Genomic DNA, 71,919 nt, shown 5'->3' on the forward strand with positions numbered 1-71,919 from the left:
ATCTTAAGAAATCTCCTTGCTAGAATCCCAAATCAGGGCATCATTTTAAGTACAAAGGTACAGAGTAACTTACCCCTGTCTTGCCCCAGAATATTAGATAAAACATTCATCCTGGAAAACAGCATAAACACAGAAAAAAAAAAAAAAAATCAGGCATTAATACATTCTAAAAACCACAAAAAGCTTAGTTCATTAGATGTGACAGATCTCTAAATCAACCTCAAAAACAATTATTAACATCATCATACTCAAGGAGCACATACTACTGAGAGTATTAGGTATCACTCATAGACAAATATTACCCAGTAAGAGGAAAAAAGCATAGTAGATCTGCATCCTCTTCTCTTTGTTCAAAAAAAAAAAAAAAAAAAAAAATCAGTGTGGCAATGAATTCCCCCAACCAAAGTGAGCATCTAGAATTTATCCCTCAAAAGTGCAAGTGATTTAAGGACAGACACCATTGTCAAGTCTAGATGAAGTTAGAAAGGACTATTTCATAAAACTTAATGATAACTCAAACAGTAACATTAGAAATGTTTCTCCTGCACATAAAAACTACTAAGTCATAAAGTAGCAACAGACTTAAGGCTCCACAGTAACTTAAGTTTTGCGTTTTAAAATAAAATAAATAAATGAACAATTTTCCAGATCAGATTACTCAAAATATTTATTCACAAGTACACATGGTATTAAACAGATGTGAATGCGTTTTCCAAAGAGACATTGTCATTAGCAACGTAAGAGGCTCTGAAGATATTTGTCAAGTGCTCATTTTTTAGGTGGCAAAAGAAAACTGCAAAAACTAAGCCTTTCTATCAGACAAGGTCAAGTTTCTTCCCCATCCTTAGGGGATACTCAGTTCCAGGCTAGTACAGACTGCTGCCCCGGGCTTGAACAGAAGCAGGCAGCTGCTAAGGTGCAGCAACAGATGACTGCTGCAAACGTTAGAATCAAGGTCACATTTGTAAGCCCATACTCAAATTTCAAGATATGAGGAAACACCTTCTCGGGGGACAACAGTCATTGGAGTTTAGGGCTGTCTTCTAAAAGAGCTGGTGCCTCTAAAGAGCTTCCACGGAGCAATCCCTAGCAGGAAACTTACCACACCTCAATTGCCCTGGAAGGTCATCTGTTATAAAACCGGTGGCAATGATGAAATTCAGGCAGTTCATCGAGAAGCATTACCCATCCCAAAATCCATATTGTGGAGAAGCCCACCATTACGATGAGTTACTTTGATTAGCAGACTCATAAGAAGACAGGCTGCAATATCCTGACATTCACTGGTGAAGAATTGCACTCTTACACAGACTGAGACATGTTAGCGCTGGTATTTCTCTAGTTAAAGGGCACCATTTGGTCTTTTCACTCCTGATTAAATCAGGCACCACCAGAAAACCGCACAGATCTAGTAAGAAAATTCCTATCTGTTGTCATAGGCTTTTCGAATGATTTACCACTCAATACAGCTCTCGGCCATCTAGTGACAGGATGTCAGGTTCATTTTAGTAAATCATACCAAGGTGAATAATACAGCATCTGGTCTCTGTGTCCTAAGGCCTATATCATCTGACTGATGCCCGACCATGTATGAAACATATTAATACACATTCAGTGCAGCAGAGATATGACCTGTCCCTTTATGCATTAACTCTAGGAACTATAAACGTCAGCATCAAGACACCTGCTCACTGCTTGCATTAGGAAGAGAAATTCCACAGGCATTTGAGTAAGAAAACTAAGACCAGTTTTAAACAAATAACGAGACAAGTTTTTGTAACAGCACCTTTATGGAACACAAGGTCAGCTTTAGACAAGTGCCAGGTTACATGAATTTTCAGTCTTCTATATAAAGAAAGCAATCTTGGGTTTAGTCCATCCCGATAAAGTCTTGTAACGCTCATTTATAGGCATGGTGCTTGGGCTATTTCCAAAGTAAAAAAAGGGCTTTCCATTACAGTGCTGGGAGTGGTTAACAAGAAAGATACCTTATTACATTCTTTTCCAGTGAATAATAATTCTCTTCCATTATGTCCCAATGTTATAAGGATCTCAGAACACACAAGCAATGTAATCCTAGTTAAGATAAAGAGGAAATTAAGGTAATGTAAGCTAAAGACCAAATAATTTTCATAGTTACAGACAATTTTGAATATATATTTGCACAGAAAGTTAGTTTCATTTTCGTGAATAAAAACTCCATCTCTCCACACAACAAACAGGACTCTCTGCCAGTAGAGGACCACACTGTGCATGGCTCATCAGCCTTGAAAAGAAAGTCTGGACTTCAGGCATATCCAGCTACGTGGATCAACAAGCAACCCCTTCAGATCCAGCAGCTTTGGTTTAATGGACGGAAACTTTGGCCTATTGTTCAAACAAATGTACTTGCCAGCAACGAACAAGTAAGATTGGATTTTTTAAAAATAAAGTGAAGTGTGATATGTGCATAAAGTCAGTGCCTTGATCCTTAAAAGCATTTCTATAAGCGACTTTACCTTAAAATGGGCAGTGCTTAAGTTACAAAAGATTCAGACCTTCAAGGCTGATTATTTTTTTTTATGACGGTTGAAGAAATGGCTCTGCTTCAGGAATTCAAAAGATGAATCAGATTTAGTAGTAGATTTATTAATTTGTTGTGATTTACAATGAGGTGATCATGTCTGAACCAAGGAGACATCGAAACAGGTTTAGCCAGGAGGTTTATGGCTTCCAAGTCAAATTCAAAGACCGGTGTCAGTCATTTGGGCAACTGAAGATTAGCAGACAAATGATAAGCGGAGGCCAGGTGCTGCACTGATAGTTTGGAGACAGTATTCCAAAGTGTCTTCTCTTACAGCAATTTCCTTTTCTCAAACTCCTGCAAATAGCACACAAAGATTACATATGGGAAAAAAGGCTTCTATTACTATTTTATTTTAAATTACTTTGTTATTTATCTTAGCAAATCTGATTTTCAGAATTAAAAATTCAAATATAAAATGCATAATGCATGCAAGTTAGAGGAAAGGAGGATAAGTATTCTCCCACCTCACATGAACAAACCAGCTATGAAAAACGAGTAGTGCTAGACTGCAGTCAGTGCACTGCACTCAGATCGCAATGCTGTCAAGGAACCACTTGCTCCCAGGCATAGCATAACAGGCTTGAAAAACACTAACGCTGCATAAGAACTGCAGTAGAATCCTTACAGTGAAGGATTCAAGCCAGGGAAGCAACAAAATAAAGATTGTCATTTTAGTAAAGGAAAAACACAACAGAAGAAGAATCCCACAGCAGCCTGTGAAGATGCCATACTACAGTCGCCACAGGGGGAAAAAAAAAAAAAAAAAAAAACCACACACAAAAAAACACAAACCACTTATCCCAGCTGAATTATGCATTTCCTCTAGCTGTGAAGCAACACATTTTTTTGGATAAGAATTAAGAAAAATGCAAATAATCCTACACAAGTTTTTCAGCTGTATGCATCCAACCAGAATTCTGAATTAGTACTTATAATAGATCTAAACACCCAGGCTTTCCTTCCTCAAGTACACTACTTTCAAAGAATGTTTTAAAATTTTAAATTAATTCAGGTTCTTCGTATCCAGAAACCACAACAATTTGCTGCACTTGAAAGCAAAATATCTCTTCTTTATTTTGCTATGTTTACTTTTCTATAAAGGCAACATTACATAAAATTACACGCGCTATTATCTAAGTAATAACTGCAGCTTGTTCAGTCAATGTAGTTCTTGTGTGTAACCAAGTTCAGAGCAACAGAATACTTGGGGTAAGAGATGTACTCCCAACTCGTATTCCCTCAAAAGTAGCTTCTTGCTCTGGATAAGCATGTATACCAATTTCCAAGGAACAAACCTTGTAGATGGTGCTACCGAGCTGAGCAGGAGACATGCTGACAACAACACCAGCGCTCTGAAGAGCGGCTATCTTCTCTTTAGCTCCACCCTTTCCCCCAGCAATGATTGCTCCAGCATGACCCATCCGCCTGCCTGGAGGAGCGGTCAGACCAGCTATGAATGACACTACCGGCTTGGCATTTGGACCCTGTGAAGAAAGAAAAGGTACTGTGTTACATGAGGGTGAGTGAGATGACAAGCAATTCCAGATGGCAGATTTTCACTTTTCTTTTTTAAAATATCAACTAACCATGCAAAGACACTAAACACCTAGAAACCTCAGGCAACATGGAACCAAGAGTCTGAAGAGTGTGGAATACTTTCTCTCCTCATAAGAATCATAAATCAGAAGTAATCAGAAACTTTAAAACATCTATCTACAGAGCTGTGTATATTACAAAAAAAAACAACAGAATGTTCACTACAAATATCATTACAGAACTAAAAAAAAAAAAAAAAAAAAATCTAAAGTTGACATTGCTCTCCAGTTAGATTTAATCTGGATAAAGCTCCTAATTTCAATTCTTTCTCCTTAATAAAAGTATGACTGTTTGTTTTTTTTTGTAAATAGAGATTAGAGATCGAACCAAGTTTTCCTTGACATTGCAAAAGATGGCTAACTGGCAAAAGAAGGCGGCTAACTACCACACTAAGGTGTCTGGAAGCAAGCTGTTTAAGACTTACAGTATTATTTTCTTTCAAGAATGCTGCTGCATCTTCTTCAGCATTTCCTCCAATTTCCCCAATCAATATGATCCCCTCAGTATGAGGATCCTTCAAGAAGACATCAAGGCAGTCAATAAAATTAGTTCCGTTGAAGGGATCACCTCCAATCCCTGAAAAAAAAAAAAATATAACAACAAAAAAGATGACTAACTCAAAATAATGGTATTGCATTTACAATAAAAGTTTCAAAGTAAATTTCAGCATGAAGAGTATTCCCAAAGGCTCATGAGAGGGGCAGCTCTGAAGGCAAATTCCTGCTCCAAATATCTCCGCCACAACTCACAGAAAGCTTTGATATCTGAATAATCACCTTTCAAACCATAAGCAAAATATTATGCCTTATACAGAGGTCCATATAAGACACAGCAGGACCAAGACCCCAGCTCTAGAATTTTGCTGTAAGAAAACTGAATTTATTTAATATACCCAACTAAATGCTTAAACATGCCCTACCCCTTTATAATACTGAACTTCAGAAAATTTGCTTCCAAATTGACATCATATTTTCTGGCAGTTCTCTGTTCAAAGCTGGTTTTTAGGCTTTTATTAATCTGATGTGGAAATGAAAATAGAGAAGGGTTATACTCTTCACAGCATTTCTGTTCTCATTTCTCAACACAATTGCCATTCAGCAATTTCTTGCAAAAAGAAATTACTTTGGATTTCTTCTTGTAAAGAAAAAGCAGATTAGTCTAGGTGCAACAGGCTGTTTCTGAGGAAACCTACCAACACAGAAAGACTGCCCCAATCCAACTTGCGTTGTCTGATGAACAGCTTCATATGTCAGAGTTCCAGATCTTGACACAATACCTTTAGGAAAGAAAAGGAAATAAACTTAACACTAACACAGCTAAGCACAAGACTAGAGGCAGCTGTTCTTATATTCAGGAAAATCACCTTAATAAACTGAACAGGAGATGCCAGGTTTTCCAGCTATCCTCGCCAAAACATGAGAACTCTATATAAGATTCTATCTGTAGTATTTCTTGGTTGGGGTTTTTTGACACTTAATTGTCAACAGACTAAACGTGCCCAGAAAGTCAGTAATATTGCCTGAGACAGCGTTCCTCATGCTACAGCTTTACCATGAAAGAAAACTAAAAACAAAATAGAAGAATATACTTCTCTTGCATGCGAGTAGCAGATGCACTGAACTTGTGCCACAGCTCAACAGTTAACAAAAGAATTTTGTATTAATCATCTCCAGTATGGCCAGGTATACAAGAGATCCTCCAGAACAGAAATATGCTGCACAAATGCAAGTTATCACTAGTAAGGTATCTGTTGCTGCACCTCACTGCTCTACAATACACATCCAGCATTTCCATTACAATACTACAAGAGCCACCCACAATCCTAGTTTTAAATTCAGGACGGAAGAGAATACAGAGCCTAGATCACGGGCAAAATATTTGCATGGGTTTTCTGTTCATTTTTCTAAGTCAAGATTTCTGTTAATGCTACAAGAGGGAAGGTTTCCAGGAAAAACAGACATCATTTTCCATCTACTTCAAGCTATCTAACAAGGAATATAATAAGTATATTGAATGAACAGAGGAAAAAATACACCACTAGACTAACAACTTTAGTTTTATCAACTCTTTATGCTGTCGGACAGCACAGATGTCTGCTAGCAAAGCTTTTTTTTCTTGCTGTGTTTGCAAAGGGCTTCCTGTTTACTATTAAGATCAGATTGCCTCAGAGAAGCTACAGATAGAGGTCCAAAGACTGTGGCTATTTTTATAGCTTGCATCCCAAAATTATCAAATGATTCTTGGATGCCTCACAGTAATAGAAAGCTGGAAAACATATCACCAAAGGTCATAGTGTTAGACGAAGCTGGGAGGATGGAAAAGTTACATTTTTATTCCCTGATCCTTGGATCACCACTGAAAAGGTTTCCAGGAATGGTGGGGCAACTGGATTCAGGATTTAAAATATTCTTTTGCACTTGATGTGCCTTGCATTCAGATTCTAATATCTTGCGAGTACAAGACGTTTCTTGTAGATATTTAGAAAATCATAACAGAACTTTTATTTGGGAAGGGAGCTCAGGGCAACATTGGTTAATGCTACCTTTTACAGTCATAGAGCAATATCCTGAGGGTATCAACAAGGGTCATAATTGCAGTCATCTGATTTTTCAATTCCACGTTTGTAGGTACTTCTGAAAGCTGGAGGTGCTAATGCCTCCACCAGCATTTACTAAGTACTGCTTATTCTCAAGTCAGAAATGGTTAAGTAGCAGAGATAGTTTTTCATGTTAGAAAAACTGCAGAGTCCACATAGTTTAAGAGCACTAAACAGATTTGCCCACAGTAAACACACTTTTCATCAAAAAACCCCAGTGATGTTGCAAAGGGTACTATGCTCAAGTTAAACTGATCACCCCACTGACAGACAGCAGCAGCATATGCTGTCTACAATGTTTCTGAAGTTCTATTTAAGTACAAATGCATACTTTGGAAGAATTTTCTTTATAGCTCCTGAATGGCATTATTTTAAAAACAACCAAGTTGCAATTTGTATAGTTTAGAACAAGGAACCAATAGAAGTCAGGACAAGAGACTTGCATGCAACAGGGTGTATAACTAACATATGATTATGAACAAGTTGCTGCCTTTCTGACCTTAATCCTGCTGTCTGAGAAGCAGGTATATTTGTCATTTCCACTCACCATGGTATAGTTGTCTAAAATATTATAAACTTGCCTGTAATCTCTTCTCTTTGCTATAATACTGACCTCACTATAGGTGTAGGATCCTAGTCCTCGGGAGCCGAGTTGTTGGAAGGAATAGCGTTGGAGAGCTTAGTGCTCTCAAATCCAAAGATAAATGGAGGTATCCTCACAGGACAGTGTTAAGGAAACTAAGTCAATCACATTACCTAAGGAAACTTCCAGTTGCTTTGCCTCTACCATCAGTATTCAGTGCCTGCTATGGTAGCCTGACTGATTTTGGCCTTCAGTATCCTTCAGGATTGATAATGGCAAAGTTAATTTACAAACTGAAGGACAAACAAGCTGTTTATACAACATGTCAACTGTCTTCAGGGCAGGATGTGACTAGCCTCATGAATACAAACAGTAGCGTACCAAACTTTAGTTTTGGATGATGCAGAAATATTCAAAAACTCACCAATTCTTCCCTTCTTGTGAATATGACCGGGCATGATACCAATTTTACATTCTCCAGGCTAAGGAAAGAGTGGGAGAAGTCAGATGGAATATTCAAACCATCACTAAGAATGGTTCAGCCTTGGAGCAAATCCAGAAGTCACTTACATTGATGACTCCAGGGCAGTTTGGGCCCACTAGTCGAGTCTTAGCCTGACGAACCAGTCTGTGTTTAACCCGAACCATGTCCTGCTGGGGAATACCTTCAGTAATGCATACAACTAAGGGCATTTCTGCATCGATTGCTTCATTGATCGCAGCAGCAGCAAACGGAGGAGGTACATATATAACAGTGGCAGAAGCACCAGTTTGTTCTTTGGCCTACAACAGACAAAATAAAAAAGATACCGAGCATTTAGTGGGGCCAAAGAGAACATTTGACAACTAGTCATTTAAAATACGTCCATTCACAGGCATGTGAAATGGATATGTATTAATTTACTATAATCAAAGCAAGTATTAAATTCACTGAAGATAGGACACATTCAGCGCAACTAGGGAACTGAGAACCAACCACTGTCTGGAAAGGATCTGTCCCATGAACACCCATTATAAATACCCTTAGACAACAGTTCGCTAAAAATCCATCATACACACCAGAAACAATCAGAAACTAGTTGCATGCATAAAGTAAGTGTATCCAGACTCTGTGAACTTCACAGTGGAAGCCAAACTCATGCTTGATCACACTGAATGTTCCCTCTTTTACAAATCTTCTATTTCACTCCTTGCACAACTTCATCCACAGCTCAAATGTGTGTCTCTTCAGTGTGAGCAATGAAATAAGGAGCCCTTCAGCAGCATTAAATTGTCTGCCCTCCAGTGATTGCTGCAAATTACCTCCTTCACAGAATTAAACACAGGCAGACCCAGATGAGTTTTTCCCCCTTTCCCTGGAGAAATTCCGCCAACTAGATTGGTGCCATAGTCCAATGCCTGCTGGCTGTGAAAGGTGCCCTATGAGAAAAAAAAAAGTTAAAAGGCATGTAATAGCAAATGAAATGAACAAAAAAAAAGTTGTTGTTATCTGTAATTCTGAAGGTAATTTATGACACATAAATTTACAATGAGAAGGGAAATTTTCACTACATCAGCTATTTTGAAGAGCGCATCAATATGTTTTAAATGGATTTAGAATATGCTATGCTTTTTCTTTTAAATCAGAGAACTGTGGTTGAACACATTTTGTCATGTGTTGCTAATACACCTGCAGACATAGCAGCCACATTTTATTTTTCACGTCAAGTCTGGCAGATGACAAACACCGTAATGAAACAGAAGAAATTAGCATTCTCATCCATGACTAGCTGATAGTTTTAGCAAAAGCAGTCTTCTCCCCTTGCAAATGTGTGAAAGAGTGAATGTGGAAAAAAATATTAAGTATCCTGAAATAAAAACAGAAATTTAATTCATAGGCATTGACATTCAAAGGCATTTGTGAAAGAAGCACTTCTAAAATGGTAAGGTTTTTGTAGTTTTCTGCAAATTTCCCTTTACAAAGAAACCCTTTCAGGTGTATACAATAAAAAGGCTTAAGACCAAAAATCAAAAACAAAAATCAAGAGTAATATAATAGAGATGACTCAAAACCAAGTTTTAAGCTTGTGCACAAATGGAAAAAAAAAAAAAACAAAAAAAAAAAACCACTATCTAGCCTACTGAATTTAAGAGGAAAAAAAAAAAGTCTATTTGGACCAAAGAAAGGAAACTACAGTGCTGAAGGGATCTTCCTGATCAAAAAGTCCAGCTTCCCATCAACACAGGCAAAGCCAGTATATAATACCTTTTATAGGTTATTATGGGTTTTGACCAACTACATTTCTGAACTGAAAGGGTGATAAAAGAAACAGTTCATATGCGTACCTGTTTGCCTGTAAAACCCTGACAGATAACCTTTGTATTTTTGTTAATATACAGGTTTTTCCTTGATGCTGAGTAGGAACAGTGTCGTACTCCATTCTGTTGCACTAGAGAAAGAAATAACAGAGAGCAAGCCATTAATCCACTGCCTTTTTTTTTTTTTTTACACTCTTAAGTAAAAAAAAATCCTAATAAGTGTATATACTTTAATGCTTACATCAAAAGATGAATTGATACAGTAGTTAATGTTTTCAAAAGCAGCTCTGAAAGTATTTAAATTAAACACCTGTTGTTCACTCTACCTATCATTTTGATTACTCAGTTTGTTAGGAATCAGGTTACATATATCTCATATTCAATAGTTAATATCAGAACTACAGACCCAACAAACAACAGACAGAAACAATGTCTTAACCACTATTCCCATTTGCAAACGAACACGTCTGTCCTCTAAAATCCTAATATCCCAGAGGCTGTTACAACATAGGTACGATGTTACACCTGTGAACATTGCACAGTCCATACTAGACAATGAGAGATACTGATGACGTCAAGGTTCCCTCAGCCCAGCAGAAACCTAATGCCAAGCAAGACATGCAGCAAGAGACCTTTTTCCAACAGATGCCCACTTACAGAAGCTTAGACATCACTGCTTGAAATGCACTTGGGGTCGTGGGGAAATAGAACTCTCCAGATACTCCACTAGAACCATTTTCAATTTAGTTGTCACTACTCTGGTCCAGAAAAAAACAGAATAACACAACTACAGAAAAACAGCACAGTGCATGCTGGTATCAGAAAGACAGGAGAATGATGGCATGTGTGCTGAAGGGAAAGATATGTTGACATCAAATGATTTAAAAAAAAAAAAATGCACGGAACCTTACCACGCAATAAAGTTTGAGATGAGGAGGAAAAAATGGTCTTCTGGTATAGAAAGGATGCATGCATTGCCTATATTCATTGCCATATGCTTTTTCAAATACCAGAGTTTTGAGGGGATCAGAACCAATTTACTCCCTGCAAGCATTTTAGATAAAAAAAAAAAAATGTATTTTGTGCTTAGAGTGAACATGGGAGGGTACAATTCTAACACAGAAACTGACACCAGTATGTTACTATATACCTTTTCAGCTCTTCTAAAACTTTACCACTTAAGATTTGAGTAAGTAAAAAGTGAAGTTGAAATAAAAATAAAAGATTCTGAATCATGGTCCCTGGACTGTTCCACATATGTACTCAGGCATGCCTGAACAAGAGAGGGATTTGTTTTTTTTTCCATTTGTAGGAAGGAAGTAAAAGCCATTAAGTGCAAAAAAGGAAGACGACATTCTTCAATATAAACTGCTAATGCACAGAATTTATTAAGATGAATTATTAGCATCTTGTAATAACACAATTTCTACAGGGTAGTAAAAAAGTGTAGAAATTTAAGATCCACGTATATACGCATTTCTATCACAGAGCTACATAGGACTCTTCCCCAAGTACTTTTGCCAACTAAATTTTAGTGATACACTGCTTGTGTACTTTACTTCTATACAAAAAAAGTGAGAAGAAAAATAAAACCATGCCAGGAGAAGTCTACCAATATCAGCGCTATTGCTAAATCTAAAGTCCTTTGTCCTTAAAAAGTGCTGACAGAAACACAGGACTTCAACCACCTCCTGTCATTCTCTAAGGAGCTGTGGCAACACCTCATCTTCAGACCAACATTCAGCTATATTTTAAAAAGAAACGTACAGACTAGCATGCAGTAAACTTGTAAGAAAAGTGGTAAAAGTGCATGTCAGCTTACTGACCTTCAGGGTTTTAACCTCAATCACGTCTTTATCTACAAATACTTACAGAATCTTACAGAACTTGTTACGCCTAAAAGAAATACAAAGCAGTAACGGACAAAATAAGTCTGAAGCAAAGATTTAATGAACACCATTATGAGGCTTTCCGTGGAAGGGTAGAGAAAAGTCTTGCTGTTCAGTGCCACAGCTACAGAAGACAGCACAGCATGGCCTTTGTACTTGGCCAACAGCTTAGCCTGCCTAGGCAAGGCTGCAACACCCTGCAGGGCTGCACCTGCGCTGCTGCAACACCAAGTCAGACAAACACACAACTGGCGAACAGCAGCCTGCCTCCAGCACAGGAGAGACAAAATAAGCAAAGAAAGAGCTGGACTGCTGGTTAGGAGAGCAGGGCATTGGCCTACCTCATCTCAGCCATTTGGACAATCCCTCACAGGCACAGGATACCACTAGGTGAAACCCAATCCTGAGAAATGCAGAGGATGACCTCCCTGTGAAGAAGCTGCCACAGTCATGATCTACCACCAGCAATGCCTTGTGGGGAACGGTCGGGACTGGGAGAAGTACAGGAGTGCAGATTTTGAAAGCCCTCTGACGGGCCTGCAAGGGTAAAGAATAAACAGGCAACGCTAAACTAATTCAAATCTAAGTGTTACACGTATTCTTTGTGCTACGACACTGACAAATCTACCTGCAAAGTGAGAGAGGGCTGCCTGCCAAGCACACAGCACACACTGAGAAATTTCAGTATTTAAAAAAATATATATTTTGATAAATAGTCACTCTTTTCTGTATACCATAAAAGCAATTCTACAGTCCCAGTTCAGCTGTCCATTCCATATCCATTTTCAGATATTTATAACCTTGCACAAAAATGTTTTTGAAAGCTCAAGTTTGTCCATTCTCAGTTTTGAGAAGACTATATAGATATATTTTTCAAGGATAAAAAGCTTTTGAGCATTTTCCAAGCTATCAAAGTACACCCCCCAAAAAAAAACGTAGGCACTGATAACTTGAAAGACAGCTTAAATTCCAAGCTTTGTGTGGATTTACTCTTGAAAACTGCACGTGCTTCTTACATTACTGAAGAGCCCTGGTTCAGAGAAAATACAGCTGGTTCAAAAAAAAAAAATGGTTATAGGCTTGAACCATTTGCTGTCTTCAGAGAGAGGCAGCATAGCAGGGGCACATGTCTAGGGAATGATGCATTTGGGATTGAATAAATAAATAAATCACTATGCACTTTCTGGGCTGGGTGTTTATGAGTTTTTTTAGTGTTTTTAAACTGACATGATAGAGCTCCGTATTTTTCCCCATGGCCTTGTCTAAAGCAAAGAATTTTGCCCCCAGTTACCTGCACAATAGGAGCAGCAGAGGCATCAATCAAGATGAGGTTCTGCTATACGTGGCACAAACAGCAAGTCCTGGCTGCAAACAGCTGGCAAATTAAATAGATATTGATACAGATAGATTGAAATAGACAGCTATAAGATGAGAAGGAAACAGGTGGAAAATTGAAATGGCATGCCTAAGTTCACAGCAGGTAAGAGTCAGAAATAGAATCCAAGTCTCAGTTTCCACCCAGGACCTTCATTCACTAGCTCATACTGCTTCACAACTTCCAATGCCTGTTCAGCCAATTGCTTTTACTAGTACAAATTAGGGTGCCTGAGTGTATATGCATGTTTCTTCAAGAAGATGGGGGTGGGCAGGAATAAAAATTTGCTCTTCCAGTTACCAGGATTCAGCTGCGAAACAGTAAAAGCCGAACTCATTGGTGATGCTATTTTAATGCACACATCTAAATTACAGGCCAAATTACAAAGGTGCAGGCTCCAGAGGAAGCCCTAGAGCATAAGAACAAGCCTTACCAAATCCAAATCTTGCAAAAGCACAGTCGAAATGCTGTATTTTGCCAAATCAGAGTTATAACATAACAATACTGCGTCCAACAAAGGCCTCCTGTAACAGACCTTTAGAAAAGAGTATTAAAAATAAAATAAGAAACTGGATAATCTTTCCCAGGCACTCCCTTTTACTTCTGCCCCATCCCTGTTCTGTTTTGCATAGTTTGTGGTTTAAAAAAAAAAGTTATGCAAATAACAAGATGCATTTATTTTGGATTTCCAGTACTTTAGCTTCTACATCGCTAAAGAGAGACGTACTGCGGCAAGAAGCTATTTTAGTCCATGGTACAGCACAATCAAGTAGCTATGAAAAGTACTCAAATACCAAAACCCTGCTGTCCCAGTACAGATTTGAAAAGCAAGATCTAAATTTTAGCAGAAGGGTATAAGCCTGTATATAAAACATCAGTTGTTTCACAGTAAAGAAACCTTAATAGAAACTAAGGGACAGAATTACCTCCAGCATACATACTGCTGGTAGTTTCCAGAGGAACAAGACCCAGCCAAGCCCAGAACTGACTGCAGCCCAAGTAACAGGAAAACCCAGCTACATTTACTTCTTAAAAGGAAAGTTGGAATCTGCAGGCTTGAGGAGGACTTTAAGCTCACTTGTGTATTACAATTAAAAAAGCCTTTATAGAAAAATACACTATTATTTATTGTGAAGTCCAAACATGAATTGACACGTTAAAAATAAAACTGACCCCTTTGCAAGGTACTTTAAAGCACACATCAAATGTAAATACTGTTTACACTGAGCTTTCAGGCACTCATTGAGCAGCAACATCTCCCAACCACAAAACTCATTTAAAATGATCCAACCCAAGCTACATTTGCCCAGCTTATTTGTGTTGTGTGAGCCAGCTGAGAGTACAGATACAAAGGGCTAAATCTCTTCCTCACTCAAACTTTAGAAAGTTGAATACTTGTTATTTGCAGGACTTCTTGCAAGATTCCTTAGACCTACGGACAGGAATCCAAGTCAGTATGCCTCCATCTTGCCCACATTTATCCCAGACAAAAAGAAAAGAAAGTTTGGAAGCTGAGGTAGCATCTGAGGCTGCTCACAAAATGAGCACAATACAAAAGCATGGTGAAACAGTAGAGATTCCTTTCCAGAAGGACCTGAGCAAATACCTACACTGCCAGAAGACTGACAATAATTTAAATTCCCCCTCCAAATAGCTAGAGAACTTGGGAGTGAATGAAGATATTCCTTTTCCTTTCTATCACCTACATAAGGCAAGAAGAAAGCCTTAAAAATCATACAGGCTCCAATACAAATGGGGAAAATGGAGGTCAGTGCAAGGGGAACTTGGGGAAGAACTGAGGTACAAGAGATAATCAGGGAAGAACTGAAGTACAAAGAGCACTAGTGAAAATGCTAAAAAGTTGGGTTTTTTTTTCCTCTCTCTCTAACCCCCCCCTTATTTTCCATCAGTTACAGCCCTTCAGTTTGTTACTGAGAAATCCTTTCAATATTCTGTACATGTTGTTTAATTTGCAGTTTTATGACCATCTCTTTTCTCTTTCCTCTGCCTAAAAAAACATGGCCTGAACAGAACAGAAACAGTTCTCTTACATTACAGAAGAGTACAGACACTTAAAAAAGTGGAAAAGACCAAAGTGCTGCAGCTAATTTCAGAGTTTACTGACTAGAAGCTTGATATTAACAAGAATATTTCCACATGCAGTTTCCCTTCCCAGTCCTTTATTTAGGTTTTAGTCTTCATTATCAGGCCATATGTATATATTTACACACACAATTAGATTTGGACAATTCTCTCGTCTTCCCAAAGACATCTACAAAATTCACCCTTAAAGGTATCGGTTGCATTACAAGATGATCCTTATTGACAAAGAAGTTTTCATGCTATTGAGGGATTGCTCAAAATATCTTACTCCTGGTTTGAAAGAGGATTATGCACTCAAAGAAGGATTTCTAGGTATTGCTTCCCAGCCTCTTGTCTCACCCTTCCTTTGCCAAATTCCTGTTAATTACAAAAACCCCAATCTATGAACATGGCACAGGAGTTGAGGAATTAAGTACATTAATCAACCTGTAAAGGACAGATGCAATGACTATGCTACACTACCACACTAAAACAAAACTAGGACTAATGAGGAAGTGACGTTCAGAAAAACTTCAGTCCTTTCAACACACCACTCTTTCCTAATCAAAAATCCCTGCTCATTGCAACAGGCCACAGGGGGTCACGGGAGATGCGATGGCATCTAAAAGAAAAGCTTTCTCTTGAATTTATGAGGCTGAAACAGAGTGAAGTATCCCAGTGAATCTGCAAGCCTGAGGGGAAACAGACCCGTTCCTCTCAGCACAAATCAACTATTTCTTGGAAGGCAACTGTTTTTCCCCATGTATACTCCACTAAGAACATGGCTTGGGAGTTTTCCTACCCCCACACTGTTTACATAAAAACAACTAATTAATTGTTCAGTTTGGATTGTTATTTCTGCAGCAATTCTTTGCCAGGGTTATTCACATCATTTACTGTAATCTTTTAATCTAAGAGCTCTACAAAGCCTTATAACGCACCCAGAACATAAGAGCCCTTACCCTCAGTTAAGGTGCCTACAAAGACTCTCTTCGAAGTGTGGTATAGACCAGCAGAGGTCTTTCTTGACTTTGTCCATATACAAACAGCGCCCTTACCTGACCTTTGAGCAAGCACTTACCATTCATTGACATATTTCATACAACGTTTTCACAACTTCCTGAACTGCACCTTACAGATACACACCCTGCATGTTTACTTCAGCAGTGCACCAACAAAAATAGATATTGCATCTCTCTTGCAACAGAACACACTAGAGACTCATGATTTTAAATCACCAAGAGAAGCAGATGTTAATTATTTGTTAGTGAAAATATACGTACAAAGTCCAAATTTAAGGTTTCAGCAGTCTTTTAACATTTTGTAGAGTATCAAACCAAACAAAGAAAGGTTTCCAATTAAGAACTATTTTGTCTCACAGGAGTTTTTTTTAAAAGACTTCATAAACTGCTGTAAACAGAACACTTCTTGAGCAACTTAGACTAGTTCTTCCTCTCTACCCCCAAAAATCATTTTAAGCACTCTTCCCTGAATCTCTTACGGCTATATGTAAAGGGAACAACATGGGGCTTTAACACGTAAAACTGCACCCAAGAGTAGCTTTGCTGGGAGTATAAATTAAGTTAAATTTGAAGTGTTACATTCTCATTTGTTCCCCTCCATCAAAACCAATTTGCATTGGACTCAAAGGAACCAACTCAAAGAGATGAACTGGCAAAAATTAACTGTACAGTAAAAAAATACAGTTTCCTGCTCATGGAGAACAAGAGGTAGGAATGGATACCTGAGGGGACAGTAAGTGTGCCACAGGAACAACTCAGACCAGCTTAAAATGTCGTGGGATTGTGTTGAGACCCTGACCTGCAAGTTACCACCACATCAAGACAAAAAAACTTTGCATGCAGCGAAATGAGGTAGGTTTAAGTTTGTCTATTTATTCTCAGCTACAAGAACCAAGACTAATGCAGTAATTCCTCATTCAGACTCCAAGAAACGGCTCTTATACCTATGCATACACATACTGATTTCAGTAGAGGATGCAGCATTAACTGCACAATAAAAACACACTGAAAAGAAAAAAAAAAGCACTTTGGTTTTTATTATGATCTTCAGAACAACACATATGAAAAATTTCAAGCTGAAGTATTAGTCTCAGGCTGCTCATGTTTTCCATAATTAAAGGCTAATGTTCTTACTCTTGACAATAAAGAACAACTTTAGCAACTTGTGTTGAAATCACAGGACAATTTAGGAACCTCAAGAAGTCTCTACTCCAAACCACCACTGGAAGCGACTAAATCCAACTTTACCACCTTCCTCTGCGCTTTGACCAGTTTTTACTATTTCCGGAGAGAACAACCTTTCCGGGTCCCCATACCTGCGGCTGACCACCCTCAATGCGAAAACTTTTTCCTAACTTTTAAAAACAGTCTTCCTTGCAGCCACGTGTGCCCCCTGCCCTATACTAACGGGCGCCTCCAAGAAGAGCCTGCCTCCGACCTCCCTCCACCCAACGCTCTGGAAGAGCGACAGCCGGCACCGGAGAACAGCCCTCCGACACCCTCCTTGGGCCTTCCGCACTGAGGCTGAGGAGACCCAGCTCCGCCAGCAGACCGAGACCCGGGAGAGGGGTTTGCTGGCCGCACCCCCACGCCCAGAGGACGCTTCCCCTCCCCCGGGTGACCTTGCCCCGCCGCAGGCCCGGCCGCTTCCCCTCCCGCGGCGCGCGGACGCAGCCGAGCCCCGGCGGCGGCGGCTGCAACACCCCCACCCCCCCGCCTCAGGCCCCTCGGCCTACTGCGGAGTGGCGCCGCGGGGGGAGCAGGCCGCGGCGGAGAGCGGTTGCCAGGCAGCGAGGAGGGCCCCGCAGCGCCCGCGGCCCGGCGCGGGGGGGAGGGGGTACCAACGGCTCGGTACTTACGACGGAGGAAGCGGCCCAGCAGGCGGGCGGCGGCGCGGCTGCAGTGAGACATCGTCCCCTTCGGCAATGACACCGGCCCGGCGGATCGCGGCGGGCGGGCGAGAGGCCCTGCGCGGCGCCTGAGCACTGCCCACCCCGGCGCGGCGCTGGGCAGCCCCGGGCGCGGATTGGCTCAGCCCAGAGGGCCCCCCCAGTAGCGGCAGCCAATCAAAGACGGAGGGCGCCCCGCGGAGCATTGTGGGTATGGTAGGCCGCGGGGGGCTCAGAGGGGCAGGGCGATAGGGCCGCGCTGTGACTGGGCTGCTGCCACCACCGCGGGAAGCTGACAGACAGCCCTGATCGCTCCTATCTTGAGCTAAATGCAGACCAAGGCCAGTTTTGGATGGGTGCGTGCTGTGGCTGCCTGTTAAAAGCCGGCTTGGTACACGACTAGGCGGGTCGGTAAAAGTGGGGGGAAGCACTTCCAAAGAAGCCATAGGGGTTTGCGAACGGGGAGGGTTCAGGGCGTGCGGTGGCTGTGGGTGCATGGAGCTGCCAAAAAAAGTCACTTTTTTCAGGGAAAGGTGGTATCTTCTAATTGAGTAACTGATCCACAAACCCACATACAAGTTAATTGGCTGATCAAATGAAATATATTACTTCTCTCTACGTGGTTGCCCTCAGTTGTTAGTAATTTGCTGGAAGCACTGTAGGAACAGAGCAAAACCCCTGTCCTGACTGTGCCCAGCACACGTTAAGCAAATGCTGCAAGACAAAAGGACGACAGGAGGGCGCAGGCAATGGTTCCAGGAAGAGCAACTCGGCTGTAAGGGTCAGTCTGATAAGCAGCAGTCCTGAGCACCTGCCAGTTTATTGGCGCTACATGGTTTGAAATGAAATAATTTTTAAAAATGGAGGAGAACTGATAATCCTCTTTCTCATTCACCACGGACAGTTTACTCATCTGGCTGATCCTGGGGCAGGAAAAGGAGCATATTTGAATAAAACAACACAGTTCTGAAACAATAATTATTGTTTTCTTTCCGCCCTACAGAGATTCTTAACAGCAGCATTTTCTTTCTGCAAAACTTCAGGGGGCATTTGTTCTGGAAGAGAAAATGGTTAATGAACCACAAGAAAGGCTCAGCTCCTATTTTTTGACAAGGGCATTTAGGCAAACATTCACAAGAAAAGCATGTGTCAGGCGCAGTGATTATGGGAGAGAGGCATTTCCAGAGCAAACAGAGGGTATGTCTGTACCTGAGACTAGTTGGAAAGTTAGAAAAATCGGGAAAGATGTGAAGTCAGCTCATTTATTTAAAAAATGTGCAGTTCTTGCAGCCACAACTAAATTGACCTTAGATCAGTGTCAGAAGAAACCACTCAACTCTACCATGAGGCTTCCCACAAGGGGTTTTAAAGTGCTTTAACTTCTACACATGAGCTTCAGACACAGTTCAGTTCATCACGTATGCCATCTGCTGCCTTCAGAAACAACACATGCATATATTTGTGTATCAGTGGGCATAGACATGTGGGAGGGGAGCAAGAAGAGACAAAGTATTCCTTTAGGACAAAAGTAAGCATGCAGTCATATGCTGATTTCATCCTGATAATTTCATTCACTTCATTTCCATAAAACTGAGGCCAGAATGAGGCCATAATAAATAAATGAAGCATCCCAATGTTCGGCTTCTTAGGGGGTATATATGATCCCCTTAGGAGGATGTACACACTGATTTTATAAGGAATCCACTCATTGCTAAAAGATTTATACCTGGATCTATTTCCAAATCAATTTTTCTTTGACTTGATGCTTTCACTAAGAGTTTTGTGGGGTTAATAGAATTTGAGTTAGATGCCGATTTTGGTTTTAGCAGTGTCTCTACAAAACTATTTTCAGGAGGAGGGGAGAGAGAAGCTGATCTAAGAAAATAACACACAAAAGAAATGAGTGAGACTGGAAAGCAGAAAACCAAAGGGAACAATAAGAACCACAGCTGTTACTAAGTGATCCCCCTCACCTTGGTTCATAGGTGGCAGTGACAGGCAGGACTGTCCCACTGCCAAGGGTCAGAGAAGAGTGACAGTCCTGTCAACAGGGAGATCTGGAGCTTTTGACCCCAGCTAAATTATACAGTGGGTTATTCCTTCTCTCCTTTTCATGTTGAGCTATGTAAGTGTCAGAAGTCCCTCTGCTGGATATCAAATGCACATAAAATAACTCGGGCTTGAAGTCAAACAACATAACAAAATAAGGACAACTGCAATTTCTTAGTGTTTTTAGTAGGATTGTGTAAGATGCGGGTTTGGGTTGTTGGTTGGTAATCTCAATAGCAGAAACATCTCTTTAATCATTTGCCTTCAAAACCTAATGTATATAGAGTCTTTTGAATCTTAATATTGATGCAAGTCATTAACACCCTAAAAGTAAAAGTTTTAGGGTACAGAAACCAACTATATAATATATAAATGGCCAGACATACACGGAATTGAGCAGAAATAAACCTATTTTCATTTGTTTTAATGGAGTGGTTTGATTCACGTCAGAGAACACTGTGCCACCAACATTAATTTAGCTGATTTAATCAACTCAGCCCAGGGAGAAACAATACAGCGATTAACAGCATTCCGGTAGTCATGACAGGGTCTGCCTTAAAAAGTTCAGGGCAGACCCGGTTCTCGTGGGATAGCCAGAAGATTAAGAAAGATTTTGGGATTTAATTTAAGAACAATACTTTTCAACCACTGCAGAAAGCTCAAAGGTCAGATAAGGGGTGGAGTCTCTTCCTAATGCATTTTTAAGTACATGCCTTCATGTTAAAAGCAACACAGATCCTGGAGATGAACCTTATGAAAATCACACACCCAAGGACTTACTGAATTCTAGTGAAAACATTTTTCTTGCTTGCTTACTCACACTTGGGCTTTAATCCTGTTTGAAAGCAGATCTTCCTGGTATTAAACACAGGACTTTCTGCTTAGTATCCCTCTGTAGAGAACTTGACCTTCGGCTAGTAAAAAGCCCAAAGGAACATGATGTTAATGTTTACCTACCTGGGAGCTCCAGCCACAGCAGAAGACACAAATACTCTGTCTGCTAACATTTTCCCTTTCCTAGATCTTTAGATGAAACAGAGATTCACTGCATGCACAAAATGCAGCTTCTTTTGGTACTTCTTTAAACTCTCTTGCCTTCTTTTAGACCCTGGGGGGGTAGTTGAAGGACCTGGGTGTGGTGCTGGAATCACTCAATCTCTCCCAGCCTCGGTTTCTTCTCCATAAGAGAAGTCCTTGCAAACGCTTTGTTTACTTGCATCATCAGCCAAAAATGTGCAATGCAAATGAATCACCAACCCCTTAACTGTCTGGATTTGCTACCACTAAGAGCAGCAAAAACACTTCAGACATCCAGGTTTTTCAGGGTGTTCTGTTTACGCCCCAGAGCCCAGGTTTGATATTATACCACAGTGCTCCAGGCACTGGCACTTAGAAACACCACGACGTAGTTGTCACCTGCACAACCCCCCCCCCCCCCCCCCCCCCCGTGTCTCTCTTCTCCATGAGACCTTGATGGATACCGTGAGTGCCTGCCAGTTTCCGTCTTCTTCATCCACACGAGGAACGCCCCCCTTAACTCATAGAGCATCCTCTTCCATATGCACATTTCCAGGTATGAATCCATTGATCTCCACTTCTGGGTTTCAAACTGACCTTGGTCTTGCTGCAGATAACATAGGAGACATGCTTAAACTGCAGCTCAATGCACTTGCTTGTTGACTGGCATCTAGCGCAGCTTGAGCCGCCCTGCAGCACCCTGTCCTGCTTCCTTCTGCCTCTCTAGGAAAGCTTGGGTTTCCCGTAAGTCCTGTATCCCATTAACCAGTCCTCCGCAGAGGTCTCAGATACCCTAGGGCACCCCACATGGCACTAGACGCTTATATTTAGACACCTATTTTGAGTCTTTGCTGTCTGAACAATACACAGCTAAGGCTGAAATTCAGGTCCAGATTCAACCACCTGAAGATGTCTGCATGGCAGGTGTATACGTGCCGTCCCCGCTCTCGTTGTGCCAATGGAAACCTACTGAGTGCAGACAGCGAAGATGAGCAAGCAGTTCACGTGATGTCCATAGGTGTCCGCTCCAAGGAGAGGGCTGAATTGCTCTCCTGGGGCAATGATGCTGTATGTCCCCACTGGTTATGAGAGCTTAGAACCCCACCCTCACAGAGGCAGCCCGTGGTGGGTACATCTGTAGGAGGTGTTTGGTCCAGAAGCTGGGCCTGACTCCCACCCAAAAGTGTTTAGAACCCAGTGAAATGTGTTGACAAACAAGAGTGGCAGGCACAGACAGGCTAACGCAGGGGGTGGGGAAAGGTTCCATTCCAAGTTCGTGAAATAATGGGACCTGCAGACCACACGGAGCAGCCTGTTACAGCATGGAACTGAAAGTATGGTTGCTTTGCTTGAAAAAAAAAAAAAGCCTTTCACGCTTTTCTCTACCCCACAGTCATGACAGATGACTCGGAGCCATATTACGGCTTTGCCAGAAAGTGACAATGTAAAATGATCGCTGGGGGAATCCCACTACAGCGTGTATCACAGGGTATTTGCTGTTCACGATCACATTAGCACAGCCAGAGGTTAAATGCTGCCACCAGTTTCTTAGGGATTTGAGCCTTGCGTTTGACTGACAGCTTCAGTAGACGCTGTTTCCATAGCTGGCCCATCAATACATTAATGTCTCTGTTAAATATTATGATAAGAGAGTAGTAGAAAGCAGGATGCCTTCTTTGCTGTGGTCCGGTAGTTCCTCCTGCCATCTTTTCCTGTAACACTGATTTGTGTGGATGCTTGTAAGACTCGACCAACTTCTTGCCACTTCCTGAAAAGGAAGCTCAAAACTGAAACAAGCTTCTTGCACCCCCGAGTGTTCAGCATTCACTACGGCACATCTTCCCAGGACTGTCAGCACTTGCCTCTGAGCTGGAGAAAGTGCTATTTGGGAGCATCATGCTCCTGCGGACCTCTCTGTAACACGACACGCACCCTGATCATGGCATAAAGACAGCAAACCTCAAAGTTTTCCAAATAGCAATTGCATATTAAATGGGGAAAAAGAAGTGGCATTTCCCTTCTGTGTAACCAGGATAAAAGGTCTGTTTGGGGCTCTGTTCAAGGCGGTTCTGGTGCGAGCAAGAGACCTGCTCCATCATTTCCCTCCTGGCTGCTCACTGCCCTAGGACTGCATTTCCTTATGCCACAAGCTTTGTGGTGACCTTAATGCCAGGCAGAAATCCTTTGGGATGGTGGCAGGAGCCACTCACTTGATCCATATGGTAAACTCAGACATATTAAAAAACGTATGGTTGTATTCAGCCTCATAGCTGTACAAACAACACGGTGGAGCCACAAAATGGACTTTGTGGGCAGATATTTCATAGCATAAAATATACCTCCGACTTCCTACTCAGAGTCAGAAACAGGTTTGTCTCCTGGTGGAGACCAGACCTAAAAGACATGCCTTTGACAAACACAGGTTCCAGTGGGGAGGGTTTAGCAGGAAGGCCATCCTTCAAGGGAAAGCCTCTATTTAGGGGATTGCTAAACCAGGGACAAGCCCTTCAGCTGGTTTAGCCCTTACTCACACCAGTGATGACTCCAGACTCCAAGCTGGTCCTTGCACCAGCTGATGTTTGGTCTCTGTTTCCCATTCTTACCCTTGACAAAACAACACCGCAGCCTGAAATCTTTATGCATCTCATCAGCTTTAGCAGCATCCTTGCGTCCTATGACTGGAAGTTAAGAATGTGCAAAGAAATCAGTCCTTCCTCCCATCTCTCTTGGATCGAGGCAAGGACCGAAGCATGAAGCTGAACACTGGCCTTGCCTGTACCCAGCTTCCATCAACTAAGGGTGCCGATCCTTCCGAAAACAGACTTGTCTGTGGTTTTCTATAGTTTAATTTACAGTTTGCAAGCAAAAAGTAGTTCCAGCATCTCAGCCCTGGGAGAGTCACCAGAAAGAGCTGGACCACTGCTCTCCTTTTCTTTGTCAAGAGCACAGAGAAAATCAGAGGTGAGGATTCCTTCTGGAGGGATTAGCCACACTTGTGCTTTAACCCGCTTTATGTTTTCGGTGCAGCTTGTGATTTTGCAGTGACAGAGCTATGGCTGAGAGCATCTGCTAAGGAGTTAGTTTGAAATGGGCTTACTGGGACTTCTGGTGTAACTACAGATAGCAAAAATAAAGACCAGTTGAGGGTTTAGAGCAGGGAGGGAAATATGGGTGTTGGTGGTGTCGTCTCACTTACTCCTTTTCTGTGCTATCCCCATACCGCTTTCAGCAAATAAATCTTACATTCTGTTCTCTGCCTCTGAAACATCACACAAACTTTTGTGGTATTTCTATTAGTGTAGTTTGGGGTTTTTTTTCCAGTGTTAGTATTGCTAAGTGAAAATAAATAAGCACACAAACACTACCCTCTTCTTCCCTAAGCAGTGCCATGGCTTGGTCTTTCTAAAGAGCCTGACATTTCTATGGTGCTTCACAAACAGGGGGCCAAATTTCAGCTTCACACCAATCAGGGTCCCAGCATCAACATCAGAAGCCCTTTAGGGGGAAACCCCCGAGGAATCCCCCAAGAGACCAGACTGGTACCCGCAGCCCACCAGCCCCAGACTGACCCTTTCAGGTCCATCACAGCTTGGATTTCTGCCGGAAGATGCTGCTGAAGACCTCTGGTCATCTTCATCTAAATACTTTTTTTTCCCCCTTTGCTGTGTGATCTGAAGCAAGTCCAGCGCTGTCACGTATCAGAGGCTTATCGGAGCATACTCATTTTCCTGAGTAAATTTTGCCAGAAATGCTTCCACAATTCCAGGTCTTAAAGACAAGCTTGACATTTGATGGGCTTTTGTAGCAGTTCACTGAGCTGCAGCTGGAGCAGCCATACACATGCCACTGCCTTTCTCCCTCCTGCAGTCAGGGCAGCCGAGCACAACGATCCGGTTTATTAAAAACACAGGTGTCAGACCCGGGGCTGCCCCGTGGTGCTGGGAAATGTTCACGTCTTGGAGACCTGCTCTTCCAGATGATCAGGCTGCCCCCCGGGTCACGAGGAATCATGGAATCACAGAATGGAGCAGGTCTGAAGATGGGAGGGGTTCACGAAAAGAAAACAGCAGTTTGAAGCAAATTCTGCTCTCAATGACCCTGCATGGGGTTGTCCTGGTGTTGGGAGCAGGATAACTCTCCTTCCCTGGAGGCCAAGTTGGTTTTTACGGCTTCAGGGTCGTGGGGTGCAGCTCAGCATGAGCTAAGCTGATGCAAACCTGATGTCTAAGGGTCAGAGCTTCAGTGGTTGAAATCATCACCTCCCCTTTGACCTCAGCAGCCCTGAAACACTGTGGTTCCTCTGTCTCTGCGTAATTAGGCATGGAGCAATTTTATTTTTTTATCCCTGTGGGGTTTAAGAAATCTGTACTTCTGAAAATCAACATCAGAAAACAAGAGAGTGGTAAGGAGTGGGAACAACCTCCCTCTGCACACCCAGAAGCCACATCAAAGATGTGGTCTCAACCTAGTTAGATCTCGCACAGCACATAACAGAACAGGTCTGGTCCTGTGTCCCCAGACGTCGCAAGATGCATGGAACAAGCTCCTTCACCACGCAAAGCAGCAGATCCAGCTACTTCCATCTGCTCTTATTCTCCCATCGTTTTCATCATCTGTTATTTCATGGGGAAATCGCTCGGACACCTTCAGGTTGGCCACTTGGCTGGGCTGTGTTGTCCTGGGGCAGAAACTGGTGGCTTTTATTAGCCCCAGCAGATAGACCTCTTCCTCTAGCAGTCTCATGGGGATATTCCCTTAGTTTCAGTGATGTTCACCCACCTTGCCTGGGGACACGCGTATGAAAGCACAAAGCAAACCTCAATTGCAGCTCTTACTTGATTCTGAATAAATCTGAATTCTGAAGTCTGAATGTCGAAGCCTTAAGAAATGCTGAGGTGACAAATTACACCTTTTTGCTATCTTTTATTGGATGCCATCTGTTGAACTTTTTTGTGCTAAAATTGCTTTTGTTTTCAGGCATTGTGGAATTGATGAAGGGTAGAAGTTCTGTCCACCATCTGTCTGGAGGCTTAAGAACCCCGGTATAAAATATTAATATAGATTTATCCCATAGCAGGATTTTTTTTGCACCTAAAGAAAAAAGTGTTTTGCTCCAATTAGAGGTTTTTTGGTGCTTTTTGTGTGTGTCACCTTTGTCCTTGCAAAAATAACTGACAACATAAAAAGTACTCAGCTTCTTTGTAAAGTGAAGATTTTTTCTTTGAGGCTTTTTATTTTGCAGAAATTTTGCTGACTCAGTAATGTCCCCTGTGCAGGATCAAGTTAATGTCCCACTGAAATTCTTTGCTTCAGTATTAGTTCTTAAAATTGAATATCTGAAAAATCTACACAAATGTCTAAATTAAATACACACACACACATACAGAGCTTTCACTAAATATACCTATTCTTACATTTTTAACACTGTTTATTATATATTTTTCTATTCATCCCTAAAGTTGCCTTGGCACTGGTAAAAACCCAGAGAATTAACCACATTCAAATCTCTCTTTTAAAGCAATTTCTTCTATTCTTATATTCCGGGAAACCTTTCAAACTCTGTTGCAGCAGAGAAAAGCAATGGGTGGCTGACCATCCCCACTCTTCCATGGGAAGTATGGTCACCACATGACTAAAATGATGACCTTTTTTTTGTTTTCCTGCAGCCCCATCGTAGAAGAAAAGTGCAGATTGGTCATGAAGGCGTCTTCTTTTCGTCATAATGTATCTCTATGGTCGTATTTGTAGTGGATCTTTTCCTCTGTTCTGAAATAGCCACAAGTACCACTAGATGTCGCAACTGCTTCACAGTTTGACTTTCCTCCCAGGGCTGTTGTCCCGAAAGCCTTGGCTGGAGCAGGACCTTCGCAGGTTTAGGTGAAGAGCAAAAGCAAGGACCATGCAATTAAGCAAAACGAGTTTTTTGTCCTCAGGAAGAGCAAGATGCTTTAGGACAGACTTTTCTTGAGCAAAGCATTCATACACTTCTGAAATCCGCCAGCTGGACCAGGCAGGCACAAAAAGACTCTGCAGCTCGTTCGGTCTGAAGGCAACCATGAAACCTGCAGGGCCTCCCTGACTCTTTGAAGCTACAGCAGAAAATCAGGGCGCAGAAGGCATTTGAAGAGGGACACAAAAAACTTTGCTGAAGGCAGGAAAGAAAAGCGACTGCAAGGATATTATTTTTTCCTTTATTCTGATAATTTTGGTGTTGGAAGTAACTTTTCAATACCTTTCTCTAGAGTTAACATACGGCATTCGTGTTGTTGCTGTGGTTGTTGATGCTTGCTGGTCCTGGAACTCATGAACACCCACCTCCTCCTACTGAAATAGTTAAGAAATAGCAAAAACATCGACCGAACATAATTAGGCCAAACTCGGGCACTTTCTGTCAAGAGGAGCTAATTATAGTGCCAAACTGCTACAGAGTTTGGCTGTATCTATGCCCTGTTTTAGCATCTTGTGGCAGAGAGGCAGATAATTGCAAGGTGAAGGAGTGACTGTGTGAAGGTCAGGAGAACAATATTCTTCTCAGGATATTCTGATTTCTGTCTCCTCTGGCGTCATCCGTGGGAACCTGTTAATCCTCAAGGACTTAGCACTAAGGTTACCACAAAAGAAAAATACACCTTTTTTGGAGGGATATTCAAACTAATTATCTTCCAGAGGTCTTCAGAGAATTTTTCTTCCTCCTCTAAAGACACTGTAGTCAGTGCACCAGCCTGTGTTATCATTATGCACATGAAAATAATAGCAAAGCTGAAGATAATTAATTCATTTATTCACTGTCATGACCAGTAATTGCTCCTGCAGATTCCTTTTTCACTCCAATGACAACATTTAGTACAAACAAAACCAAAACTGAATTCCTGTGAAATTGCTACTAATTTCAGTAGTAAAGACTAGAAAGCAATTTAAAAAGTTAAAAGAAAAAAAAGGAAGACAAAAGGGATCATCAGAACAAACTGCACCTTACAAAAAGCAGTGGACGTGTTTGGTGGGGATGTTCTGGCTGTGCTGAATTTGTACAATATACACCAGCCTTGCACAGCTTCAACTTTCCGTCATTTCCACAGCATCACATCTGTGTTCTCAACAAATGCCGACTGGAGCCTCACATCCCTGCCCAGCACCACTGCACATGTTGCTTCCAGCACCAGCCGGCTGCTTTTTATTGAGATCATTTTTGACGGCCTGGGGCTGAGGAGTGTTAATTCACGGAATCACGGATTTTTCAGAGTTGGAAGGGACCTCTAGAGATCATCTAGCCCAACTCCCCTGCTAAAGCAGGATTGCCCAGAGCACATTACTCAGGACTGCATCCTGACTCCACAACCTCCCTGGGCAGCCTGTGCCAGTGCTCTGTCACCCACACCGTAAAGAAGTTTTTCCGTGTATTTGAACGGAACTTCCTGTGTTCTAACTTGTGCCCATTGCCCCTCGTCCTGTCACTGGGAACCATTGAAAAGAGCCTGTCTCCACCCTCCTTCAACCCACCACCTAATAAGGTCTCCCCTCAGCCTTCTCTTCTCCAGGCTAAAGAGTCCCAGCTCTCTCAGCCTTTCCTCATAAGGGAGGTGCTCCAAGCCCTTAATCATCTTAGTTGCCCTTCGTTGGACTCGCTCCAGCAGTTCCCTGTCCCTCTTGAACTGGGGAGCCCAAAACTGGACACAGTATTCCAGTCGTGGCCTCACCAGTGCAGAGAGAGGGAGAATGACCTCCTTCGGCCTACTGGCCACGCTCTTCCCTATGCAGCCCAGGATCCCATTGGCCTTTTTGGCAACAAGGGCACATTGCTGGGCCATGGATAATTTCTTGTCTACTAGGACCCCCAGATCCTTCTCCTCAGAACTACTTCCCAGTAGGTCCACCCCTAACCTATACTGGTGCTTTGCATTCTTTCTCCCCAGGTACAGGACCTTGCACTTGCTTTTGTTGAACCTCATTAGGTTCTTCTCTGCCCAGCTCTCCAGTCTGTCCAGGTCACGCTGGATGGCAGCACGGCCCTCTGGGGTGTCAGCCACCCCACCCAGTTTGGTATCATCAACGAACTTGCTGAGGATACACTCTGTCCCCTCATCCAGGTCATTAATGAATATATTGAACAAAATTGGACTGAGTATTGACCCCTGGGGGACACCACTGGTTACAGGCCTCCAACTAGACTCTGTGCCGCTGATGACAACCCTCTGAGTTCTGTCCCACAGCCAGCTCTCAATCCACCTCGCTGTCACCTCATCTAGCCCATACTTCCTCAGCTTCCTAATGAGGATGTTATGGGAGACAGTGCTGCTTTCCCCTTGCTGCTTCCACACAGAGCAGGGAGACTCCCACGAATCCACTGGGATAGTTTGCAGACATCTCCTCTCCAGCCGGGTGCTGATGAATTTTCGTGCAAACCAGATGTGCACAGCCCGCACCTGCACAGTGCCACACTACCTCGAACCAGGACGCCGTATAGACCTGCTATAAGCTTTCCACATTGCTTCTCACACACTATCAGCATCCAGCCTAGTATACACACCAGGATGGTCTTTCAGGCTTAACTCATCTGGCTGCTCCTGCTCTGCATCCAAGGCAAGGATTAAACCAAGGAAAAACCTGGTTTAACTTCACCCCTAAAATTGAGATTAAATGGAAAAGTGCAGGAACTTTGTGTCCCACCACTTAAATTCTCCAGCTAAATTCATGAGTATCCTTTTCTAAAAGCGGAGTCCATTTAACAGGAAAAAGATTTAAAAGCCCACAAAAATGAACGTTACTTTTACCTTGAACGAGCTTTGGATCAGACCTCCAGTGGGTAACAGAGGAAACCCACTGGAGGCTCTCCCACCCACGGCTCTCCCACCTCTCTGGAAGATGTCCCACCACGGGGCATAGGAAGCACGCAGGTGCAGAGTGCTTTCCCTGAGCAAGGGGCATTTTTCGGCTCAGTGGCATTTCCGCTTGGTTACACCACTTCAGTGGGTACTGCAGAGGATTATTAGCTGTCTGCTCTCACACTCCACTGAAACACCCAGGGACATTTACCGTCAAACAGAAATATTTGCAATATTGAAAACCACTGGGATTATTCACAGGTTTAGAATTAGATGAGCCCAAGTCCTGAAGAAGGCCACAGCGAAACACTGTCATACATCTCCAGGTGACAAAGTATGAATTTGATTGGATATACTTGTGCAGTAATAAGAAAATCATACCTCCTGCAGTGATACACACAAGGAGGAAACGCATTCAGAAGATAAGTTTTAAAATGGCCAATTTCTCAGTCATTTACATCATCCTTATGACCAAACAAATTAGGGAAAAAGGAGAGCTAGGGTTGTAATCGGATCTCAGATAGTCATCATCTTAGAAGTCTCAATGAATCAAAGATGACAAGTAAATTATAACATGTGAAAAGGCACATGTAGCCATGGAGACCTTGAATGCATCATCTGAGAGTGCAGGAGGGCAAAGCCACCAAGGGTCCTAGCAGCATGGACCAAGTCTTCTGCTCACTGGATATCCATCCAACACCTTTATCCCCACAAGCTGGAGCAATGCCCTTATATTCCCCTTGTCTCTAGGTCCCCACATCCATCTCCTGTGCACTTGCCTGTTGCCTTTGAGGTCAGCCCAGTGTCCCCTTCTTACCCACACTGGCCTTCGTGCCATGCTGGCTCTGCTTCCTCCACACTACTGTGGATGGCAGAGGAGGAGGAGGTGGACCACAGGTTAGGAGATGGATCATGGGGGAGGAGGTGGGCCACAGCTCTCCACTGATGGACTGTAACGTGAACCCAGAGTGGCCCAAAGGTGTCTGAACTGCCTCACCCACTCGAAGCTTGGCCAGATGGTTCCCGCCCTGTTTGTCTACATTCACCTGATTTGCACGACTTGCCTCTCATGAGATTATTTATTACAGCAGCTTTAGTCAAATTCCTCTTCTGCACTTTAAAGCAGTGCTTTTTTTGTCTGGCTGACTGTAGATGCAGACTAAAACCAACTGAGGCCAATAGATCTACTCATGCTTACACGCTTTGCTAAATGAGCATTTTTGCTAGGCTCAGTGACACTTTCTTTTGAGATAATACCAAATAACAGCTTACAGAAGCCTGGTGCCAAATGCCCTTCATGTCCAGAGGGAAAAGAAACTTAGCTCATAATTTGTCCTGGGTGGGATATATAAAAAACGCTTTTTTTTTTTCCCTCGTATCCTCAATATATAGCTCAGCTCTTCCTAAGTCAATCTAGTAATCCCTAGAGGAAAACACTAATACTCATAGCTATAGATACATCCCATCTCCTGCCCTGTATCAGCCTGGAGATGCACCATGAGAGACCCAGGCAGGCTTCTCCTCTTCCTTGTACAGCCCAAGCCATGACACTTGCACCAACTCGTCCTCAGGACATGGAGGGATGGAGCTGCATCAGAGATGCCCTAGGTGACCATCTTCAAGACACCCAAGGTGCATTGCGTCTTTTGCCTCCACTGTGTGAAGCGACCTCCTCAAGCATTGCATATATTTGTCTGGAGAGTCCTTGCCCATTTCTAGAAAACCAGGATGATTTCAAACCATCTGTTTATCAACAGGGGTGACAACTACTATTGCCAGGTGAAAATTGAGAGCCCTCATCTCTTTTGTCGTCTTGGAACTGTGTCGCAAGAAAAACAACCCCGTGGCTGGTCAGGTTTGGTCACAACCCAGCAATGCTCTTTAGCACCTTGGCTGCTGGCATCTGAGTGCTTTAAATCAGACCTGCACGGGTGATGAAGGCGATGGCAGAACTGATACGGTAGCAAGTGCTGGATGCAGGGAGTGACTGGCTGCTTACTGGGAGGTAAACAATGTAAATTTGAGTGTATTGCTCTCCATCTTAGTCTGCACAAATCAGCTATCGCATTTCTGCCGTGCCCTGGCTGGTTCCCAGAAAGCACTTGCCGTTCCCACCCAAGTTTCGTGGGACCTTTCCGCTCATGAAAATCCATATCCTCTGCATGAGCACACCTCGCTGTAGAACAACTCCGGTAAATGTGTCGTGTCAGGGTTTTTTCTATAAATCGCCTAGATTTTTTAAATCACGTCTAACTCAAAATTTCAAAATATCTTCCTCCATCTTTGGATCCATCTGCAGCTAACACTGATTTCTTGTTCATTAACTTCACCTGTCTCACTGGAGTTGTTCCTGCTTCACGTGGAGATCATTGCCCTCTGATCAGTATAAGCCTTTTACTAGATCGCATTGTCCTAGCAAGTAACCAACAGCTTGGACTGACATGAAGTACTCTGTGCATTTTCTAGAGCAGATCTGAAAAAAATCTCTCTGCATCTTCCATTGAATATTCTGAATTTGGGAAAAAAAATGTATCCATCCTTTTCACTTTGACCTCTCTCTACTAAATTTGCATGTTCTGCTTTAAGGAATGCAATACTTTGTGAAAGTGCTATCGTGGTTCTCTGATGTTGAGAGACTGGGAGGCAGGAGTAGATGTGGACTGCATTTATCTGGGGTAGGCACTCCCAGGAGGTAATGGATCCTGCCTAAAATAGATGGATTGAATCCATTTGGCTCTTTCCATAGGGCTCCACGTTTGCTCAAGCTAACCGCTCACGTAGCTTTTGAGTGGGAAGTTATGTGAGACAAATCCTATTACTGATGCAGTAAAACCAGGAATAAGTTGCTCCTAGTCCTGCTAGAGCTGTCTGTTTGATCAGCAAAATGGGTGCAGAGATAGATCGATAGACGGATAAATGTATTATAGCAGACAATATTTGTCTGGGCTTGGCCAGCCGTCTGGCTAAATAGCAATATTGATCCTGTAAATAATGACATCCCTAAAATACCTAACTTACTCCTCAAGTAGTAAATACAGGCCTCAGGGCATGAATTTCTCCACTGAATTCTTCTTGGGAAAGGCAGCCATCTACCTCAGAGTAACTGCATAGCGTGGACTCTCTCTCACACTGTTGTATCATATGTATTTCTCTTAAATTAGTCAAATGAAGACTAGAAACAGGTCAGCTTTCTTTTCCCTCTCGTAAACTGAATATTCAATTTGGAACTTCGAGTATTACTTAATCCAGAAATGTTCAAGTTTTCTAAGTGGTCATTGACCGAATGAAGTTTATTTGTTCCTTTAAAACCAAAATGTTCCCAATCTGGAGGAATGAAATAAGCTACAAGAGCTCACATTAAGCACTTAGTGACTGCACCACTTTTATGAGGCTGAGTATAAAAGCTGTGTTAAAACACAAAGCGCATATAGAGATGGCATATGATCCCCCATGTGAAATGCTGCCTGCCTGGGAGCTTAAAATCATGAACATCTGACTTCCAGAAAAGGAACATCGTATATTTTCTGCCTTTTTTGCAGGACCCAGAGCAAGTTCAGCTGAAAAACAGTAAAGGGAAGAAATTTCCCAAGCAGGATAGATTAAATAATACCAAAGCTGTGAATAATGTTTTGATGTGATTTTGACTAAGACATGGCAAAACATTGCTGGCACCTCCAGCTGTACAACCCTGCGAGCAGAGACTTTTCTAACGATTCTTCTACAATATGCTAAAAGTTTCTTGCTGACTTGCTTTAAAGCGATAAAAAGGGGACAGCCCTTGGCCAGCCTAGATGCTGACAAGGCAACAGTGTCAATCAGGCAGAGCATCCAAGGAACTGGAAATGAAGCCCGACGGGCACCTGTGGGTATCGGAGGTACCAAGACATCAACCCAGCCTGTCCCATGAGCTGGTGTCCCTGCAGACAGGGTGAAGGATCTGGGCTGGGGACCATGCAGCTTCCTGCGCTCCCAGGATAACCAGGATGGGGGAGATCTGTGCTGAAAAACACACGTCCCCATACAACAAACCTGAGGATTAAATGTCAATTTTTTAACGGTCTTTGGCAATTTTTCCATCCTGGAGGAAAGGGGTGCTGCGAGGGGGTGGAGGAGAGAGAAGGCCCTTCATGGCGTCCCGGATCTGTAGTCACCAGGGATGCACACAGAAAATACTGCTGCAGGGGCTTCACCGCAGGCAGAGCCTCGGGGAGTATGAATTACAGCAATGGCTATCGCAGAGGAGCACAACAGTAAGAGGGATCTAGTTCCTCTGAAACACTTGTTTCTATTCAAGTTGAAAACCAAAACATTTTAATAAAAAGTCATCTCTCCAGCCCCACGTAAAGCTGACACCCTTTCACTTCCAATACCTGAGAGATATGGCTAAATAAAGAAGGATTAATCAGTTTTATAATGCAATATTCAAACCAAAATAATTTGTGAAGTATCTTTTGCACTGACTGTACTGCTCTGCTTCCCCAGTGAGCGCAAATGCCCAAATGCTGCCTTGAGTTTCGAATATTCCGCTAAAGTAAAATTCAAATGTATTCTCTGTAGATACCTACCAATGTTACTCCTTCCTCATTAAAAGTATTTCCCAAGCAGTTAAGTAATAACTACAGAGACAATTCTCTATATTCCCAATTACTATTCCCCAATTCGTTTCCAGTGTAACCTTTTCTTCATTTAAAACCCAGATAGAGAGGTCACTGTTGATGAGATATTAAAAACTCTAAAGGATCTGTAGATGCTATTCACTTCCTTTAATCTATCCATTGCCCTCCAATAGGAATGGGCTCCATCCCTGGCAGAATGATCGGTGCCTTGTTCCAAACTTACCACACAGAGCTGGACGTATCTGTGGCATCCAGATGTCTACAAGCAACACTGCCAATATCCTGGATTGGGGCAGTGATTTTGTTGAAGATCCTGCCCTGGGCTCCTAGGATGAGTCCCTGCATCCAAAGAGGCAGTCAGAGGCTCAGCTGGCCACAGCCATGCCTGTTTTCCTCTAGCTACTGTGAGTCACCATGTTGAAGGCATGAGGACCAACCCAAATACAAAACGTCCATCCTTGGGGACCTTGAGCTGTTTCTGGGGAAAGCCAGCGCCATTTGACTTCACTACCGTGGGTAGAGAAACACTGTTAACTATGGGCCACTGGAGAGGCTCATGCCACCAGTTCCCTGGTGGAGATTTCTCCAGGTCATTGCAGGGGAGCAGAGAAGGGGGGGTAGTCCAGGGATGAATCCTTCCAGCCCAGCTATCCCTCCCAAACCTTGGTAGATCCATGGGACACAAGGACATCTGTGCAATAATCTCTCCTGCCCCCACAGCAATCCCTTGATAAGCTTCCAAAGATCAGGTGAGGGAGCAGTAGCAGCTGTGGGCTGTTGGGGAGCCTCCTGCCCAGGAGAGCCCAGGGAGGGGGCTTGTGTGATAGCATGTTTGAAAGGGCTGTAGATAGCTAGGGCTTGTCATATCAGCAAATGCACAGGAAAAATGTAGAGCCTCAGTAAAAACATGCAGTGCAGACTTCAAAACCCTGGGCAGAGTCCACACGGGTTGCTTCAGCTCTCAAACAGGGATGGAAGAAACTTCTTCATAAATGACAAACCACGATGATGGTCATATAGTGGATCATATCCTGAAGCCACCCGACCATCTGAGTAGAGAGAAAGGATAAATAGCTGTTGGCTCTTCAATTATACAAGATTTTTGTACATTAGTTACGAGCTGTTGGAATTGACTCCTCACTGATCCGGTCCAGCCCTCACTAAGTGATACATAAAAGTAAAGAAGAGGATGATAGTCTCCCCTTCAAAAAACAACTCATGTAAGGATTAAAGGAAGGCAAAACTGTCTTTTTTTTCAGCAAGGAATTAAGATAGTAAGAAAAGCATCACAGTGCACTGTCTAGATTTACAGTGGAGTTTTTCAATGTAATTTGTCATTGCCAGATACATTGTGTTGGGACTACACTGTACAGGTTATTAAATACTGATTACAAGAAGACAGTGCACCATGGCAGGCAAATAACTTACAAGTTCCTGAAATTAAGGCTTTGAAAATGTTTTAAGGGAATTAATGTTTAATTAATGATTTTGATCTACCAGGCATTCCAGTAATAGCTTCAGTAAGAGATTACACAAACCTGTGAGACATTCATAAGTAGAAAGGATACTGGATGTTAGTATTTTTTTTAATTAACCCTGCATTGGAAGACCACCCCAAGGGAATTTGGTGAACAATAAAAGGACTGTTCCTGTTAGCAGGCTCTTCGCCTTCTGTGATTTTTTTTTTTGCATGATCCAATTTATGTGCACATATTTTTAACTACAGCATGAGATGAACGTGATTATTCCTAATTCAACACCCCAAGTTGACTTGGATATTAAACCGCAAGGAGGTTTTCAGATATGAGATGGTTGGCTTAACAGTCACTTTTTTTCTTCCACTGAATTTCATCTTTCTGCTGTTGACTTCATGAAACAACATAAATCAGCAGCAGCATTTAACTTTCCAATTTTATTGATGATTTATGTTAGAAAACTTATCTTACAGTAAGACATTCTTGTAAAAAGTCTTCTCTTCTTTCATTAAAAAAACTTTATATGATTTCTTATAGTGAAAGCCAAGTCACTGATCCTTCTCTGTTTGGCTCACTACATTTACCTCAATGATCTGACATAATTTTCACAAGGCTGTAAGTGTAATGAAGGGGTTTTAAAATATGATTGTGTCAGTAGCTGTAAAAATACAAACAGGAAAGTCTACTGAACTGAAAACAATAAATATCTGGTATCAGTTTTCCTACAGAGATGATGTTACAAAGATTCTGCTACAGAAAAAAATTTCATTAGGGAATTTAATGGTAATTTATAGTGCCCTGTCAGGAGATAAATCCCACACGATATTCAAGATATCTAAATAGCTGAGCTGTCAATTTCTGTAATTATATAGCAGCTTTTTAACAGTTCAGATCCTGATGAGATATAGGGATGATAAAACTCTCATTAAAGTTGAAATTAATAAACTTTAGAGTTCTAGTACAAAAAATGGCAGTTTATAGGTCTTTAAGTTCATCTGCAAGCTGAAATGAGTAAACTTTTTGCTAATGTACTGAGTAAAATAAAATTGCAAAGACGTTTTGGAGGATTCACAAGGCTTGATAAATTTGAAACATCACTTTAAAAATGAAGACTTCTTTCCTTTTCCTCCTCCTTTCCCAGTGCAGCTGGACCCAAGCCAGCATCACTACACGGTTTTTGCTTAAAAACACCTGAATTAAAAGTTCGTCCAGACTTAACTAACTTTATCCGGATAAGTAACAGGAAGGTTTTCCCTGGTTACAACATGGATCTGGATTTATATTTAAAAGGTATTAATACTTGTTACAGCTTACTAATATTCCTTACAGCTAATTTTTCTCACTGGTTATAATGGGCTCATTTTCTCCCTATCACTGACTATAATCATTTGGCTTGGTCTATGCTGCCTGCTTAATTATTTTCATCTCTTTTTATGTCACATTTCTCAGAATAATAATTAGGTCAGATCATAAATCCCATCCTACAGTGACAATAATAAAAACCTGACAGACAGTAATACTTGCTTTATAACGTGGAACAGGGTGATTCAGTTTAACTAAACACTTAATTTCTTTCTACTTAGTTTAATTAATTCAGCTTAATTATTTAACCTATTAACCGCAGGTTAATTAAATTGAATCTGAAGCACTCTCTTATTATATTTATATTGCTTATTTTTTTGGAATGGGACTAGTGCTCCATTACATCTCTTGCTCATTAATTTTAGTGCTGCTGTTGCTCTTTCTTGAAACGTTTGATTTCTCCAGGGCCAAGTTAAGCCATAATTCAGCGCTAATGGTAAATCAGTTGTGCATTACCCCCTGCGCACGCTCCACGAGGCGACCATAGGGGCTGCGTGCAGGGGCTGGACTGCGGTTAGCATCGGGTAACAGCACCCGCTGCCACAACGCACCCTGAATAGCCACAACCATCCTGCCTTGGGCTTTAAAAGGACACCTCCTTCCAACTGCTTTTGATATTTTATTTTTTTCAATGCCATCTGCTAAAAATACGTCCCTGCTCCTCTTCAGTGCTGCACGGGTGCGGGGTGGGATAGAGGTGGCGGCCACGTTTCTAAAGGCTTCTTAAGTGTCTTTTGAAGAGCACCTTGAAAAATGAAAGTCCAAAGCAAATGCCACAGTGCAAACCAGCCAAGGTGTTAAAATCAAATTCAACAAACTCAAGCCCAAAGGCTGTCGGGAGCGGCCCACCGGTGTGGGCACAGCTGAACTGCCCCTATCCAGGGAAATCGTGGGTACCTGCAGTGCCTTTCCTTATTTGAAGGCTTACCATGGGGTTTGCATGGCAAGGTTCTGGTAGCAGAGGGGCTACAGGGGTGGCTTCTGTGAGAAGCTGCTAGAAGCTTCCCCCATGTCTGATAGAGCCAATGCCAGCTGGCTCCAAGATGGACCCACCACTGGCCAAGGCCGAGCCCGTCAGCAACAGTGGTAGCACCTTGGTGATAACATGTTTAAGAGGCAGACAAAAAACCCTGTGCAACAGCAATTGCAGTGAGAGGGTGGAGTAAGAATATGAGAGCAACAACTCTGCAGATACCGAGGTCAGCGAAGAAGGAGGCGGAGGTGCTCCAGGCGCCAGAGCAGATTCCCCTGCAACCTGTGGTGGAGACCACGGTGAGGCAGGCTGTCCCCCTGCAGCCCATGGAGGTCCATGGTGAAGCAGATGTCCACCTGCAGCCCACGGAGGACCCCACACCAGAGCAGGAGCCTGTAACCCCATAGGAAGCCCATGCTGGAGCAGGCTCCTGGCAGGACTTGTGGCCCCATGGAGAGAGGAGCCCACACTAGATCAGGTTTGCTGGCAGGACTTGTGACCGCACGAGGGACCCATGCTGGAGCAGTCTTTTCCTGAAGGACTACACCGCATGGAAGGGACCCAGGCTGGAGCAGTTTGTGAAGACCTGCAGCATGTGGGAAGGACTACATTGGAGAAGTTTATGGAGGACTGTCTCACCAGGGAGGGACCCCACGCTGGAGCGGGGGAAGAGTGTGAGGAGTCCTTCCCCTCAGGAGGAAGAAGCAGCAGAGACAATGTGTGATGAACCGACCACAACCCCCATTCCCCTTTCCCCTATGCTACTCAGGGAGGAGGAGGCAGAGAAATCAGGACTGAAGTTGAACCTGGGAAGAAGGGAGGGGTGGGAAGAAGGTGTTTTTAAGATTTGGGTTTATTTCTCACTATCCTACTCCAATTTGATTGGTAATAACTTAAATTATTTTTTTTCCCCCCAAGTTGACTCTGTTTTGCCCATGATGGTAATTGCTGAGTGATCTCCCTGTCCTTGTCTCAACCCACAAGCCTTTTGTTGTATTTTCTCTCCCCTGTCCTGCTGAGGAAGGGGAGTGATAGAGCGGTTTTGGTGGGCAGCTGGCATCCAGCCAGGGTCAACCCCCCACACATGGCATGCTCACCTATAAACCATTATCTCTTCAAAAAACATACATAATGATAATGGTGATAAGTTTGGAAGAGCAAGGACCAGGCATTAGAAATTATGTCATTTAATTTTCATCGAAGATGCTCATGGCTGGGCAGCTAAGCACGAGTGTAAGCAGGCTCTGTTGGTGACAGCACAGAGCCACAGCATGCCAAGGCCATGGCAGGACAGGAGGGACTCCCTGCACCAAATGTGCCACACACACGCTGGCAGACAAAGATGTCAATGGTCACCACAGGTCAGAGCAGCCTCTGAGGGAAAGGACCAGACCTTTCTTAAGAGATCCTTACCTCAAAAATCCATCTACTGACTCTGAAAACACAAGCTGGGGGAGTTTGCACGAAGGAAATCTGCACAAAGCCTCCAGAACTGGTCAGACACCAAATTTTTTTCCAGCACTTCAGAGATTTTAATTCCATCTCTGTAGCAGAGTAACTCTTGCACTCGTAACCCACAGCCCAAGACCCACTCAAAGTCCCACCCCAGCAGGGCCATCTGTTGCAAAAGCACCCACTGGTGCTACCAGCACCCCAAGCACCCGGAGAAGCTCAAGAGTCAGATCTGCCACCTTCACGCTTAGATTTAACAAGCCCCTGCTAAGCCCAAAGCTGAATGAGATCACATCTGGTCCAGGGCCAGAAAGTAATGGTGCAGTAATGGTTTTATTGGCTTTTTGAGAAGGAGCTGTTTGATTTCAGAGAGAGAGAGGGGAGAGTCAACAGCAACATTCGCTCCTGCTAATCTCATTTCCAGAAGCATGCCGAGTGAGAAGGCGCTTGGGCACAAAGCTCTGCTCGATTGCTCTCTGTTTATCTAGGATTACATTAGGAGCCCGAGACACAGCTGAAAACAGCCCATGGCAAGAACGAGGGTTTTGCAAACGGGCTTCTGCAGCATCAGGTTTGCGGGAAGAGATATTCCAGTGTTTCCAACAAGTTGTTGGCTGGATAGCAGCCAGTTTGCTCGGTACTAGTGCTTCAGAATTAACAGAATAGAGGGGCGGGAAGGGGAAGATTTAAACACGTAAAAATAGCTCCTTTTTGTTTTAAAAAAAAAAAAAAAAAAAAAGAGCTGTATTTAGATGTGCAGGTTTTAGACATGCAAATTTAAGACATGCAAATTTAAAACAGTCTCAAGGCAAGTACTGCAGCTAACAAGTGTTGATTAGATAATCTGGTTAATTTAAAATAATATAATGTAATTACCTTAAGCAAAAAGAAATCAAATGTAGAAGGGTGCATTGGGCCTGGGTGGAGGGCCCTTGTAAGGGGACAACTACAGCAGAAGTTAGTCTGACGATGATCTGCCCCATTGTCCATGAAATAGTTACTTTAAAAACCAAAATTACCACCAAATCTGGTATAACATGTCTTTATTTCAGTGTCTACAACACAAAGAGAGGGCTTGCATTTTGACACCAGAACCATGCAAAGCACCCATAGACCGAGAACAAGATACTGAACGAGTGTTTCTCTCCTGCTACATGTGGAAAATTTAGGCAGGAAGACTCAGTTTTCCTGTGCGTTCCGCTCTATCCTTCCACAAATCAACCAGCTGTGAGGGGTGATAATTAACCTTCATTCCAAATCAAATAATTTGCCACTGAACAGTATTCCACGCTGCCCTAAGCTGCTCAACTATGCTTCTGTAAACTTCATCAAGGACACAGTTCTGCTCTCGGTTTACAAGGACGAAGTCCCAAACTTCTCCAGCTACAGGAACAGACTTTATTCAGAGGTACTGAATTCATGGAGAGCAGAATTTGGCTCAAAGGATGAGCATCTCCTCCATACAGAGGCCCAGAAAAGGCCCTTATTAATGTCCCAGACAGAGGGATATAGAGATCACCTTAGGCTCAGAGAATTGTCATGTGCACAGAGGACAACTACACATCCCGAACTATTAAAAAACAGTGGTATAGAAAAATAAAAGGCATAAAATACCGAACCAAAAAGGTTCCAAATAAGGCATCAGCAGGTCCCGACTGGATGCGCTCCTGTTACGTGCATCACCCTCCCAGCCAGGGTGGTTAGGAACGATGCATTAGGATCGTATTTCTGATTTCAATCACTAAGGAATATGAGCCACCAGAAGGGTTCAAGTTCTGTTCGAAAAAAGAAAAAAAAAAAACAAAACAAAACACAAAACAAGGAATATTCTTTTTGGTAAGTATTTTTTAGAAAATAAAATAAAAACGTTAAAGCAATTTGTTTAAATGATTCTTTAAAAAAAGACAACATTCCTGTAAAGTAAAAATATATATATAGAAATAGAATATTTTTTTGTTGTTTTTTTTAAAAAAGACATTCAGTATCACGTCAGCGGATTCTGATCAACTTCCCATCCGTCTTCTGCGATAACCGCTGCTCATTAAGGCAAAATGTCAGGTTGGCACCGTTACAACAGCTGAATCAAACTGGCCGAAGGCAAAGCAGAGCAGGCAGCATGCCGGCATCAGCGAGGCTGCTTCTCCCGCACGCTGACCGAGCCGTCCTCCATGCCAAAGTACACCACCTCTGCCATGTCGATGAAGAGCCCCGTCTCCACCACACCTGGGGAACAAGAGTTCACATGCCGGTTAATGCCAGAGCCACCACACTGCTCAAATCCTCTGCTCTGACCATGTTTTTGTTCATTAAGAGGCATCAGTGCCTCCATCAGAGGTTTGGAGAAAGGTGTCCAACCCGGGTGTGGCATCAGCCACACAGGAGCCTCTGGGAAGTCTTCTCCATGCAGTCACCCCAAGAGGAAGCCCTCTCCAGAGTGAAAAACAACTCCAAAGTTCCCCTAGATGTTCACACCACCCCAGCCACCACCACTACACCAACACAATCACAAGCGTGGGGTTTTCAGCCATCTGATGACCCACAGGAGCAAGAGGAAGCTACACGCAGCCACAGGCTTACTCACTTTGCCTTTAAACACATCTAAAAATACTATCCTGTTGGAGAACACCTGGATAACACTTGTTCAAATGTTAAGACGCAGCAGATCTGATGCTACCTCTGCAACTTGTAGCCCGTTTGCAAATGTACTTTTGGTTTCACTTGATTATGGGGTGCTCCTAACTTCACAGTGATCGCTGAGCCACAGCCAGAGGCCAGAAAGAAGGACAAGGGCTACCACAAGTGCAAGGTGGCCAGAGCCCTACTGTCAAACTGTACTTAGGCTTTAACAGTTCTGCTCATCCACTTCTGGGTAGGAAAGATGCTCTTCTCCCATTAGCAGGTCCATTTCTGAGCAACAAATGGTGCCAAGACCAACTTCATACCAACACAATGGAACGGGTCCCATCATTTACCATTCATCTCCCAAACAGAAGAGATGCAAAGAAGAGGTCCTTGCAGAGAGGCTGTTTTGTTTGCAAACAGTGTGACCGACCACTGTTTCTCTCTTGCACAGAAACACGTCTAATGATACAGACATTTGTATGGCCATGGGCAGCAACCACATTAGGATATGGAGCGCTGCACCAGGGACAGCCCAAACCAGCTGTGGTCATTGGTTCATTTAGAACCGATCTCACCAAAGATCCAAACCTGCCATCTACTGCTGGCTGCAAGCAAGTGCCAGGTAATTATTCCGACAGCAAAGACACCAGGACAAGCCAGGGCAGAGGTAGCATCCTAGCAGTTTGCTCCTAGAGCAGGAAAAAAGAAAATGAGTGTATTTTCAGCAAATCAGCCTTATAAGCAGTATTGAGGGAAGCAAAACTGTTGAACAGAAGCAACTAGAAGTTACTTCACCCAGCCTACACCCACGGCCTCTGCCTGCACTTGTGTTTTAATTGTGGTGCCAGGACAACATATTCCTGCTCTGTGGGGACACTGAGGTTTGTGCAACAGGATCCCATTCTGTTCCTGCACACGCTGACAACACACAAACCGTCAGTGAAGGCAGTTGTGTTATGGACTTCAAGGACAGGCAGATATCTGGGATAGATGTAAAGATAAAAGATACAACAGTATGTATTCAAAAGCTGACCGGATTCAAGATCAGACTTTGCCAAGAAAACCAGACAGGATATGCAGATGTGGCTGACCCAGTCTATCTGCTGCTTCACTGAAGCCCAGCGAGTGCCGCTGCCCCTGGGCAGACCTGGATCATCCAAAAGCAGCTCTGGCCTGGACAGCAGGCCTCATGCAAGGCAGGAGTCCTTGCAGAGAGGCTGCTTCATTTGCAAACAACGCAATCGGCCACTGCTTCTCGCTTGCACAGCAACAGCTACTGCAATAGCTGGGATACGCTGCGCCCTCACAGCAAGGTGAGCCTGTAGGACCACACAACAGTAATGGGATGCAGAGCTGTAAGCATCCTCTGGAAAATACTGTTACCCAGTGCAAACCCTCGCTCCAGAGTCCACCAGTGTTTCCATTAAAAGCCTCTCTCTAACTGGGCACAAGGAGAGTAAGGAAGAGCACAGGATTGGCATGCCTAATGGAAAACAGTGTCAGAAGTCAACCTGCTATCACTGCAGGTTTTCACCACCATACAGGAATGCCACCTGGGTACAGCTGTACTAATTCGGCTGACAGATCTCTGAAGTAGAAACCTTCTGAAGTAGGGACCCTTAAGAGGGCAGTAAACACACACACACATGCACACACACACACACTTCCTCCTATCCAAGGGAGAACTCCCACAGTCAGGGTTATCTCGTATGCACCAAGCCCTAGCCAGCTTTGGGGTTCTTTTAAATCACAGACATTACCTGGTATCATTTTTATAGCGGTGTTCACTTCACTCCATTCATGAACCTTGTCAAACTTCCAGTCCAGGATGAAGTTCCCATTGTCTGTCACCACGGGGCCCTGGGAAGCAAACCTATTTGTTAGCACTGTGAGCTCAGCCAGGGACCATCACAGCCCTCACCTGGAGCTGCAACAGTTTAGAGAGAGTCATCATTCAAGTGAACCAGGGTAGTCCACAATAAGCCTGTAAGTAAAACCATTGTCCAAGGCAACTGCTTGTTCCTCATTCTCCTGCATACTTATAATCATGCAGAAGCTGGAAACAACAATGTAATTTCATCACTGCAACAAGGGATCTTTTTCACAACAGTAAAGCTAGATTAACGTCCTAAAAAGGCTATTACAGGCAATTGAAGCCAAAATAAGATCCCCCTCTGCCCCAGCAGTAAGAGCATGCTGCTGGATGCCATGGGGAGGTTTTGGAGTTGAAGTTGAATTGCTGGCCCTCAGCACCCCAGATGTGCCCAGCACTCTCTCAAGCCCGACAGAAGGAGCAATTGGGTCCTTTCAGCAGAGCAGAGACAGCTGGGGCTGAGGACAAGGTGTTTCAGTGGCACTGAGCAGGGTGCGCAACCACACGTGCCGGGAGGGACCAGCATCCTCCAAGGACACAGCTTGTGCTGGAGCAGCACCAATGTGAGGCTGGTCTCAACTTCACAGAGAATGGCTGGTTTGCTCTTCTCAGGCACCCAAATGCAGTCCCTAAAGGCTCTTGGGATTAAACACATTAAAAACAGGTATTCAGCCTTCAGGCACTAACTCCAGCCATTACCACAGACAGCTCTCCTTCTTCCTTGCCGTGCAATGAAGCCAAGTCAGGATAGGACAGTGGCAGTGGAGACAAAGCACCTCCAGTTTTCATTTAGTCCAGCTCTGGCTCTATGTGGTATGGAGGAGCCTGGGATGGAGCATGAGCTGCCCACCCAACTTGAGACCCTCTTTGCCAGCGCAGACTGCCCTCCAGCCCCCAAACATTCCCACAGAGCAGCAGGTCAGACCCAGGCTGGCAATCCCTCCTTCTCCGTTCTCAGGGATGCTTGCTTTATGAAACAAACCAGAGAGGCTTTCCACAAGCAGCACCGACCCCTAAACACACACTTCATTAACCAAAGTATAATTAGGGGGAATTACACAAGATGCCACTCGTGGGAGTGAAAGCCCAGATCTAATTAAATGAAAGGCCAGACCTCAGGTCCTCTGTTTGCCCATGTTCAAGTGGGTCCTCTGGGGATGCAGGGCTAATCAGCGACACGTACCGCTTTGCTAACAGCCATCCGCAGCTCCGCGGCACCTCCAAAGTTTTTGGTCAGGGCTCTCATGACAGGGACGTAAGCCATGGGGATCACTTCGATAGGAATTCCCTTCTTCCATTGCTCCCCGAGGCTCTCTGATTTTTTCCTGAGGACACAGTTGGAGGTGGGATTAGCATCAGACATTGCATTGCTAACACCATTACCATAACGCACTTATCACATTAACTCTTGCAAACCCCTGAGGCGTAAGGCCCTGGAGGGCACAGTGGTCAGTTCAGATGTGTGCACATGTAGGAAGAACCAGTTTAATGCACGATGCTCTATTCACTCATACGCTCTGTTTTGACATGTTTTGGACAAGCAGGACACAAGTTTTTTTTCCATAGCCCTGCAGCTGTATGTACAGAAGGGGAAATTTGTTCTGTGCTGACAATAACTGAGCTTAAAGAGCAGAGCAGCCATTTCCCCACAAGCTCTGCTGTCTCCTAAGCAGGACTGCTGAGCTGAAAATTAAGAAAAAAAAAGCTAAATTGAATTGCTGAAGTACTGGGAGCCTGGCTCATTTCCACCTATTCCTGCTCCCCGACCTACTGGAAGGACAATAATGGCCTAACACAGGACCATCCAAATCCTCCCACGGGACACAGGGTATAATGAATAGTAATATTTTTACCTGTAATCAGCAATAACGATGAAGCATTTTGCATATCCTGCAACTATCTTCTCCTGCGTCAAGCAACCACTGCAAGGGGGGGAAAAAAGAAAGAATATAAAAATCAGAAAACAAACTGCTCCTCAGTGTGCCTGACGGTCTTAAAGTCCAGTACCCTCCATCACATCCTTGTTGGTTTTGGTGCTGCTGTTGTCCCATATCATGGCTTTTCCCCTTGCCCCATGAGTTTGTTCTCCTTGTCCCTTGCACACACGCTCAGTCAGAAGCTATCTCCCACTGCAGGTGTACGCACAGCCCTGCACAGGATCCCATCAGCCTCTCCAGCCCACCCCAGAGACATCTACAGCCAGAAAAAGATGCTCAGAGGCCACCGCCACCAACACCACACACAGACAGATGGACAGCAAGGCTCACCCGCCACCTTTGATAAGGTTCAGGTCAGAGTCCACTTCATCCGCTCCGTCGATGGCGACATCGAGCTGTAGGAAGAAGAGAAACTTGATGTGGAAACTTCTCCCATGCATCATCCAGGCACTGCTCTTGGTGCAGCTCGGGAGGGTGTCAGGTCCCCCAAGCAGCCAGATGCCAGCCTAACCAGAGACAAGTGTCTGATCAGCCACCCAAGGATGATACCAGCCCCAGCTAAACCACAGGAATGTGAGAGCAGGAGAAAGAAAAACCAAATCCAACTGCTGGCCTGCAAGGCACATCACTTTAGCCTCTAGTGTTGTCATTTAAAGACCAGCACGCAAGCAGGGAGCCACCAGGGGAAATCTCAGTGACACTTCAGAAACACAATATCCCTGCCTCAGGCCACCAAGTCTCAGCTTGGAAGAGATGCCAAACACCTGGAGGAAACACAACTCAGCAGGCAACTTGCCATCTAAAGGGGCAAGCACCAAGACAAGACTAAGACGTGGGGGAAAAAAATAAACTAAGTTAGTTCTCACTCATGTTGTGTGGCATGGCTGCCTAAACTCATCCTCAGAGGAGGATAAAGGAGCCTGACGCTTCACAAAGAACCAGGTTAAAGGAAGGTCGGGTGAGGTCTCACCTCTGTGGTCCCACTTACCTCTGGATGTCGGTCCAAGTCACTTAGCGTTAAGCCGTTCTGCAGGATCAGCTGACGGGCCTGTGCACCGAGAACACAGCAAACACCATTTACCAGCGGCAGGAAAGGAAACCAGACTCGTGGTGTTATTCCCCTGGCTGCGGCAAGGATGGAATCTCCCTGGGAGAGCTCCACTGTCCCACCCTGAGCTGGAGGAGAGGCTGCAGCCAGCAGTGGGAGCCCATGGCAAGGAAAAAAAAAAAAATGATGCTTCCAGACTAGATTATTTTAATCACAAGAAAAACCTGCTGATGATTTGAACTAAAAATGCTCAGATGGTAAAACAAGACTCCTGGGTTCAGGTCTCTCTGTCCTAAATAGCAAGAGGCCCCATCAGCTTGGTGAGAATCACTTTTATCTAAGCATTAGAGCAGATATGGGATTTTTGAGTCCCGTGTTGTTTCAGCATGGACATCATTCTCCCTCGCACCAATCCAGCCCCTCTGATTTCCATCAGCTGAAAAACGGGAGCAAGAAAATGAAATATTTACACCATAGCAATGTGGGACTAACAATGAAAATATTTTTCATATTGGAAAGAAACAAAAAAAATGCAAAAAGAAGAAAAGCACAACTCATGGAAAAAGCGTGGGAAGCCTCCTGAAACAGCTGTTTGGTGGCTCGGATCTACTTTTACTGAAGTGGCTGTGTATTTCCCTCTAGTGGCAATACAACACAGAGCACCCAGGGTGACCCTCCACTCAGTCCATCGGTTTAAACAGGAGTTCAAACTTAGAGAACCTTGAATTGGTTGAATTTTCTGTGTTACAAATCATCACCTGAGTGATACTCCCTCCTTGCACAGACTCTGCTTGCGTCTGAACTTCGTACCATGCTGTAGCTAAACCAAGAAACCCCAGTGCGATAGCCTGAATCAGCTGATTCTCCTGAATTTTATCCACTAAAACATTAAGAAGAGTTAGCAGGTGGTACTGCTGGCAATGAGATATGGTTTGAATCATCTGTCATGGCGTTTCATAGCATGCAGGTTTAACACCCATGGGCTGTGGGGCTCTTGATCTGTGTACTAAGATTGCCCGAAGGACTCACAAAATAAAAAGAATAAAAATCAGTGGGTTTACATTCAGTACATGGTGTCCACGTAAAGAGATTTCAGGGATCTGGGAACTGAAAGCATTGAAAAACACTGTGCTGCACATGCAGGCCAGATCCTGAACAGGCTAAGAGTCAGCAGCGTGGAAACGAGGTGGCTCTCTCGAGGCTCTCTACTTGCAAGGCGATGGGAGCAGACTAGCAGGAATCCAAAGCAGAGCTCCCACAACTGGGGGCAAAGTGGCAGTAACTGCGCAGCACTTGCCAAGAACGGTCTCGCTCCGTGCTCTTGGCACACGTCCAGGTGAAAAGAAGAAACAATGCAAAAGCCATGGGACAGATACTTACCCCGGCTCTAGTTTTACTGATGGTGATGGAATAACCCAACCTGATAACAGGGAAGGGAGGAAAATAAAAGCCCACTGAAACCAATTCTTCCTTGCCAGTGACCTCAGGCAGCCATTTACACCTGTACGTAGCGAAAATAAGATGCTGTTTTGCTGACCTGGGAATGCTTCACTTGGAATTGGTAGAGGTCTAAGAGACTGCAAAAGATACGAGGCAGCCCCACGTCTGGGGGATTTGAGCTCCTGCAGGTCTATGATCTATCTCTTCCCTTTAACAGCAACCTGTTTGTTTTACTGCTAAGAAACTTTGTAGTGTTACACGAACTATCCCAACATTTCAAGGCAGGACAGGCTCCAGCCCATGTTCACTACGAGAGCTTTATCAGTATTTTCTGTAAGACCTAGTGACTGAACTCCGAGCACTTTTCCTAGGTTCAAATGGGACATGGTATGTCAGGATGGGGATCATTTTAGACAGATCAAAGACAGACTCTCACCATAGTCTATATATGCAGCAGAAGTACTCATATAGGTTAAAAAAGAAAAAAAAAATCTAGCTTTTACTTTTTACCTTTTGCAGCAGTTTGTATTATATCCCAGTTGGCCACTGGTTGTTTGCAACAGCTGGGAAAAGAGAGTCCCGTCACCCCAGCGTCACAATGAAAGAACATCCGCAAGGTAAGAGGATGTTAAGTTTTCATAAGATTTCAGGATAATTCAGGTTGGTCTCTGTCCAACCTCCAGGGCAAAGCAGGGTCAGCTACCAGGTTGCTCAGGGCTTTACCCCACTCAGGTCTTGAAAACCCCAAAGGATGGACTCTGCACAGCCTGCCTCACTGCTTGACTGTCCTCACAGTGAAAAAGTTACGACAAAAGTACAATCCCACACCAGGACTTTGAGAAGGACGCATGCCCAATTCCTAGACTGGGGCATTGCCAACCAGCCTTAAAAACCCCATGGGTGGTCCCAGTCATGTCACCTCTCCCTGCCCAAAGGGGACAAGGTGACAACTGCTCCTCTGCAGCCCATTCCCACCTCAGGGAAAAGAGGCAGAGAGACCAAAGCCAGTTGCCCGAAGGCACGGAAGCTCAGAAGCTTCCCTAGCAGCTGTGTTTCACCACCAAGCAGCTGTGTTTCACCACGGTCTCCCTCTCCCTGCAAACCTCTCAACAGCTAGCGTGGTGTGAACCAATCCCTGCAAAAGGTGCGCAGCAAAGGAAAGGTTAAGCTGATTTCTCTTCTGCAATTTCTTACAAAAGCCAGTTAACGCATTTCAAGTTCCTCTGAAAACACACGAGCTTGCTATTATTGGTTGCAGCGTCATTTTTTTACAGTGTTCATGGCTTGATACAGAATCAAAAGAGACTAAGCGTCTCCAATCAGTTTTGCATTATGAATCTGGTTCACCACTGTCGACAGTATTTTCCTGTAATTGGGATCCAGAGCAAGCCACACACCAACACTGACATAACCAGCGTTACCACACTGGTTCAAAATGTGCCTCCTAGCACTACAGCATCCCAGCAGCTCAGGTCAGGGTAACACAGCACCATCCTCACCGGCTTTGTGAGGCCCATCTGCAGGCTGCATCACGGTTGCTCTCACCGGTGCTTTCAGTTAACTTACACCACAGTGAGACAGTCGAGAGAGTGGCGTTGTTGCCTCTCGCAGCCAAAGGGAAGATCCCCTGCGTAAATGTTTGGACTAGCAGAAAGCAAAGGAGGAAAGCACTTACCTGAAAAGATGTAGGGATGCAGACAATCGTCAGGTTCTCCTGTTTAACCCGCTCAGCTGTAGGAAAAAAAAAAAAAAAAGCAGAAGCCTCAGTTTCTTCATTGCAGAAGGAAAAAAAAAAACCAACCAACTTTCACTTTAAGAAATCTCAGTTCAGAGCAGCCCCTTTGAATCACTGCAATTACTTGCTTGGCTTGCAAATAACTCAGTCACGCTCAAAACACAAACAGGTCCCACACCGCATAGGCTAAGGCTCAGTTTCTACAGTCAGAAATGTTTAAACACCCACCCTGACTCAGCTCAAGACACTGAGAGCCATTAACCTTTGTGTCTCCAGCAGCAGAGGAACCTCATCAGCAAATTGTCACCTGGGAAATTAGCCACACTCCCCTCTCTCACGCCATTAAGACAGGTTTTGCCATGCTCCTTGTAAACAGAAAGCTTCAGCAGCTGTCTGAAAGGTTTTCTGGCTTGTTGCCTTGGGGACATCACATTCATTTATCACAGAACATTTAAATATATGGCAGGGAAAGGACTAATAAAATACAGTATTCCATTAAGTGGAAGGAAATATTTCCTCCCCCAGGTTAACCTCAAATGACTAAAATCTATTCCTAAGATATCATTATGGACAAAATGTTATTTTGGTAATTACAATACTTAGGCATAAGCAAACAGCCCAAGAGTCAGCAACAGCTCTTGCACCACAGCAAGCACGCGGGCTACATGCTTCAGGGAAACCCACACCTCAGCGCCAATGCGTCCAGTAGACATGAAAAGTCAGACTTTGCAGCCTGGAACAGGCAATGCACTTTAAATACTATACCTATTTATTTAGAGACTTGATTCTGTCTTCAATACTGAGCCAAACCCAGACAGCTGAACTGCAGCTCCCAGACAAATAAGTGTATTGCACACACAGTGTGGGGTGAGGTGGGTGCCAAGGGACAGACACAGCACCATCTCTGCTGTTCCCCTGGGAAGGGAAGCACTGCACTGTGCTCAGACCTCAGCTCCACTTGCCCATGGTGGGCTGGGGGACAGCTCTGCCCAAGGGAGCTGGAGGTCACAAAGGGACTTCCCAGCCACCCAGCTGGAATACACTGAACTCTGCTACCGAAGGAGAGTCCTCCTCTGCATCGGACTAAGACCCCCCATGAACGACAGGGCTGATGCTCCACTCCCGACACATCACACGTGGCTGCTCTGTTTTGCATCCAAATACAGCAAAGCAGGACAAGGTACAGCACCTCCACAAGCAGATCTGCCCTTGGGCCAAGAGTGCCCTGCAAAGGAAACTTTAAGCCTCTGCCTGCTCTGTAATGAGGCGTGTGGATAATTACCCTCACATTCACTCTGCAAAAATGCCTTTGCCTCACTTGAATATCTTGCTGAAATTTTCTGAATTTCACCTTGAGCAAACTTGCACCTGGGACAAGCAGATAAACCTAGCTGTAGGGTATACAAAAAAATGCAGCAGGATTTCACATTCCTCATTTTCATTACACCTCAGCAGGACCCACGATGAGAATAACATGGATGTGAGCAAGCAGCGTCAGCCGCATACAAATGGGTTAACGGAAGCAGAGCAGCTGCATGGCCCAAAGCCACAAAGCAAGTCAGGACTGGGCAGAGCTGGAATGAAACGGAGGGGTTTAGATCCAGTTTGTGGTGGGTGCCAGTAAAGCACTTTGCCTGGTTGTATGGGGAGAACAGGTGGCAAATCATTACCTCCTCAGGACTTTCTATGCAATAAAATTGGAGCACAAGACCCGGTTTTAACCTTCAGCTTCAAGGAGGACAGAGCAGTCGGTGAACAGACCTGACGCATCAGCTCTAAGTCAGCATCCAGGCGATTTAGCACGTTTTTCAAGTAGTTGGGGCAGCCGGACAAGGGTACTTTCTGCGGTGGGAGGAACACGAAGGGGAGCATCCTACCTAATCGATGCACCGCATGGACAATCGTAGAACCGCTTCCAATCCCAAGAACTTGATTGTTCTGCAAATCAAAGAGAGACAGAGCAGATCTGTTACTGGGGGCTCTGCACAAGGGCTGTCTGCTTTTCCTGGTAGACTCAACATTATAAACACATGCAAGAGGAACCTTGTCCAGAGATGCATTGCCGACACCCAATGTCTTAGCACGCTGCAGACAAGGAAGGGAACACACTGCGCGCCAGCAGGGGCACGACCACTGTCTGTGGCTAAGGGATTTTAAGCAACTCGCCCTCCCCTTAAAGGACGTGCTCGCTAAATACCACCACAGTCCGAATCTCAGGATGTTCAATGCACACTCACTGCTAGTTGCTGGCACACCATGCACCTTCTCCTGCTGGAAAGCTGTGAGTTTCAAACAATACCACAGAGGAAGAAGCTGAAACAACCTCAAGATAACATCTCCCAAGGAAGCCGCACAGTAAAAGCATGGGTTTGCTGCCAACGGTATTGTTAGTAAACAGTACGGATGCACCAGAGGCCAAAGCAAAGAGCACAGCAGCACTTCCTTCAGTATAATAAAATCTACCCTCCAAAAGGGAGTATACAACACGCCCGAAAGATGGGTGAGCCTGGCAGCGTATGCTGAAGAAGATCACATTTTAACCACAGCTCAGCCCTGGACTCTCTCTGCTTATGGTCTGATTTAAGAAGGATCACTATCGTCTCATCCATAACACAGATATGCTTCTAAAAGGTGCTGCAGGCTGAGGGTGGATGGGTGCAATTGTGTTATCTCCACAAGAGGATGCTCTGTGATGTAAATCTCTGTTTACTATCAGCTCAATCTCCCACCCACCGAGAGCTACCTGCAGCCCCTTGCACACTTCCAATTTTCTATGTACTTCCCCTTCTTTGGATGGGATCCAAAGCTTTAATTAACTTACAGAGGCCCAATATCACTACTGAGACTTCAGATGAGAAAGACTTCAAGCCAGCCAGAGGCACAGGCACAGAGCTGTTGTGCATTATCTCTTGGACATTAGACAGCTCTGGAGCTCTTTCTCCATGAGCAGAGTTCAGCAGCTGTGGAAAAAGCCACACCTGCAGCATTTCAACCAGCTAAAATCTTACTGGCACGCAAGCTTGCCTGGAAAGGTGGAGCTCAAGGCAGGTCACATTCCCCCAGAATTAATAATTTGCCGTGCTTAAAAAGCTTCAAAAAACAAAAGTTCTCCAAAACCCAGCACACAACCAGAGACTCGGCTTATTTCCCAGACCTCACTAATCACCATGACTCTGCAAAGGACTGGGAAAGCAAAAGATCCCAGCTGCACGCCTGCAACCTTGCCAGCAGAAACTCAATAGCTCCCGAGGTTTCTCAGTTTCACCTGCTCGGCCGACAGAGCCAAGCACGGCCAGCCCAGAAAGGGGCAAGCAAAGCTGCACGGAGGCTGGCAGGACACAGGCAGTACCGGTGTTCCTAAGAGACTTGTTTCGGCCTGGGAAGAGGCAGTTTCTTCTCTTTGCCCTCATTTCTATAGGGTGGGACAGCTTCTTGGAGCAGCTGGATGCCCTAAAGGGATGGGGAAAGCCTCAGTGTCAGCCACTCCATTGCAATGAGGTGGGAAGAGCTCACAAGGGTCCCAGCCCATTGCTGGCAATAAACTTGAAGGCATTTACCAGTGAGGAGGGGAGAAGCACCCTTCCTTAGGGGGTGGCAAGACCTTGAGCTAAGTGGTTTTCCCAGAAAAACAGTTTAAACCAGTCTAAACTGGTGCTGTCAAAACCCCTGCCTTACCACATGTCCCACCTCTCCCTCTTCAGCTCCAACCCCAGCCAGACCAGGGGCAAAACCAGCCAAAAAACAGGGGCAGGGCAAACATTGGCAAGAAGCAGAGCACAAGGTCAGCGTGCAACGGGCAGATCCAGCTCACAGCACCAAGGAGCAGCACCCCATGCAAAAAAAAAATGACATTTCAGGTTGTTTGCTAAAGCCCCAGCAAACAAAGCTAAGGCGCTGAGCCACAGCACAGCTGAGGACCCACATATGGGCTCCACGAGTGGAATCAGCAGTGACCACAGCATTTCCTCAGGTAACCCAAGGGCCCAGAGATGCTGCCCAACATTATAGATGCTGACAAGGCAACGCACATCGAGTGAGTATCAGCAGCACCACACGGGCTGGCTGGTCCAACGTTAAGTTTCTAAGACTAGGATTTATATGGACAAAGAGCAGGAGATAAGCACAGTGCAAAGCCCAAAGTTTCCTCTTATTAACACTTAACCCTCTAGGGCAGCAGGATCTATGGTTCTCACTCATCTTTTCATTTCTAACGGAGAGGCTAACAGGGCCTGCCTTCAGAGGTGTTGTATAAACGCAAAGCCAGCTCTCCCCAAGCGGCTTACAGCTCTAAAGCCCCAAGCTGCATGCCAGTCCCACTCCTCCAAGCCGTCATGGCACCACAGCCCGCAGCTTCTGAGGTTGGTCACCTCTACGTCTGCTCCAGTACTAGGGGACTCAGCTCCTACAGCTGCCTGGGGACAAGTGCTGTGGGTAAACACACCGATCTGGCTTTAATTAAAAAAAAAATAAAATAAAGAGGAAAAAGTTCTCCTCTCCTAATCCCCCCACCCACAGGTTTTATATCTGCTGCAGGCAACCCGAGGAGCTGCTGTGCTGGCACAGATAGGGATGGGTGTGAAGGAGGATGCCAAGCCAGGGGCCTGATCTAGTACCAGTACAAAGTCCCTGGTGCCACAGATTTACAGCACAGTTAAACGGGAGAGATTTGTCCAGCATAACTGAACCCTGAAATCAGCGGTGTCTCCCATGCGTCCCTGCCGTGCAAGGAAGGAAGTCTGCAGTTTCGCTGTCGGAGATTACATTGCTCCCTCCATTAACAGTGATAGCTCTAATGGTCAAACACAAAATTATCAGTTACAAACAGCAGCTGCACCCTGACAGTGCAAACTGAAGGGGAGACAGTTTTTATCTGACAGCTGAGACCATCTAACTTTTCGGCGGTGACTCTAACCTGCTTCTCCATTACCACTTCAAATCAACTTGTGCAGCAAGCGTTCCAATATTACCCCAGCCGCTGCCTATTTTACTTAATCAGAGTCACTAGCTTGGCACTGAACTTTAATCAGCTAGGACACGGCCAGAAACATCATCCTAAGTTTGCCTGACCATAAAATAGCACAAAGGCCAGCTATTTCACTAAGAGAAATCCAAAATTAAGAGTCACGTTTTAGCCCAAACGAAAGGCAGACCCAGCTCACGATAACCCACAACAGTGGTCGTGCCGTGGCTCCATACCTTGTGACACAAAGTCCTTCCTCCTGCAACCCCTCAATGTGCAACTTTAGGGCTTGCTTTGGGTAAGAAAGGGGGTTTTCATGCAACTGCCAGTCCACTCCCCAGACTCCCCCACCCCACAGACAGCTTTTTAGAGCATTGGCCTGGCAGGGCTCGGTCTCAGATAGCACATGGCTGTGCTCTCTGCAGGCAGATACAGACTGCTCAAAGGAAGGAGAGGCTGCAAAACAAGTGAAACATTTATGGGACACCAGGAAAGCCACTGGCAACTGAACCTCAAGATGCCAACCCAGCGGGGGGGGAGCAGGAAGGAAGCAAAAGGCAATTTTCTTCCCTACCCCCCCCCCCCCCGAGTGCTAAGGTCTACCTCCTTGGCAGCGACTCTACTCCCATTTCATCACTGCTGTTGCAAAAGGACTTGCACAGCAAACATTGCGATAAACCACTGCGTGACTTTAACTGTTGATCTTCCAAGCGCTCACAATCAACCTGTGTCAAACCTCAATCAGCTCCAGTCCTATTTGACCTTGAAGGGGTTGATGAAAGCCCCTCGCTGCACTTCCCACTGGACAGGACATGACCCCCCGGTTAGGGGCTGTTGCTCCTTGCTTGGGTGCTCAGGCACAGCGCGGAGCAGCGGAGCACCCTGGACTCGGAGAAGCAGCAGGACACGGCATTAGCCTGAACTCCCACCACAGCCCAGCTTGCAGGAGGGGGCATGGTGAAAGTTTGGAGGTGCAAGAAATTACCCCAAACTCAGGGTGCACCGTGCTGAGCCGGTCAAGGCACCGAGCCGCTGCCCGGGAGGCGTACACTGGGCGAGCGCAGAGACGGGAGGGGAAAACTAGTTTTCTCCCTTCTCTCCAGGCTAAAGGAGCACCGTCCAAAGCAAAGGAGGAAGAGGCTCAGCAGGGCCTGCCTGTGCACCCCAGGGCCCCACCTTGCACCCCAGGACCATCTGTGCTTTGCAGGGAGCAAGGGGTCCTTGCACCCCGGGGCTGCTCCGTACACCGCAGGGATCCATGCAACCGAGAGCCCGACCCTGCATTGGGAGGCTCCGTGCACCCCGTGGCCGCTCCGTCCATTGGGGGAGGTCCCTGCACCCCGTGGCCGCTCCGTGTACCGGAGGGGTCCGTGCACCCCGGAGCCCCTCCGTGCACTGGGAAGCTCCGTGTCCCCCGTGGCCGCTCCGTGTACCGGAGGGGTCCGTGTCCCCCGTGGCCGCTCCGCGCACCGGGAGGAGGGGGGGGTGTCCGCGCCCGTCCGCGCCCCGAGCAGGACTGGTCTCCGGGCGGTCTCACCTGGACGTGCTTGTCCACCGCCGCGCAGGCGGCCAGCCTCTTGGCCTCCTCTGCCATGGTGCCGCCGAGCCGCCCGCGGGCGAAGGCGCGCCTCCCTCCCGCCGCCGCCGCCGCCGGCCCCGCTCTGACCCTCCCCGGCGGCCGGGCAGCCAGGGGCGTGCTGCGGAGCGGGCCGAGCCGGCCGGGGAGCCGCATGCCGCCGCGGCCCGCCCCCGGGGGGCTCTACCCCACGGGCTGGAGGCCTGGGCCGAGCCGGTTCCCTTCCTCCTCCTCCTCCTCCTCCTTCTCCCCCTCCTGCGGGCGGCTGGGACTTGTAGTGCTGCGAGCCGCGAACTACAGCTCCCACAATGCAGGGCCGGGGTGCCCGCGCCCAGCCGGCCCCGAAACAAACTTGTTTTATCCATGTATATAGGTGTATACATACTGATTACGAGGGGTTTTCCGGGGTGGAGGGAGTGAGGTTTTTTCCCCGTAAAGCGCCGAGGAATGGGAAACGTTCCGCCTGGAAGTGGCGGGGGAGGAGAGCGGGTGTCGGGGGGAGCCCCCGCAGGGCGGCAGGCGGTGCCCGGAGCTCACGGGGGGCTACCCGAGCTCTGCCTGGGCTTCCACGGGTGTTAGGGAAGAGCCTATCTCGGACTTTTACTCAAACTTGGTAGCGCGATCTCGCTGAAAAGTTCTTCTGTATGGTGGGGAGGTTAAGGACGGGCCTCCCCAGTGGGGAGCGATGCTGTGTCACAGGACTCGGTGGGAACACGGGTGTGATAAAAGACCCTGCTCCTCTGACCACGGCGTTATCAAACAGCACCCACTCCCACCCTGCAGGAGGGTCAGGATAAAACCCTGTGGAGGTCTTTTTGTCGGGGAGCACACAGAGCCTTTTTTTTTTTTTTTCCCACCCCCCATATTTTTTGCCCCTGTAGCCTGGGTTGGTATCTGCTGAAAACACTTGTGAAAAATATTGGAGAGGCAGATCAACCTCCAAGTACCTCTGCACCTGGGAGCCTCACTAGCACCATGCACAGGCATCTCAGTTTCTCTCCAGGCTGCAGTCCCACCAAGATGGATGAGAAGTGCAGGTATTTACCACTTGCTGCTCACTCCAAGGCCAAACCACAATGCATAGAGAACAATCTCCTTTTTTATTATTATTATTTGCACAACAGAAAAGCCGCTATTGGCTTTTTTTTTTTTTTTAAATTCTGTGCATGATTGACTTGTTCTGTTGCCAACCTCTGCAATTCCGCTGTGATTTTCAAGGCCTAGAAACATTTCCTTTTGTTTTCCCTGGGTCGGCACACCAGTCTTTGAACAATGGGGTGGCATTTCAACAAAGACTCTATTATCATTACCCAGGCTTATCTCAGCGCGGTAAGGCCTTACCTTTCTGTACAGAGCAGGTGACTCGCTATTAAGAGCAGCATGTGATTGCTGTACACTCGTTCAGTGTTTTCTGATAGCTGGCAATGAAGTTTCCTGCAAGTTACACATATTACAGTGTAAATACACACTAGTGGGCTATATACTTCAGAAAGAATCAGACCCAAGTACTGTGTTCTTCCACGATGCATTAATGGTAAAACTGAAGGAGCAACTGACAGGGTTTGGGGTTTCTCCTTCCGGTATCCAAAACGTTTGACTGCTGCATGAAACGAAAAACAGCCAGGAGGGTTTTACACTGATTCAGGAAGCCCTTCCTTACATGTGGGCATCTCTCAAACCCCACCGGAGTGGGGAGCGTTAGCCCAGAAGTCAAGTATGGATGGGGCAATAAAGCTGTTTGTATCCTCACAGCAATGTCTGATGGCTTTGGCTTGAAATGCATCTTGCAGTGCAGGGGCCTGGAAGAATGCGAACATTTCCACTTACAGATAATGGGGCTTTCTGTTCGCAATTTATCTAAATCTGCTGGTAAGTTGCAGTTCCAGCGAACACAGGAAAATCTTTCATTTACGGTGTGCTGAGCCTTGCCCATGCACACAAAGGCAGCGTTGGACATATTAGAATTTGATTTTTTTTTTAAGTTTCAGCGACAACCAGCTCTGTTTGCAAACAGCTCAAAGTCCTTTTGTACAAGCCTGAGTTTGCCCCAATGTCAAAGCTTCTCAGGGAGCCAACTCTCGTCCTCTCTGCTTCAGTACAGAGGGAGGTGTTTGAACCTGCTTTGTTTGAACAGACATTTTGCTTGTCGAACTGGGTGGTAACTGCGAGGTGTTAACCCTGGTGAAGTGCCACGCTGATGAACATAGTAGCTAGGACCATTAGGCTGGTATGGGTGGCTGCATGATTCTGGGTGCCGAATTCTGCATCTGAGGCTGGAATTACATGTTAGGAAATTACACAGTAGCTGAGATAACAGTTTGCTGTTGACAAAATGGGAAGATCCTGCTCTTTACTCCCTTCACCCACCATACACTCTCAACCTGGGTACAGAGTTTATGCTGGCTCCGGCATTCCTCTGCCCCTGTGCTGATTCACCTTGCCACGCAGGCAAAAAGGGCAGTTTCTTTTTGTCAGTTGAGTGAAGTTGAATTGTCTCAGCCAAACTTAACATGTAACATATCTCTGAAGGGGAGTTTTGTAACTGGCTTAAGCTGCTCTGGTCTAAGACAGCTCTGTCCCCAAAAAGGAGCGTTGCCACCCTACAGTCCATCACTTGACAAGTTTTCCTGCTACTTCCATGAGTTGGCAGAGAGCTGTTTTTTCTGTAAAGCAGCCGACAAAATCAAGGTCAGTTTTCCTTGACCTTTCCTGAGGAAGGTGGCAAGATCAACCAGTTGGGAGTGGGAAGGCTGTAGGACTGTGGCAGACTTAGCCCAGCTTAAACCTGTTGCAGAAGTGCATGCTAACGTGAGAGAAATCCTAGTGGAAGGCACAGCAGTCTATGGGTGTCAGATGTGTTTATCCAATTAACTGTATGTCTCTCTCATTTCATAAGGCATGAAACAGATAAAAAGCAACCAGACCTATGAAGGTAAAACTTCGCCAACACACTGGAGAAACCAAGTGGAAGATTGAGCATTTCTAACTCATCTTTCCAGATAAACTTTTTTGCTCGGCAGCGGCTCTCCAAGCCTGTCATGTTCCAGCAATTACATTATTGCTACCTAAATTTTTATCCTGCAAACTCCAGTTCAGTGACATTTCTGAGTAACACCTACTTCACTGCTTGTCTCTGGTTTGATCTGTTGGATGAAGGATTGCTTGGTTTTATTCTGCTTGTGAAAGGACATCAGCAAGGGTACTGCTATACTAATTACAATATATGCAGCTTTCTGATCGTCTGAATTTTCCTGGGGGAAAAGGCAGGCTATAAATTATAATTTTGTAGGGGACTACGAATGGCCCTTGTACAGGGCAGCCACGAGGTGGCATGCTGGGCTTTCGCTGCTGCGCCTCGCTGCTCAGAGAGCAAGTTATTCAAGAAAAACAGGCAGATCTTTAGTGGAGTTACGTATAACAACATTTCTATTAACATCCATCCATCCTGCAAGAACAAGCTTTGATTTCCACATAAATGGCTGGTCAGATTTAAAGTTATTGTCATATGATTGAAATAGATCTCTTATGTCAGTCAGTCAAAACAGAATGGAGAATGTGAGTCATGCTTTGCAAAAAAGCAGGAAGTTTGGTTTTGTTGGCACAGATTTTTAGTACAGAGAGAAAATTATATGGCTGTATTGCAGTGTTTGTCTTAGGGATTTGTGAATAACATTGTCCATGCCTTAGAAAAATGTTTCCAAAAGAGAAAAGCAAGAACATTTGTTATTCCTTATGCCTCAGTGGTAAGGAATCTAGAAGGAGTCTAGAAGAAAACATGGACTCTCTTGAAAAATATTAGAGCCCCCCTGAAACAAAAGGCTGCAATGGGAAGACTGCTGATCTGGGACAGGGAGGTGGGAGGAAATACAAGAGAATGAAGTCATGCTCATGGGTGTGACAGGGACATTTGCACAAGTCTGTTATTGTTTTGCCTTAAGCATAATAAACCTTCGTGAAGCAGCACAAAGGTGGAAGTGCAAGTCTACTTGTGAAGTATGCCGATATTCTGAAACTTGCCGGGGTCTGTGGTTACTGCATATCTGTCTCTAAGCCCCTTAAATAACTAGTAGGAAAATAGGCAAGTTACTGTAGAAGGCATGGCACAGAACTAGTTTTTCAGCACAGTCTATAAATAAAATGGATTTTAAAGTTTAAATATATTAGTTACCCTTCGACCTGACTTGTTCAGGACATCGCTATGCAAGAAAGATTAATTTAAATGGGAGCAGGTGCAGGGGAGGGCTAGTGAGATGAACAGGGGAGCAGAGAGCCAAGTGTATGGGAAGAATAAAAGCCCGTGGCTTGGTTTGCCTAGCAAAACAGAAGGAATTTAATTACTCTTTATAAACATATGAACGGGTAGATGCTCAAGAGAGAGGAGTTATCTAAATAAAGAAAATATTAGCACAAGACCATATGGGTACAATAATAAAATGTCATTTAAGTTACTAAAAATGACATGAGCCGTTTGGCATGCAGCGCAAGGTAAACTCTTCCGGACTTCGTTATAATGAAGTAAGTAAAAAAAAAAAAACAAACAAACAAATAATCTCTGGATTGCAGTTCAGTGGTTGTCTGGGGAGCAGTGTTCATGAGCTGACTTTGCATACATCTGGTGCTTTAAAAGAGCTGTATTTTCAACTCATCAGAAAATAAGAGTGCAGGCAGGAAGAAAAATTTAGGTAGAAGGACAATTTAGGACAATTACAAGCTCTTCAAAAAGAGTTCACTGAGCATTCAAAGAGCCACAATTTCAAAATCAAGAGAGAAAATACCTTGCCAATTCCTGGTTTATTAGTGGACTAGAGAGAGTGATTAAAAATGAAAAATAAATAGCAAAAATAGGGAAAGCAGGAAATAAAAAAATGTTGGTATAAATGACCGTATAAGTTATGAGAAGCAGATTAGTTATTGGGAGTGAAGGACATCAAAGGCAATCCATAGCTGGCAAGGCTAAATCCCAGAAAACCCTAGTAATGGTACAAGCCCATTACTGCATGGACATGATTAAAATGTCAATAATGATGCAGAAGTGTTCATTGAACATTTATGATCTATGTTTGTAAAGAAGCAGGAAGATACGTGGGTGGATTACTTAATAGTGAATGTGATAAATATCAGTCCGTTAGTAACCAATGAAGCTCTTGTCTTTTAGAGATAACTGCGGCCCGGTAGCTCTGAAACAGCTGGCTGCAAAGACCCCTTGTCTGTTGACATTCATCTTTGGGAAACCTTGATATACTATGGAAATTCTGGAAAGCTAAAAAAGTCTTCAGAAAGGACAGTTGTATAATCTCTAGCAAATGTAGATTTGTTCTTAACTTTTCTTAAACAGTTCCTGGCTAAATACTATAAACGCTGGTATGTGACTTGGATTGAAAGAATTAGTAATGCCAGTCAGAGGTCTAATAGAAATCTCATTTCATGCTTCAAAAAGACAAAAAAAAAAATCAGGTTCATCTGGAAGGTGTAATAAACTTTTTAAAGGATTTTTACTTAGAACTGCACAATATTTTAATAAAGGGTAATAAAGCATTGGTTAAGCATATATTAAACACTGACCACATAGATTTTTGTTTTTTTTTTTTCAGAACTGGTTATAAATCATTACTGAATAATCTAAAGGGATCCCTCCAGGATCATGTATACTATACTACACATGTATGTAGTCAATATTTTCATTAGTCATTTGAAAGTAAATACAAAATCACTCCTAATACAATTTGCAGATTACATCCGCAACAGCAGGGTGGTACAAGCAGGATGACAAGGGCCTTTGTTCGAAACAGTCTGGACAAAGGGACTGCCTGATAAGACAGTCAAATGCAAAATGCAAACCCACACATCTCAGGTATGCATATGTACGCACCCACAGGGACGGGCTGAGTGAGACATGGGGGTGAGAAGAAAAAAAGCATCATGCTGTGTGCTCGCACATGGCCTACAGTCAGCCTTTGCCCCTATGCAAAGGGGAGGCACACTTAGGGATATACTAAACCCTGTTCTACCCCTGGATACAGATGATGACAGCACCCTCATCTCTGTATTCTGAAATGCAATGCTGAAAAAAATGGAAAAGGGGAGGGATAGAAAACTGTAATTTAAGGGCTGGAGGAGATTCCTTATGATGAGACTAAAAGAGTTTGTAACTAATTTGGTTTGTTACAAGGAAGGTACAGGTGTGGCTTGATAAGCTACATACCTGCCTCTACAGGGATGAATACTGACACAGAAAGATTCACGGTAGCAGCACTAATCATGCCATGATCCATTGCAGGCCGTAGGCATTCTGTTAGCGTGGGCAACAGCCAGCCTTGGTGATGGGAATTGAAGCATCAACCCCTCCTGCTCTCCAGAGCAATGGAGATTATGGAAGTGGGGGAAAATGGTCCCTGAAGGATGCAGAAGTGTCACCTGCTTCATAAAGGGAATCAAAATCTGTGAACACATAGAAGCTGCTGCAGTGCCTGGCCAACATGTTGAGGCAGCTGTTCTTGGGCCTATCGGTCACGGTGTGGCACACACGTACCTACCCAGCCAAGCTCGCCTGCCAGAGGCCAGGCCAGCCATTCACTGGGGAATGAGCTCCTGAGGGAAGCAGTTGACACTGCCATGCCCTTTCCTGAAGGAGACATGGCGCTCAGCTGGAGAAGGTATCTGAGGTAATATAAACCACCGGCCTCGGGACGGGGACAGCCACTACGGGCACCTCAGCGGAGCTGGTGTGGGTATAGGCGTCCGTAAGCGTGTCCTCACCTCAACCGCCCGTTCCCTCAGACCGCTGGGGGCAATATGGCTGTCCCGGGGCCGGAGGGGGGGCCGCCCTCCGCCGTTCCCGCCCGACGAGCCCATTCCGCACCGGAGGGGCCTGTTACATTCCTCCCCTCCCCCCCGTCCCGCGCGCCGGGTGGTGCGCGCCGCTGGCCCCGCCCTGCCGGCGCGGAGGAACAGCCACGTCTCCAGCCCGGCAGAGGGCCGGCCGGGAAGGGGCGGGGCTACACCGCCTGGCGCGCCAGTCAGCAGCACGTGTGGTGCGCTGGATCCGCCAATCCTTGAGCAGGTCGGTGAATCATGCTCTTTCGATTGGTCAGGGCAGCGGTACAGGGAGGGGAGAGAGCGGCGTGACTCCAATTGGCCGGGCGGCTCTGTTGACAAACACCGCTTCCTTCCCGCCCTCGCCGCCGGCCAAGCCAATCAAGAGGAAGCGACGGGCGGAGCGGCGTGGCGCTGACCCAATGGGCTGCCTCCCCGACGGGGAAGGGCGGGCGGCGGTGTCAGGGGCGGTTGCGCGTGGAGTGCCGGTACGTGGCGGGCAGGGCGGGCGGGGTGGGGCGGGGCGCCGCGGGGAGGGCTGCGGCGCACGGCGGGCGCCCATTCTGTGGTGGCGGCGTTGGCGACGGCGGCAGCGTTCATGTCCTAACGGCTGGTGGCGGCGGGCGAGGCGGGGCCCCTCCATGCGGGGGCTGCGGTGCCGCAGCGCTCTGGCCGCCTTCACATTGCTGTTGCTGTTGGGGTTGGTGGCGGCGGTGGCGGTGGGCGGCCCGGAGCCGCCGACGGGCGATGCCGCGGCTGTGGAGGCCGCTTTCGGGTTGGGGGCAGCCGCTGCTCCCGCCGCTCTGCCGGCCGGTTCGGCTGACGTGACGGTGGAGGACGATGAGGCCGGTGTGGCCCCCGCGGCGCCCGGCGAACAGGAGCCTGAGGGGAGCGGAGAGGCCCGGACCGGCGGCAGGTGGGCGGAGGGGGTCGGTGACTGGGATGGGGGGTCAGTGCCTGCGCCTGCTGGGGAGGCGGGGGGTGGGCGGCTGCCCGGGTGGGGGGTCAGTGCCTGAGGAGGGGCTCGGCCATCTGGGCGGGGGGGGTCAGTGCATGGAGATGCTGGTGAGGGGGTCAGCGCCCGGTGCGGGGTGGTTGGTCCCCGCGGGCGGGGGTCGGTGCTTCAGGGGAGAAGAGGTCATCGTCCAGGGTCGGTGTCTGGGGATGCTGGGGGCGGAGGTGGTGTGTGTGTCTGTTTCCAGGCTGGGAATCAGCAGCTGGGGGTGCTGGGGAGGGGGGTGGTGCGTGGGAAAGGAGCTGCAGGGTCCCGAGGGTCGTGTGTGGGGAAGGGGTGGCGCAGGAGTGGGCTCGGCGGGGTGCGCTGCAGGGGATACCGCTTGGTAGGGTTCGGTGGTTTGGGAAGAGCGAAGGCAGGCGGGGAGAGTTGGGTTGTAGGTTGTTTATAGAGGGAGTGGCGCCTTGGGAAGGGGGTGCGTGGAGAAACAAGGGTGCCGCAAGCTGGTGCGTGGGTTTGAACTGTAGGGACATGCAGGGAAGTATCTGAAGGTGGGAGGAGAGGTGAAGGGTGGAAGAGATGAGTCCCGTGATGGGGCTGGGAGGAACCCAGCAGCGATGGACAGGCTGGACCGATGGGCAAGGGAGAGGCTGTGGCGGTAAGGAAAGGGTACTTCAGGACCTCACCATCGCTAAGGTGCTTGCTCTCTTCTGTGGTTGTTAGTAGGGAGAAAGGGTGCCTTAATTCTTAGACAAATATGCTGCCGGATGTTATGCTATGTGACATCTGGCCAGTCTACTCGACCTGGTAATACCGAGTCTCGATCCCTTCCTTCACTTGTTACCGCATGGCAGTGCTGTGCCTGCGGGAAGGAGACCCACAAGCACTGCATCTGTAGTTTAAACTCTTTCCCGCACCTGCAACTCACAGTTGTTTGGAGCATTGTATCCCTTTCTGCAGTCTTTTCTTTTTCTTTTAAAGAAAATACAGTTCTCCTATTTACTTAATTGTCTGTTAAACACAGACACTGGTGTACGCTTGAAGGGAAGCCAAACATGCAAGACAAATTGCTGAACAAGTTTCAGAATATAACAAGAGGAAATAAAATCCTTAATAACTGCATGTGGCAAGAAGCTTTGGCAAAAGGAAGATTTTGATGAATGACTCAAGTGCAGAAATGTTACTGAGCTGTTTCCAGTCTGTTTCTGAATTGGCTGAGAAAGATGAGGTGATAAGCCACAACGAGAGTTTAAAGGAAGAAGAGCATGACTAAATGCCTACTATATTTGAGAACCTGTTCTAAAAATTTAAAGCCCAAAGCTTTTTTGTTAATATAGCCGAGGACTTAGAGCAAGAAACTGGCTGATGACTTGGCATTCTGTTTTCTGTGAGGAAAATCTGTTCACTTTGTGGTATCGTTCTTTTGTGTGTCAGGTCATCAAAAGCCTACTTGGTTTATTAAAAATTGAATACAGTAGAATTGTAATAAGACCTTCATTTGCCCTGAAAATATTTAAAAATGGATTTTCTGTTTGACTACCAGAGCTAAGTAAAATATACTAAAGATGTTCAATTTAGTAATTTAAGACTGAGATTAAATGTAGCTGTTTGCTAATTGATTAGTGCATAGCAATAGATTTGCTGTCATCAAATAAAAATAGAATGGCTGCCTGGCCACAGTATTTGCCTGCATTTCTTTTTTTCATCTGTGAGAATTTTGCTCACCTCAGTTAATTGTTCTTCAGCAGCGAAATATCCATGTAAGATAACGGGTCAGTATAATCTGGGGGAAAAAAAAAAAAAAACCAAACAAAAAAACCCAAACAAACGAAAACAAAACCAAAACCCCCAAAACCAAACCCCAGTTCTTTGTGGTGTAGGCAAATGAATGTAATCATCTTGGGTTTGAGGATCTCTTTAATTTCCTGGAAGAAAAGGTGAGGGTTAGTGAATTACCATGCTCTTTACATACAAACATGCAGGTTTTGAAATTGCAATAGCTGTTTAAGAGTTCAAGTTTGACAAACAGCCCTATTTGCAATGTCCCGAATGGCTTTTCAGGGTATTTTGAGGGTGGAGGGTATTAGGGTTGTGTTGGTCTTTTTTTAAACTGAAACAGGAATAGTGATGAATATTGTACTAAAACAATGATAGATTCTGCTTTGTTTTTCTAACAAAACCAACTCATTTGAATAGATACCTTTTTTTTTTTTTCACAGTGTAGATGAGCTAAATAAGTGTTCCTTCTCCATCCTGTTTACATCTTCCCTTGCAATCTTAGTATTTTTCTTCTGTTTGTATGTAAATCGGACACCTTCACTTCTGTAAAATAGAGGAGAGATGTGTTCAGGCCACCTGATCTCAAAATATGTCCTGTGCTCATGATGGGATATAAGCAATGGTTTTAAGGCCCAGGACTGGCATTTTGTCAGTGTATGTAGAAGTTTGCAGTAGATATTTTGCATAGTTTCAAGGGGGAACATTATAACTGTACATCAATAACAAGGTCATGTCTGTGAGCGAAAAAGGATAGGAAATGGTAAGAAGACACTTTCATTTAACCGTAGAGGCTTTTTGTAGATGGTTGGGGTGGGGGAAGTATGTCCAGATACATTTTCATATTGACAAAGTGCAAATAAAATCTGACTATATATTGTTAGCTTAGACTCTGCCAGCTGCTGTGATTACGGAAACCTTTGTGTGTGCCATTCTGTACTGGCCCCATGCTTTAGTCCTTCTGCTGGCCATCTGTAAGGGCCCAGGAGGGATTTTCTTCTTCTCCATCACTTGTTTCATAATATGTTCTGGAGCAGCAGCTAGAGGCAAGGTGAAGTACATAAGTGTCTTCATCAGTTTACTGATGTTCCTTTTTCAGGTGCCTGATTGATGGATACTGAGATTTAAGGAACTCCCTAGTTTGGAGTGATTCCTTTCTGTATCTTTTTTTGTTCTGGTCCAGGCTTGTGGAGACTACTGCAATTCTGGGTTTGTGTTGGTGTTTTGGTGTGGTGTTTTTTTTTTCTTCTCTAGTATGCGTGTGGTGTAATTCACTCCCTAGTATAGTCTGTGATTTACTTTCAATGAATGTCTTGCCATTTCAGGAATTTGCAGCCTTGATGCTGTTTGTCTTCATCCTCCTCTCACCTCCTTGGCATTATAGTTGTGACTTTTGACCTTTTTACCTTTGACCTTAAGTTGGGTAATATTTTGTTTTGTGTGGGATGGTATGCATAAATGAAGCCTAGTTTGGTAGTGTTCTTAGACTTGTGTGTTGTTAGAAGCTGGCTTCTTTGGTCAAAGTAGTCCTTAAGCTTTACCCCAGTCAGGAGGTAGTGTTGATACAGCCAGTGATAAGGTGTCGTTTTGCAGAGAATAGCAGTTTGTTAGGCTTAACCAAAATAGAAGCTAACATGGGAATTCCTTTTCCTTGCAACTTGTTGATTAGGTGTCCCAAAGATGCATCCAGAATATCACTATTGCAGTTTAATGTAATGGAATTGCAGGTACAGTCCTAACCTTTTCAGCCAGCAAAGGCTTGCAAAGAGATGGCTAATAGGACAGCTCTTTACTCTTGAATCATGGCCATATTCTACTGGTGTTTGGAAGAATTTGCTGTAAGAATTGGGCATACTATGCTACAGTAAACTTATAACACTGTGGGGTGACAAAAAGCAGGTTGCCTGCCTGTTTTTAAGCTCTGAGACAGTTTCTTGAAGTAGTTGCCTAAATTGCTTTTATCAGAGTGTGTTAATCTGGTGCTTGATTAGACTACTTGAAAGATGGGAAGATCTCTTGGCACCAATTTATACTCTCAGTACGCAAGGCTGCAAGCAGTGGAAACTCACAGAGAAAGGGGGGAAACTTGAAAAAAGGAAAATCTGATAGTGGAAAAGTATAACGCTAGCATGGGTCAAAGGCACATGTAGACAAATTGCCAATCTTACACTAATTAGAGTTCAAGTGGCAGGATTTTAACTCACTGGAGTCAGAGATGGGGAGAACAGGTATTAAGTTTTTAATTTATAGAAAAATAGAGTAAGTAATGAAGGATTTTATTACAAGAATAAGGATTTTTAGCAGTTATTTTCTGTCACGGGGATTATTGTTGAAGAGCAAGATGAAGATGGGACCAGCAACACAACTATTTAGTTCAAAATGAGTCAGTCATTAAAAAAGCAGAGAGGAATGAATGGTTTTCTTGCACCTAGTTCCGGTTCTAAAGGTAGCAATACAGAAGATTTAGGTATAGCTGAGCTGGTCCTGTTCCTATGTCTCATTGAAGTGTTTGCTCTGTAGGTGGAGTTTGTGAAACAGAAGCCCACTGTAGAGCTGGTGGCCAAGGGGACCAATAAAGAGTGCCATTGCAGCTAAGAGAAGTTAGGATTTTTATGGTATGCAGATGCGGTTGGATAAACCAGTTTCTCAAAGTGTGTGCTATCGGTACAAAAGTTTCCTCTGAAGGCATGATTTTTTTTTTTTCCCCCCTCCTTCCTAATCAGCTAAGTTTAAAATATAAGTGCAGTTACACCACGATTTGGGTGACCGGAGATCATGATGCAGGTACAGATTCCAAAACTGCTGTTTTGGGTGGTGGTGGTGAGGGTTAAGTAATGAGATAACTCTTGGGAAAGGTTGAGGTTTGCATCTGGTGGGGAAAGATAATAAGGAAGGGTAAGATACAAAGGCATAAAACATTTGTTACTTGAGGGAGAAGTCAAGCAGGAAGAATAAGATAAAGGGAAAACGATGGGAGTAGATGGGAAGGAAACATTTCACAGTGCTATTTCAGGATTTTTCTTCTCTACAGTGTTAATGCCAAAATTCTCTCTGTTCTAGCTACTTTTCTACCTTTTTTATAACCTAGTTGTCAGCTGGATCAACATAAAATTTAAGTAGACCTACTTGGAATAATATTTTTATGCAATGTTAGAGGGCTTCAGGTAAATTGTTATACCATAAAGCAAACAGATTCTGTTAAATGTGTGTCCAAGGTCTTTAGTGTGCGAGCACTTGTTTACAGTGCTTGAGAACAGATAGTCTCCTGCAGTCTGGTTTATTATTAACCCAGTCTTGGTTTCTGTACAGTTTGAATAATTGTGTGTACTCAGCTTATAAAACCTCATGCGTTCTGCTCTTCAAATATTTGCACAATTGGTATTTTTCTAAGTTTCTTAAACTAAGCTTTTGGAAGAATGTGACGCTTGGCCACCTTCAGAAGTGTAGGAGCTCCTATGTTAATTTTGTTAAAGGTTAAAGATGTATTTAATTTTCTATTTATTAACAATATAGTACAGTGTACGGTCCTACAGAAGGTGTGGGTTACTTTTACATGTAAAACTGCAATGTTTTACATGACCTTTGTTATAGGCGATGTAATAAGCCACTGTCCCTGAACACGGATAAAGAACTGGCTGGACGGTCGCACTCAAAAAGTTGCGATCAACGGCTCGATGTCCAGGTGGAGAGCAGTGACGATTGGCGTTCCTCAGGGTTGGTACTTGGGCCTGTACTGTTCAATATCTTTGTCGGTGACATGGACAGTGGGTTTGAGTGCATCCTCAGCAACTTTGCCGATGATACCAAGCTCTTTGGCAAGGTAGACACGCTGGAGGGGAGGGATGCCATCCAGAGAGACCTGGATAGGCTGGAGAGGTGGGCCCAAGCCAACCTCATGCAGTTCAACAAGGCCAAGTGCAAGGTCTTACATCTGGGTCAGGGCAATCCCAAGCACAAATACAGGCTCGGCAGGGAATGGCTGGAGAGCAGCCCTGAGGAGAAGGACCTGGGTGTGCTGTTTGATGAGAAGCTCAATATGAGCCAGCAGTGTGTGATCACAGCCCAGAAGGCCAACCGTATCCTGGGCTACATCAGAAGTGTGGCCAGCAGGTCAAAGGAGGTGATTCTGCCCCTCTACTCCACTCTCGTGAGACACCACCTGAAGTACTGCATCTAGCTCTGGAGTCCCCAACATAAGAAGGACATGGACCTGCTGGAGCGCGTCCAGAGGAGAGCCATGAGGATGATCCGAGGGCTGGAGCACCTCTCCTACGAGGAGACGCTGAAAGAGTTGGGGCTGTTCAGCCACAGATCTTATTGTGGCCTTCTAGTACCTAAGGGGGCCTACAGGAGAGCTGGGGAAGGACTTTTTACTAGGGCAAGTAGCGATAGGACAAGGGGGGATGGTTTTAAACTGGAAGAGGGCAGGTTCAGATTGAACATTAGGAAGAAGTTTTTCACTTTAAGGGTGGTAAGGAACAGGTTGCCCAGAGAGGTTGTTGAGGCCCCATCCCTGGAGGTGTTCAAGGCCAGGCTGGACGTGGCCTTGGGCCAACCCGGTCTAGTGGGAGGTGTCCCTGCCTATGGCAGGGGGGCTGGAACTTGATGATCTTCAAGGTCCTTTCCAACCTAAACCATTCTATGTTTTTTAAGGTCATGATTTTAGTTTTTCCCTCATTAAAGAAAAAATATAGCCCCCATCATTTCCTCTCTAAACTTCAGCTTACTGCACTGGTAACTTTGGGCAAGTGAATATATTTGGTTTCAGTTTTACACAGTATTGTAGTGTCCCTTATTGTTTAAAGTAATGATCCATATACATGTCTTTGTGTGCATTACCTCCTCCCCTCCTCCCCCCCCCTTTCACCCCGCCCAAAAATAGTTAATCTACCCATCAGCTTTATTTGCACAGTTCCTTATTCTCATTGAAACCAATGTCTGTAAAGGTCCTTCTGGGTCACTAGATCCAGCCCCCTGCAGTGCAAGCAGTCTGTAATGTGATCAAGCTCTACTCCCACAGCCTTTGAAGATTGGAGACCCTGCTGCATGCCAAAACTGACAACACATCCCAACTTTTTCAGGTCTGAGTGAAACAATCTTCAAGGAAAAGGCCTTGTCAGTGTTTTGTCTCAGATGTGTTGTTCAGTTTTGGGTTTTTTTTTTTTTTTTTTTTTATTTAAATGCTTGAATTCTAGCCTAATCAGAAATGCCTATTTTAACTGTACTGCTGTGTAAGAAACAAGATTTACTAAAATTTATGAGCGTCAGGCACTGTAGAAATCAACAGCTAGCCTGCCATTACCATGTATCCCCAGACAGATAGGCTACTTAAAGCCTAAGCTGCATAAGGCAGTTTGCTTGCTTTGTTGTCTGCAGACATTGGAGGTTGTTTCTAGTGTCCTGTGTATACCTTAGGCAAGACTTGTTTTACTCTAAGGCTTGTCAAATCTCCAGGATTTCAGTGTTTCATCCAGCAGTATTGAAAACTTAGTTGTGACATGGTACGTCTTAGGTACTGATTTGCT

The 71,919-nt window shown here is 44.9% G+C and overlaps 2 protein-coding genes across 2 annotated transcripts; both read right to left on the reverse strand.

The window, feature by feature from the left end:
* Nucleotides 1-649: 649 nt before the first annotated feature.
* Nucleotides 650-17,991, reverse strand: SUCLG1 (succinate-CoA ligase GDP/ADP-forming subunit alpha). The gene is made up of 9 exons (XM_082482772.1): nucleotides 17,867-17,991; nucleotides 9,667-9,770; nucleotides 8,644-8,760; nucleotides 7,912-8,124; nucleotides 7,766-7,823; nucleotides 5,355-5,438; nucleotides 4,587-4,738; nucleotides 3,862-4,050; nucleotides 650-2,860 (listed from the first exon to the last, which is right to left on the reverse strand). The coding sequence occupies exons 1-9, from the start codon at nucleotides 17,916-17,918 to the stop codon at nucleotides 2,834-2,836; spliced, it is 996 nt and encodes a 331-aa protein (XP_082338898.1). The 5' UTR covers nucleotides 17,919-17,991; the 3' UTR covers nucleotides 650-2,833.
* Nucleotides 17,992-40,685: 22,694 nt separating this feature from the next.
* RPIA (ribose 5-phosphate isomerase A) lies at nucleotides 40,686-57,006 on the reverse strand (the record flags this gene model as incomplete). The annotated part of the gene is made up of 9 exons (XM_082482050.1): nucleotides 40,686-41,882; nucleotides 44,042-44,141; nucleotides 45,338-45,479; nucleotides 46,008-46,076; nucleotides 46,422-46,486; nucleotides 47,080-47,139; nucleotides 50,255-50,310; nucleotides 52,192-52,252; nucleotides 56,812-57,006. 9 exons carry the CDS (start codon nucleotides 57,004-57,006, stop codon nucleotides 41,785-41,787), a joined length of 846 nt encoding a protein of 281 aa, XP_082338176.1. The 3' UTR covers nucleotides 40,686-41,784.
* Between the last annotated feature and the right edge of the window lie 14,913 nt (nucleotides 57,007-71,919).

Source organism: Vanellus vanellus, assembly GCF_965231255.1.
Source record: "Vanellus vanellus genome assembly, chromosome: 4".
NCBI lineage: Eukaryota > Metazoa > Chordata > Aves > Charadriiformes > Charadriidae > Vanellus > Vanellus vanellus.

Coding starts and splice junctions, on each gene's coding strand:
- SUCLG1 (XM_082482772.1), bottom strand. CDS start 17,918: ATGTCTCACTGCAGCCGCGCCGCCGCCCGCCTGCTGGGCCGCTTCCTC. Junction 9,771..17,866: donor GCTGGGCCGCTTCCTCCGTC/GTAAGTACCGAG, acceptor TTCTTTCTCTAG/TGCAACAGAATGGAGTACGA. Junction 5,439..7,765: donor TCACAAGAAGGGAAGAATTG/GTGAGTTTTTGA, acceptor TCTTTCCTAAAG/GTATTGTGTCAAGATCTGGA.